General features: G+C 27.2%; 1 protein-coding gene across 1 annotated transcript; it reads left to right on the forward strand.

Annotated features, from left to right (window-relative positions):
* Positions 1 to 8,361: 8,361 nt before the first annotated feature.
* On the forward strand, positions 8,362 to 38,212 carry LOC145834332 (zinc transporter ZIP10-like). Its single transcript, XM_082941734.1, has 15 exons — positions 8,362 to 8,454; positions 9,580 to 9,717; positions 10,397 to 10,556; positions 10,800 to 10,928; positions 11,089 to 11,188; positions 11,434 to 11,557; positions 11,859 to 11,891; positions 12,620 to 12,795; positions 17,826 to 17,951; positions 18,179 to 18,299; positions 25,146 to 25,208; positions 26,569 to 26,712; positions 35,237 to 35,416; positions 37,220 to 37,311; positions 37,818 to 38,212. The coding sequence occupies exons 1-15, from the start codon at positions 8,427 to 8,429 to the stop codon at positions 37,962 to 37,964; spliced, it is 1,761 nt and encodes a 586-aa protein (XP_082797860.1). The 5' UTR covers positions 8,362 to 8,426; the 3' UTR covers positions 37,965 to 38,212.
* The last annotated feature ends 22,488 nt before the right edge of the window (positions 38,213 to 60,700 follow it).

Below are 60,700 nucleotides of genomic sequence, written 5' to 3' on the forward strand. Positions count from 1 at the left end.
GTTAAAAAATTGGTTTTGTTTGTCATCAATATTTTTACCTGCTAAACTAACATCTAAAGTCTGTAAGTTGTAAAACCTTGTGCCAACATACAGCAAAAGCTAGCTGGGTGGTAAAAAACTATTGTAAGACTTTTTATGTTTGGATTTAAGCTTTTCATAATTGACATTTTTTGTTTGTTAGAAACATTTATCAAGTTCAGTTCAACTTCCTCAAGAAATTTTAGACTCCTGAGGTATTTCTTAAAGTTTTTCTCACTTTTTACCAGGTTACTTTTGAATTTGTTAAGTTTTTTCTTTTCTACAAATCTGAAAAAACACAGATTTTCATCTGAGTTGGAGGGCAAGTTTGTTTTCATACAAAACATATCAACTGGAACCACTTTGAAGAATGAATAAGACAACAAACAGTAATAAGTCTCAGCATTACACTTGATACCAGGATACCCTAAAAATTTCAATGTCTTGCATGTATTAAAAGTAACTCCTTGATCAAGATCAAAAAACACTGGAGTTGAGCTGAAAATTGTAGGCACCATATCACAGTTATAAACAGATAATTTTAATGATTTATAGAAGTTTTTTTGGGCCTCAAAAAACTTTAGAGGCTGGTAATTAAACATAAGAGGGTTAAATTTGAATTCTTCTTTTAAATTTGGACCATATCTGGATTTGATTGGTAGTGCAACAGAAATTTTTTTGTTCTTGTAAGTAAAACCAAAAATGTCTACTTCATCTAAAATGTGGCAAGTTTTAGTAATCCAGTTTTTATAAACATTTCCTTCGTAGTCTGTTGTAAACAAACTAAAAATGTTTTCATTCCAGATAAAATAATATGAAAACCACAGAAATGTGTTAAAATCAGTATCTCTTTTTGTAAAATTGGTACAAAAAGTTAGTCTAGATAAAAGTGGTGCAAATTTTTGAAATGCTTTTATTACATTATTAAAATGACATGTCTTTGGAAACTTGCAATCAAAATCATATGTTTCTAGAAATTTTCAATACACAAAGACTTCAACATTTTTGCAGCTTTTTCTTGTACCATTTCATTTTAGTTTAAAGTTAACCGAAAATATTTTTCATTTCTGTAAATTAATTTTACTGCTAGTAAATTTTAAATGTTATTATCTACAATTGAAATTACTAAAGATTTTAGAAGTAAAATTAAGAACAATAAATAATGTTAATAATGGGTAGGTGTCAAATATGCGTAAAAGGTCAATTTTACTCCAAGACATTTTTGCCTAAAAGAACATTTTTTCACAAAAACACTTTTGCATGGGTTGAAAAGTTTTTTATTTTATACTTTTTTTGTTATTCTTTTTCTTTTAGTTTTTCCTATGACTGTTACCCCTAACCCTTACTCTCAATTGGTAACTTTTTTTGTTTTGTTATTATAATAGTTGATTTATTAATATTTTTGTTTATAATTTTTTATTTCATTTTACATAATTTTTACTCTAGTGCAAAAAGGACCCTTCACGCAAAAGTTTATTTAGGGAAAGTGTCTTTGTGCAAAAGTGTACCTTTGTGCTAAAAGTTTCTTTGGCATATTTGACCCATCCCCGTTAATAAGTGATTTAGTTGTAGTTTCTAATTTTTATAACCATGTGCTTAATTTAAGATCAGATTTAAAACTAATCATTATTTAAGGTTTTATATGTATTAAATTAAATTATATTGTTTTAGCTTTTAATATTATTAACCTTATCTGATAAATTTCAACATAATTTAAAATGTTTATTACATTAGTCAACTAAGTATTTTCTACTAAAATAAAACACTTTTATTTGGTAAGTTTCTCTTACACCTTTATTAAAACAAAATTTTATGTATCCTGTAAGTTAAAAAAAGTTTTAAACAAGCTTGTCACTCTTTGTAGCAAAAATTCATCATTAGTTACATAAAACTAGCTTGAATCAGCTCCAGTTTATAAAAAACTAGAAAAAATAAAGTATTATCAGTCAAAAGCTGAAAAACTTTATTGTTTTTCAAGCTAGAATATCTGAAAAATATCATAACAATAAAAAAGACTTAGTATCTAGAAGCAGAGTTGTCAGAAATCAAAAATTAAAGAGCTTTAAAAACTAAACAAACATTTGTTTGTTTCAATTCATAACTTCATGCTTAACTAATTGTATAATTACTTGCTTATTTAAATCTTCTAATTAAGTCTAATAGGGAAATGTACAAAAGATAAAAATTAAATAGTTTTTGGTCGTAGAACTTATCCAGAAATACACAAAAAAAACTTTAAACCGTTCTAAATCATCTAAAATTTTTCAAAAAAACTTTAAATGTGGTCTAACTTGCATGAGTTTTCTAAAATTTTTAAACTAATCTGAGTGATTTGAAACCCTAAAAGTAAATCATTAAAGAAAAACAATATTTGCATTAGATTTTACAGTTAACACTTATTGAAAAAAAAAACAACTCTTAAACTTGAATTATATTTGGTATTAACACAATGAGTTCAAATTTAATTATTTTTTTTTTAAGTGGTTAAGTTTGTATTCACTAACATTTGTAATTTTCACTATACTGCAGCATTAGTAAACACCTACTTAATGACTTTAGCTTAAGTATTTTCAAATCTTTACAGGTTATGACATCTTTTTAAGCAAGTCCATCTTTTAGTAGATCTTAGTACAGAGACATGAATCTTGTAATTGTTGTCAAATGATATTCCTTTAATTTTGAACACAAAAAGGTGCATACTAAATGGAAAAAAAATATTTTTCAATTAAAATCTATCTTTTAAAGTTTTAAGAAATGGTTTTCAAACTTTTCAGACTACGATTTTAATGTTTCAAAGGTCTGTCATAAGTAAATTTCAATTTTTTAGGTAATTTATTTTCTTCAAAAATAAACAATGAAGTTTTAAACATTTTTGTTTAAAATTTGTTCCAAAAAATTTACTTTAAATGTTGTAAGAAAATATTATACTTCATGCAAAACTATTATTTTAAGAATAAATCAATTTATGTTGTTTGTAAATAAAAAATAATAAACTTAAACTAAGATATACAATTAAAACTATTATAAGATCTTCAAATAATTTCTATTTTCATTTTACTTCTTGTTTTATACTATTACCTTTCACATTTAAGTCATTATTCAATTAGTTAATTCACTAGAAGTTGCTCACCAATAAAAGCTGGTTGCTGAGATTGGTATAGTTAATTGGGGAAATTAATTATAAGGTTAAGTGGTATATGCTACAGAGAGGACTTTTTTCCTAGTGAATTACTGCTAATACTTAAATAAATACAAGTGTAAAGACATAGAGTTTATTTTTTTTACATCTTTATATTTTATTGTCATCAAACCTAAAGATAATAATAGTTTATTGAACAAAAAGCGAAAAAAAAATAAAAATTTTTGCTCAAAAATGTTTTGGTTCAATGACCTGGATAGCAAAAAGACCTCTCGGTCATCGAGTTGCATACCCAAACTTAATCAATATTATAATGAGCTAAAAATGAAAAAAATGAAAAATTTAAACTCTAAAACGAAAAGCTCTATAAAAAGAGACTCTATTAAACTTTACAACATTAAATATTCTTCTTAAGAAAAATAAATAGAAAAAAAAAAGAATTTTCCAAAAAATAAAAGAATTTTTACACACTTATATATCTAACACTATATACACATAAATATATATCTAACTTTACGTTAAAAGGTTAAGTTTTTATCTGAAATTTCAATTTTAAAATTAATCCAGAACTTTGCAGATAAATTACCCTGTTATATAATTTAAAAAGAAAAAAAATATGTATATTTTAAGTTATTTCCTTTTTTTATGTGTGTTTAAGAATTTCGACTCTACTACCAACTTATTTTAACCTATCAAAAAGTAAGTAACAGTAAAATATAACTATAACATTGAAGAAAAAATAAATAAAAATAACGTAAAACTGCAATATTCAAACAAAGTAAAATAAAGCTGTATCCATAAAAAAATTGCTTAAACTAGATAAAAAGTATAGAATAAATATATCATTTTAATTAAGTATTTTGTGCTAAAAAAGTTTTTTTTTTCTTTTGATAATTTAAGTTGAAAATAAAAATATTTCACATTTGAATAGCTACATAAACTATTGTAAATTTTTTTTTTTATAGAATATTAAAGAAGTGATTTTTACAATAACTGAACTTAACTTTTATAAATAAAAACATGAAGATACGTTACAAAAAAAAAAAAAAAAACAATTATAATTTTAACAACAATGATATTAACAACAACAAATTTCTTTCCACTTTATCAATCAAAAAAAAAAAAACTCTTTTCTCTTTGAAAAACTTGTCTAAGTCTTAACTGAAATAATAGAAAGAAAACAACATTTGTAAACATAAAAAAGAATAATTTTACTTTGCTCAAAAAGAGATTTTTCTTCAATATAAATTTGCTTGAAACAGTTATCTCAGCTTGCTTTTTAAATACTTTATTTTCTGCTAAAATATAAACATCTATAACTATTCTTTTTACATTTTCATGCAATAAAAAATATAAAATAATAAAGTATATATTAAAAAAAGTATCTTAAGGAATAGTCTTAAAAATAACTGGACAGAAAATGCTAAAATCTCAACTAAACCAATGTTAATGTAACCAAACAAATCTACTTTCCAACAAAAAATTAAAAAATAAACAAAAAATTGGATATTAAATGAATTACTAAATAGTTAATTTTAACTACAATCTTAGAAATAATTAGATAGAAAATGATAAAATCCAGTCTAAACCAATGTTACTGTGACCAAACAAACCAACTTTCGGACAAAAAAAAAAACTAAAATATAAAAAAAATTATAAAAATTTGGATATCAAATGACAAGTACTATTAACTCCTTAAACAAAGTAAATAGGGAGTAGGAATGATCACTAATGACCTTGAGAATTACTATTTAAAAGATAACTTTTAAGTTCATGCTGGAACTTTCCAAAATGACTTATACTTTTTAAACTTAATGGCAACTTAGTCCACAACTTACTACCTTGGAAGGATAGTGATTTATGACCTATTTTGCTGTTGAATCTAGGTAGGAAAAAATTTGTTTCTGAAGACCTGGTATGATAATTATGTACATTTTTTACACTTTTATAGTAATTTTTAAAGTTATCTGGTAACAAATTGTTGTTAAACTTAAACATAAAAAGACCTAATTCATATAAATACAGACTCTCAACATTTAATATTTTTTTCTGAGATTTTAATTCTCTTACACTGTCATCATATTTCTTATAATGTATGCATCTAAGTGCTCTGTTTATGAGAACATTAATATCATTTATACATTTTTTATTTGCTCTTCCCCAGCACAACAAGCCATATCTAACATTGCTCATAAGCAAAGAATTAAATATCAAATATAATGCTTTTTCATTTAAGAAGTGTCTGGTTTTATATAATATACCCAATGTTTTTTGTAATTTTGTTTTTATAGTTTCTATATGTTCTGACCATTTTAAATTTCTGTCTATAATTATTCTCAAATATTTATAGCCATTTGTGTTTGATATAACTGTTTTACCTATTTTTACATTAGGATCTTTATTTTTCCAAAAAATATTTTTTGATTGATATAAAATCATGCTTCTGGTTTTATTAAGATTTAATTTAAGTTTATTTTCCATTAGCCAATCTGATACCTTTTTAAGTTCTATGTTAAAATTTTTACTGTCATTTAGATATGTGTCTTTTGTATATGTTTTGTACAACATTGTGTCATCTGCGAAGTTGAGGATGTTAAGACCAGTGTTGTTAAAGATAACTAGATTTAAAAGAAAAAAAGTTCACGTTTGGCAAGACACCCAAATATAACTAGATGTATTGATTAAAATATAATGTGCAGAACATTAACTCCAAAAATTATATAAATCGTTTACCACAAAATGTGCTGCAACCAAAATTGCAAAAAAAATAAATCCCCTTTGCTGCAAAATTTTTCAAATTTCTAATATCCATCAATTTAAATCAAAAATTAAGGTTTATATTAAGAAATTTTTAAATGCTAAATTGCGATTAATTGTGTAATGTTTTTTTTCTTTACAGATTTTTTTAGATTTTGGTTTTTCTTACTTACTTTAGATTACAAAAGAAAGTTATTTTAAGTAAGTGATGTGTAGCATAATAACAAAAATTGCTTCTCCAAACTAGATCTGTAAAACATATTTACAAGAGTACTCATAATGCGTTAAAAAAACTAATTAAGATTTTTAATAATTTGAATAGATATACTTTAAAAAACTTTTGTTTGAGTGTTTGAGTAAATTACAAGAGTTCAAACTTCAAACTACTGTAACTTATTATAACCTTTGATAATTTAGGTTTTTTTAAGTTTAAAATTGTTCTTTATTTATAGCCAGAAAACATTTCTATCTCAATAGAGTATAGCTACTATCAGTGATTATGAATATTGAATACAATTACGTTTAAACCAGTGGTTCCCAAGCTAATATAAACCTGTGAACATAGAGCTGTTATTTTAAGAGCCGCAAGTCGTCACCACTGTGTGGCTATAGAATTGTATTATGTTAACATACTCATTATTATAAAAATGCAGGCTTGTTAAACCTATAAAAACAAACTACTCTAAAAATATACTTAAAAACTTAAAAAGTAATATATAACTTTTATACTACAGCTTGTTAATATTTCCAAAAAACTAGCTTTTAAAAAGAAGGAAGTTAATTTCTTATCTTTACTGATATTAATAGTTTAATAACAATTGGTCTATATGTGAAAATAAAAAAAAAAACTAGTCAAGACAAAAGTTACGGCTAAAAGGGTTACTCTTAAACTAATTTATCATATTATTAACTAATGTACAAAGCTTTAAAAACAAAAACCATTTTCATATAAACATTTACAAATAAAATTGTCTTGGACATGACATTAAAATATTTTGGTGTATAACTCAATACCAAAAAGTTTTTTTGTACACCAGGTCCTTGGAACAAACTTTTTGAGCGTATTTTTGTCGTTTAATAAACAATAAACCGATCTTTCACTTGCAAAATTGCGCAGTTGCGTTTACCAACGAGAATATTGCTATATACTAAATACTTTGGAACACGTTGTTTTCCCACTATTAGACTATTACCAAGGTTGCTTCGGTTAAATACATAGTGACCATTATGTTTAGCATTTCCATGTTGGTGATTTTCTGTTGCCATGCAAATATATGGAAAAAATCTATATTTTAAGACGAGTTGGTCTTTGGCTAACCCAGTAAATCTCGATTCTCGATTTTAAGATGTCTGCTTTGCACTAAATAAAGAGACAAACTAGTTAATGACAGCACTTGTTTTTTTTAATCAAGATTTAAAAAAAAAGAAAAACAATGGTTACAAATTATATTAAATTTTTCTTAGGTATAATTAAAGTTTGCATTATTACTCACTGCTATAAATCTAATTTTTCGAGTAGAAACTAAACATTGGTACTAATTATAAATATAAAAATGTTTTTTGAAAATCTTTAAATTCTTAAGCTTAATCTAATTACAATACGTAGCATTTGTACAACTATTTAAGAAAGGTTGCCTATTTAAAGTTTGTTACAGCTTGAAAATAACAAAAGTTTAAATATATTTCATTAGATTTCTATCAATAAATGAAGATTTATCAGATTTCTTGTATTCCAACGAATTTTGTTAAAAAAATATATTACAGAAGTATTTAAAAAAAATTATTAGTATTTATAGGATTTCAAAATAAAATTTATTAAAGTACATTGCTAGTTACGTAACTTGATACAAAAAAAAATTATTTAGTTAGATTTTTATTATAATTCTAAACTAAACTAAATGAAGGATAATACTCAACCTTAGTTTTTGAAGTATTTAGTTATGTCAAAAAATTAAAAAAAATTCCAATACTTTTATAAATCTTGATACTTTTAATAACACAAATTACAATCTGGTAAAATTCGTTACTCGTATATTGTGTTTTTAGTTTTATATTAGTTAGTTTTTTAATAAACGTCACTAAAGAATATTATATTTAAAATTACTAAAATATTTTTTATTTTTATTTTATAAAAAATTTACTTGAAACTAGTTTTTTTAACTAAGGTACATAAATTACTAGTTATGTTTTACTACAAACGTTTGTCTTGCAGTTTTGTCGTGTTTTAGATATTTTCATTTTTAGAATAATAAAACGTTTAAAACAAAGTTTTCTTCATATAAACTTTTGTTATCTATAAAATTGTTCTTTATTCGGTTTTGCTTTATATTTATTAAATAAAAATCGCTTTTGTTTAAAAATATTAATATTTTTATGTTACTGTTTATATAAGGGGATTATTTATTAGTGGAAATATTTAATGCTACCAAAAGCTGAAGCTATCTGAAGCTAGCTCAAATATATAGATAGCACTTCAATAATTATAAACTCTTCATAAGAGCAAATATAAAGCATGTTATCTTGTTCAAAATCTAACACAGGTATGATATAATGTTTAAATCTCATCAGCAGAACTAATAGTTTCATTTTAATATTTTTCAAATATTTAGATACAATTTTTGTAACGTAGTCCCAAAACTTCTTTTTTATGTGTGTTTTGGCCATGGGTTTTGATCTCACAATGCTCGAGTCAGAGAGTTGTTTAATCAGTTATTAGTTTAGAATGGTAAACAATTTATAAACAGTTAAGTTTTATGAATAATTAAAAATAAATAAAGCTTCTCAAAAAACAAAGAAATACTTAACTTAGTATTTGAATTTTCTTGATTTCTTGTAAAAGCTCATTGGCATTTAAAAATCATACAGTACTTTATTTCTTAATAACAATAACAAAATTTTTGTGGGTAACAACATTGAAATTTTTATAAAAGTATTTTATAAATGTTTGTTTGGTTTTACTTGTTTATTATTTTCATACCAAGTTTCTTGTAGTAGGTCAACATATTTGATAAATCCTTATTTAAAAAATTAGCAAATAAATTGTAGTTTACCAGAAAGTTTTAAAAGTTAATATTCGCTATTAAAAAGTTTTAAAAGTCAATATTTGCTATTAAAAACTTTTTTAACTCCTATAATTATTTCTGATAAATTTCACAAATAATAACACAAATTAAGCTCAAAGTGTCAGTGAGGTGTAATTGAGCAATGTAAATTATAAAGTTTTAAATTTCCTTAGAGTAAGAGTCTATTAAAAAATAAATTGACTGAAATTCGGAGTGTTGTGAAACATATTACCAGACTAAAGCGTGTAAAGTTATAAAACCTTAACAATTAATTTAGAGTAACTTGTAAAACATTTTGGTGTCAAAGATTTAATTACTAGAAATCTTTTAAATTATTACTCATTTGCATTGATCACAAAAGTTGAAGTTTATATTATGAATATAACAAACTGAAGCTCAATTACCTAGCTAATGTTGATAATAAGCAGAAATAGTTAATAAATGTCTCTATATGACTTGTTTTGTAATATCTTAACATGTAGAGTGACCCTGCCAAACCATAAGTTGCTAACATTAACTCTTTATTTAGTTAAAAATACTAGCAGTTGAAATACTTTTAAGTTAATTGCTTTATTTTACAAATACATCACCTTATGTTGTCAGGTCCACAAATGAAGTCAAGCTGTGGAAGGAGCAACTCAAACTTCCATAAGGAGAAGTGTCACAAAAATCATGTGTGCATGTTGTGTGCTGTTGCGGTTCTAATGCTATGGAGTTTGGTACCCTCTGTGGCTGCCATAGGTTTGTTTATATTGATATTAATGTTAAATAACAATCTGACAACTTTTTAATGTTCAATAGCAATTACTTAGTTTTTATCACAACCCTAGCAACTGAAATTGTTGTTTAACATATTAGAAAAGTATATATTTATATTTCCTTATTTTGCTGCTCAAAGATTAATAAATGACTTTGAATTTTTACCAACAAGTTTCTAGTAAACTCATAGAGATCTTTGCAAAAAAGATTAAAGGAAAAGTGTGGTTATTAATTAATTCCATTAAGTATACTTGCATTAAATACTGGGTGTTTATTGAATACTTTTTGAATTTTATCTGATCAAACCAAGTTTTGCAATTGTATATTTAAAGTTCAAGCAATTTTAGAAACAATTATATATTTTTTTTCTACGAAATTTTTAGATACAATTGTCATATACAAGTGTATAGGTCAAACACTAATATTTAAATTAGTTTTACAAAACAAGTTATTCCAAAAAAAAAACCCTTATCCCAATAACACATATGACAGTTTTTCTGATATAAAATTCCTTTTAATTGATACCACAGATTTTATCATGTTCAACCAAAACCTCACAGAGAAAAAGTCAGCAACAATTTTTTTGTATGAAAAAATTAATCAAGTTAAAATTTTATATTGATTTTACAAATTTTATTTTTACAAAATTCAAAACTCACAGACAGTCTGGTGGAGAAGTCGCAGGACGGGGTCAGCTACGTGGTGAAGGTTAGCAGCAGGAACGGGGTGTTGATGGACGACATGGCCTTCAACACCAGGGTCATGTTTGACAGGTACAAGGACAAACAGCACGACCTGGTACTCGATGCCGGCCTCCACAGGTAAAAACCTTGAATTTGCCTTGTTACTATTTAATTTCCTTTTAAATAAGCTTAGTTTTTGATAAATAGATAGAGCTGCAAACTACTTTTAAGCTTTTGGTTTTGTAATAATGATAAATTGTTGTTGTTTTTACTAGTTATCTAAAATCCATTTATGCAACTGTGTTGTGAAGTATGTTTAGTGTTTAGATTATCTTTGAAACTTTTTTTTTTACATAACAAATTATCATCTTAATTTTTAAGGTTACTCAAGGACTTAGACCTTGTTCAGGGTGGTTCTGACGGTCACGATGGTCATGATCACGGAAGTCATGAGGGCCACGAAGGACATGATCATGGTAGTCACGATGATCATTCTGGACACAACCACAGGTTTGTTATGCTTTTATTTGGTGTGAGAATCTTCAAATAAAAAGTTGAATGAATATATTTAATTAAATATAGTACACACATCAGTTAAAAATTATATTTTTTCTATTACTTTAGACAAGTAGTCTTTTTTTGCACATTGTTGATAAATCATTGTTAATAGGAGAAGAAGAGAAATTCATGATCACAGCGGCCACAACCACGGGCCACATGAGGAAGATGAACACGAAGAAGAAATGAAACCCATGAACATCACTGAGGGGGTTTGTCATTTGTTTTGTACATTTTTGGAATATATTCTCAAAGATCTGCTGTGGTTTTATTTTAGTTTTTTCTTGTTTTACTGCTTTCAGTTGAAAACTACCTAAAAATTAAATAAAATGATTTAAGTATGGCTGCTTATCGTACCAACTGTATATCTCTTATCTCTCCACCAAATCTAAATCTCTAATTAAAACTGCTGTAATTTAACCATTAAACATTTTAATCAAAAGTATAAACTCCACAGTGCGCCATATTGAGTGAAGTTGAGCAAATTATGATGGGATTCCCATTAAACCTGAACCATTTTATTGCCCTTATGCCAAGGCTGCTCCAATACAAGGTCAGAGGCAAGGAACCCTGCCAGATTCGTTAGTTAAAGTTATTAGTTTAGTTTTAATAAATAGTTTTACATCAGTTTAAAAATACTTGTAAAAGGTAATTTACCAATGAATAAATTTTTGTAGTTGAGGTTAAAATAAAATTTAGCGGTGCTCAGACTTAAAATTCTAGTTCACATAATTAAGTGCTTTATAAACCAGTAAAGCGTTTAAAAATGATGGGTAAGTTTTCAAAGCTGATAAGTAATTTTTGCTTGATAATTTAAGTAATCTTGTGTGGAAACTAAGCTTTAAAATAAAATTGAAGCCTAACAATTTACTATTTATACAGAAGAAGAGCAATCAGAAAGCAACAACTCTGTAGGTAAGAAAAGTTGTTAATATTAATTGTAAATTTAGAATAACCTTTTAAGAATTTTATCATCTAAAAGCGTTATAAGGTAAAAAATATGTATTTCTGATAGTTATATTTGTAGATGTAACTGATTATATATTTTTATCATTTTTGTTCACTAATATTTGGGTATATTTGTATGTTATAAATGTTGTATTTGTTCAGCTATTCAAATAATGACATTGTCTTATTTTATTTGTTCTTACTTGTAAAGTTGTCTTGTCTGTAAATACAAAGAGACATATTGTGTTTAAACAAATAAACTATTGTTTTAAGATTAACTTAAATTTATAAAAGTAAATTTAAGTGATGAGAAACTTAATTATAGTTTATTTAAAAGTAGTTAAATTTTATTATTTTTTCAATTTCACAAATTCATAGCCTTCATGAATTAAATTAAAAAAATTAGCTCTAATTTGATAAACTATTGTTAAACTTTTTAAGGTTTTATATCTATTATTGTTTTATTATGTGGCTAATCTTGAGCTAAGTTGGCATTTATCAAGTAAAATTAACCAATTTATGAAAATTATATGTAAAATGTTTGTAATAAATTGTAAAATAAGATATTTAAAAATAAGATAGCAACAATTTCAGTAAAAAAAAAAAGTATTTTAAAATAAGTAAAACAAACTCAAGTTCCCACAGCATTCAATAAAATAAATAATGATTGATTTCAACCTGTTCATTCACTACAGTGTCATGGGTAGTGGCCACGGTTTCAGTCGGGGTTATTTCCCTCATTTCCATAGTCGGCATAGCAACCATCCCGCTGATGAAGTTCACCCGCATGTACCACATCACCATGAACTTTCTGGTTGCCATGGCGGTCGGGACCATGTGTGGGGATGCTGTCCTTCACTTGCTGCCCCATGTTAGTTGGATAGATTAGTTTGTTAAAATTAGAAATGTTTGGATAATTCAGATAACCCCTATTATAGATTAAAATTATTATAGTTAGGATAGATGACATAGATGATTTGTTGAAAAAAACTTTAAAACTGCTACCCCTAGTTAGTTCACTGAATTTGTTAAAAAATGCCAAAGATATAAAAACAGTTATACAAATTACAATGAACGAATTTGAATTTAAAATGTTTAGTTGCCCCATGTTAGTTGAATGGTTATAGATAAAAAAATATTAAAGATTTAAAAATCATTATACAAATATTAAAGGTTGTTCCATATAATAAACAGTTACTGATTTAAATATAATGAATATATAGTGAAATGTTTAGATTGAGAACTTTTAAAGGTTATATATCTGCTAAAAAACAAAAACCTGTGTACAAATAACTTTAGATACATATATAACGTTATTTCCACTTTTTTGTAACACATTTTCAGAGAAGTAAGTAAAAAATATTAATAAATTACTATATGTAGGTTAAGCAAATAAGAATATAAAGTGTTTTTGTGAATAAATTAAATTTATAAAATGTAAATTTAGTGTTTATGATAAATTATATTGTTTTCCCTAAAGACCTCAAAATGTTAAAAATAATAAAAGTTTAAGTTAGGGTTTTCTGAAAAACAACCAATTTAATTGTCAATTAATAAAGTTTGATTGTTAGCTAAAAATTTTTTTAGCTTTATTTAATTAATTAGCTTTATTTAATACTGTTTTGGCATTTGCCAAAATTTTTCCATTATCTTGTTTTTAGAAACAACAAAGTACAATATTTAATTACATTTTAAGACAACAAACATGTTTTTAGACAAAATACTTGAAAATTTAATTGTTTTCACCTTAAAACAAGTCAATGAGTTATCATGTTTAATCGCTTACTATTTTACCTTTTTAAAGAATGAAACTTTAGAGAAGAATAATTTTAAACAAGTTGTGATTTTTTTTACTTAGCAAAAAAAAAAATGTTTACCGAGGCTCTATAAATATTTGACCCATTTATAAAACTGAGTTGATAAGAATAAGAATTGTTTTTGTTGTAAGTTTTTACAAAAAGTCCACTTTGTGGTAAACAGTTATTTGAAAAATGTCTACAAGTATTTGAGTTAAAAGTCGTTTGCTTAGTATTCAGCTATTCCTTAATAATTTTACCAACAAATAAATAGGATTCGTATAATATTGTAGTTACTAAAACAACCACTAATTAAGATAAAAAGTTAATATAAATGGATATTTTTTAATGATAATTATTCAAGTATTAACTACAAAACAAATTAAGTTATGCTATAAATTGATTTAGTGAACCTTTTAATAAAATTAATAAAGTAACAAACTAATCTTCTGATGCATTAACAATATCTGATCAAATTATTCATTTTTAGTAAACCTAAATTCTTAAATCATTTCAATGCAATACTGAAAACTCTAATACAAAAATAACATTACGAACTAACAAAGTGATCAAATGAAATGTATGTATTTAGCTGTGTGTATTTGTATTTTCTAGTTAAATATTAACTTAAACGTTTAATGAGGTCAAAAACAAATAAACCAATATCTCAACTTAATCTCTTGAATCCTTTTACACACTTTAAATTGAATTAAACGGTATTTTTCATTTATATTAATACTTATATATAGTTATTTAAGATGATAGTTTAATTTTATAGATTTAAAATTAACTTTTTGTTACTTAAATTACTACATAAAAGTAATTTAAATATGAATGTTTACGAATTGTAGTAATTTAGTTTACATTTGTACAGTTTTTAAATAGAATCAAACAAATAAATGTTTGTTGAATACCTCAATGTTACTATATAATACGGAAGTGTAGTACTACCGTACATTCAACACGTGTTAAATTTGTTTCTTCCTAGCTAGAGAGTGCGTATATATTCAGCTACCAATTGAAAAAGTGTTTTCAATAGTTGCAAGATTAAAGAGAAAAGTTTTTGAAAGCCCATACCATTCAAAAAGTAGCCAATAAAAACTAGAAGTGTTTAAGTTTCCTCAGTTAATTAGATTTTTTGCAACTTTAAAATCATTAATTTTAGTTAAGCTCATGACTCTAAGTTTCTTAATATAGCTTTTAGTAGTTGTTGCAATACTTTATATATGTTTCTTGCGTTTTTAATAGCTGTTATTTGGCTATATTAGGAAAAAACTTAAAGCTAAACTCTGTACCAAATTTTAAAAAGGTCTTTAAAAATTAACTTCGCAATAAACCTTGAATAATTTAAAGTTATAAGTATTAATGTCGTGACTTGTTATTTAAAACTTATAGCAAAAATATCTCACGAAACAACGTTTATCGAAATAAAAAGTTACGTTACTTTGACAGTATGCAAATATAATTTATAAAATCGTGTCTAACAAAAAGAAAGCTTTATAAAACATGTCAACTAATGCGTTAGATTGATGGTAAGCTTCAAAAATAAAATCGACAACGACCGATAGAAATCACCAATTCAATTAACCATAAGTTATGCAAAAAAAAAGTTAATCATTTTTGTGACTAAAGCGTAAAACATGAGTAATTTTTTAGAGTCACTTCTTGCCCGGGCAAAACCAATCAAGTTTCAAATTTCTAAAAACTTTTTGAAGCTTCACAATTGACGCGCTTAAAACTTTACACTATGACGAGTGTGATAAATGTTTTTTTTTGCACCTGGGTTGTTAATGTTAAGTGGTGTTTGCAAAATTAAACGGGTAATTTGATTCTTAGTTATCGTGTAAGTATGAAAATTTAGCAAATTCACGCATAAAATGTTTAATTTTGCTAGAACATCATAGAAAATTAAAGAAATTGAAAGAATTATTGTATTTTCGATTTTTTTATAGTTATTTCAAAAATTACTTCTCATTTTTCAACATTACTAATAATTAACACAAATTAAGAAATTTCCCACTTTCAAATCAAGTTGGTCGCTGGTGAGTCCATCTGATGTTTGGTTGTAGATATGGTCAATTTTCCCACCCTTGTGAGTTGTACCGAGTCAGCATACGCCTGGGCGGAAAAAATCAGATAAGTTCGATAAAATCTGTTTGCCCAAGCCGTTCAAATCGTTGTGACATTTTATAAAAGAGAAAAACGTTTAGTTAGAAAAAATATAATCAAGTAATTTTAAACGTTTTATTATATTCAGTTACTTTTAAACTGCGAAACTCAAACTTTAAACGGATAATTGACCAAATTAACAACCGGTTGATCGATTACGCCTCGCTTATTCGCCCGGGCGATTTAACCTTCACAGATGCACTCGAAATTAGCCGAAAGCCACTCGAAAATTGTCCTGTGTGACGATATAACGCACTTGAAAAACTCAGCTAACTTCAAATGGAAATCTCAGTTTTGACCTTTTCTGGTAAAAAAGCATTTCTCACCAATCACCGCTTTGTCTTTTTACAAAACTCGTTTGGTCTTTCACCAAAACCATTTCTCAACATCAATTACCGCTTTGTTTGGTCTTTTTGTTTGACCAATGTCAAACGCTAAAAACTGTTTGGTTCCGTTCTAAAAAAAGGCGGCAAACTTTTGCTTTTCGAGAGCTCGTTCCTGTTTCTAGTAACTGACATTAATTCCACCATTGTTTGCTTAAATATAAAAGATTATCTCGACAATGTTTGATTAATAACTATGACTCATAATCAGGTCAGATTTTTCAATGACCCATCAAACTTGTTTCCAGTTCGTTTGAATTGAGTCACAGTTTTTTGTTCGCCCGTTTTTGCCCGCACAAAACTTTAAAGTACTGTTGAATTTTTATAAAAACCATTGTTTGAAGATATCCACTTCCTTTCGACTTTTTATTAAGCGCTCTTGTTTGTTCAAACATAACTTCGAATACTTTTTGTGTTAAAACCTGAAATAAAAGCATTGTCTGTTTGTTTCTTTTAAACAAAGGATAAAGTTATTGTTTTAAACATTTGTGTTAAATCGGTTTTTGTTTAAACATTATCCGTAGATATATATTTGATTGTTAACGTATACTGGTACTTTTGTTCAATCGAAACAAAAAGAATTTAGTAAATCACTTTTGTGTAACAAAGTAAATAGTAATTTAAATCTTTATTTTATTGTTTTGTTTGCCACATAATAAAACCAATTACATGATATTTCAAAAAAGCTTATTTTAGTCATACACTATTAACAAACAAAAATATTTTCATAAAAATTTGCATTGACTGCAATACAATATAACACTGATTAACTAATTAAAATTATTAAACTATTCATATAATATTAACTAATTAGCTAAATAAGTTTTTAGTAGCTAATTTAGTTTATTTCAAAAATGTAATCATGTTTTACTTTTAGTGTTTAATAAAGATTCTAATTAAAAAAAAGTTGTATCATGTACCGAAAGCTTTTATCCACAAACTCGATTTATGATTTTTCACTACAAGTTTGAGTGCCCACGTAGCATAAATTTATATTTCCGTTGAAACGTAAATACAAACCTTTATATGAACCTTAATAACCTTTTGTTTAGTTTAGATTTCTTCTCAGAATATGCGTTTAGCTATATTATTGAAAATCGTTGTTTGTTCATGGCTTTTTTTAAAGCATAGCGTAAAGTTATTATAAAATGCAGACTTAATTTATTACAATTTGAAGCTCTCGAATAAAATTTGATATCTATTTTAAGCTTTAATTATTTGATATGTACACAAATATTAAAAACACGGTTAGCTGTTAATTTTTTATTTTCATATTAACTGGTCTAAATTATCAAATTTTTAGTTGTAATTATATACATCAATATCAAACAAGCATGTAATATTAGCACATTTGAAATGCTGTACAACGTTTTAAACACACATATAGCATACAATCAGGCTCAGATGAAACAACATTGTAAAGCTCTAATATCTTATACACTATACCTGTAAAACTAAATAACAAGCAAATTTCAGCACATTGTCTGCAATATTTGAAACAATATTGTAAAATATAAATCAAAAAATAAGAAAATATGTTAAATTGCAAACAGGCGCAGATGGAGCCGGGACACCACAACCACGACCATTCCGGAATCTACAAGAACCTCATGGGCGTCGCCGGCATCTACCTGTTCTTCCTCTTCGAAACCACCATGTCGCTTTTCAGGAAGAGCAAGGTTTGTTAAATATAGCTTTTCATTATTTCTACATGTTTAAAATCACCATGTCTTTAATATAAAAATAAACAATTAAAAATTTCACACAAAAAAACAAAATAATCAAAGTTTAATTATATTTTTGAATTTACAACAAATACAATTTGCAGAAGAGTTTGAAAAAATTAAAGCCGAGTTCATAAATATACGAACTTGGATATTATAACATTTATTTTACAAATCAACAGAAGAACTCGGACAGTATTGAGCTGGGATCTATGAACGGTTCGACGCACAGCAAGGGATCTTCGAACACGAGCAAGTCCAGCGGCATTGTAGTCAGCCAGAATCTGCCCTCGGAAGAAAACAGTTGGTTGATTTGTATTTATCTTTTCAAATTTTGACTAATAAAATTTAGATTTGTATAATTTCAGAAAATTAAAATACGCGACGTAAAGTAAGGGCAGTGATAAACATAAAACAAGGACTCATTTATTTGTTATACGCATAGTTTGAGACACATTAAAATTTATTCTGATGTTTTAAGTTACAGCCTTTTCAAGTTACACTTACACCACTTCCTAGGCAGGTTTGTATAAAAAACAAAGTGAAGTTAAAGTTTTTAATTTGAAAAATGTACCTTAGTTAACGTGTACACTCTGCTGCAAATGCTGTTTTCAAACTCTGCAGAATACAGTTGTTTTATGTTTGGAAAAATGGTTTATAGTAAAAATATACTGCTGAAAACAACCGCAACTTTAAATTTCGGTAATCGAACAAAATGGTTTGTTTTCATCTGTCTAAAATAGTATTAAAATAAATATCCTTCAAATTTTGACTTTGAAAATAAAGCAAGCAGAAATACGAAAACCACTCATATGACGTTTGTTGTTTTTAATGATAAATAATAATAAATTCAAAACTAGTTAAACAAAAATAACAAACTAATTTAATTTCCGTTTCGGTTATGAATCGTTGTATTGCTCATTAAAAACTTTTAGAAACGTAAAAAAAAGCATGAAAAGATATAACACGTCTTTAACAATTTCTTTCGTTTAATTTAAATCCCTAAGACTCGAGAATATTTTGCGTAACTCGTTTTGTAACTTGTTTTTTGCGCTAATAATAAAATACTGAACGTACAAGTCTAGACTCCAATGAAGTAAAAGCTAGATGTTTACGACTCCTGTCAATTCAGCGCGAAAATAAAAACGCGTGATTTACACGTAGAACGTTTTAAATCAACCAATAAAAAAAACACGAGTAAAACATAAACTAGTTGAAGTAGGATTGCAATTTAAGTTGAAAGCACTTGACCTACATAAACAGTTATAGTAGTGGTAAAAAACACCATACAAAGGTTTTTAGAACATAAGTTGACCTATTTACTGCAAAATAAATATCATTTTATTTTAAATGTCTGTTTTAATTTACATCAACACTAAAATAAGCATTTAAATGTCAGTGTGCTTTTTTAGGCGTGCATAAAAATATAATTAAGCAATTTGATTTCAAACCTTTGAAACAAAAACCATTTATTTGACGGGATGTAAGTTTTAGGCCATAGGGGGTAGGCCATATTTTTTACAAATTGATCTTATTTTAAAGAGTTTTTTCTAAGCTTGTAGATGCTTTTTATTGTTTTAAAAAACTCTTTCAAAAAAATCAAATTATATTTTGAGATATGACTAGTCAAAGTCGGGCCGCATAATAGGTTCCCTATGGAAAGGGAAAACTAAAACAGCGAAAAAAGACTATTTTATTTAAAATCTATCTCCTCCTACATTTTTCAAGCAATCTTCTTCAAACTTTCACAGTCTAATCTTTATACAATAGCAAAAAAACGTTACTTTGTAATTAAAAACAATTTTGTAAAAATTTCTTTTTGAAAAATAAGTACTTTTTTTTAATTTTTGTAATAACTTTTTTTTTTTTACATTATTTAAGTAACTTTATTTCCTTTTAATATAAGGAACATTTCCTGAAAATTTGAAGAAGATTGCTTGAAAAATGAAGGAGGATATAGATTTTTAGTGATTTTTTTAATTTCCAAGAAAATTAACTCTGAAAAATTTGCGGTCCATATGTTTGAATCGGAAACTTTTTACAAAAAATAAAATATCTCAAAAGTTAAATGATATTTTCGAATTCTATAAAAACAGGCTTGTAGTTTGTATTTAAAGCTTTACTATAAAAGCCATAGTTAATTTTTGCAAAAAAATGTCGGACCCCCCCTATGACCTTGATTTTTAATTTAAAACAAAATTTTACTTTACGTTCAAATATGCTTTTGTTTGACCTATATTGAGATATTTTGATGAATAAAAACAATAAAATATCATTCTCCTTATTTTATATTAATCATTTACGTATGTAAAAACCATTCACGTATGAATACATTTACATCTTTATGCTGATTGTTTATTAATTTGTATTTTGCTCTGAGTCGATATTTAAATTTAAGTAACATAATTGAAATAAAACAATAACAGTAATATATATATATATATATATATATATATTAAAACTGAGCATCTGTTTATGTTTTAGTTTGTAAATATGACTATTTTACGTTAAATCATGTTTTTTGTTTACGATCCAGCAGTAGTTGGTTTTTGTAATATATACAGTTTATTTTTAGAACATAAGATATCAAAATAATTATGTGGGCAATATTACAACATATGCATTCGTATGAATGTTTAATAAAGTACGGTTAAAAATAGTTATTTATTCTGTATATATTTTTGATTTAAAAATATGGTCTAAGTGGTTTTTTACAATAGTTGTTTTTAATACTGTTAGTTTAAAAAAAAAATTCCATTCTAATTTTCTGTAAAAGCGAAAAACTTCTTAATTATTTTTTTATTTTTACCATAGTAAGCAGAAAACTGCAAATATACGCGTCATGCATAATACTAAAGTAAACAAGCCATTACTCATTTTTCGTAACATGCTTTGCAAATGGCCTGTATAGTTTGTGTGTAGTTTTTTACGTTTTCTTATAACAATTTTACATTTAGTTTTGTTCTACTTTATTCGTTGAAAACTGATTTAACACTTCGTCTGTTTTTAAGTACATGAAACACAAGTTAATACAAGTATAAAATATCAAAACTGGTATCAATGAACCAAAACGAAAAAAAGTAAAGAGAAAAATTAAACATCTGTTTTAAAATTAACATTTAAAACAGTTTTTAATCTAAGTACCTTAACTTTATACAAACCATTAGTTGTTTGCTTAAACCAAATATTTATTTAGCTTCAAGAATACCAGAAATCAACCAATAAAATGAACTTGATACAAGCATTCAGTGTTTCACAAAAATAACATTTTATAACATACCGAACCGTGTGAGCTAGCCGCAAAAATGCTGGCAAAGTTTATTTAATATTTTCTCATCACTTCAGAGTAGGGTTGCCAATTTCTCTCTTTATTCAGATGGTTCTAGAAATTACCAGCTCATTCGAGCGCTCCAAACTAAACACAGCTCTAAAATGGTTTTCAAACACCATTTATTTGCTCACTATTTTGATAGTTGATAGTTTGTTTCTTTCTATTAGAAGTTTCCAGAAAGGGCCATTAGCTTGTGAAACCTTACCAGTTCAAGCTTTATGTGTGGGTAATTTTTATTTTCTTTGAATTGGTTCTTAGCAACCAGAATTTTTACTGACGCCCAGCATGTATTAGAAAAAGTAAATTTTTGTAAAACTCTTCCATCTTATGCTCTTTTAGTTCAATTTTTAAAGGGGCAGCTGATTATTAAAATATAGTTCTTATGCACCATTAAAAAACCGAACAAACCATTTTTCTTACAAATGCGCGCCATATGCCATCAAAGTGGTTTTCGCCCAGGCAGTGAATGGTGAGTAATGTTATACTGGTGAAAAATTTCTCATGAATTATTCATAGTGCGTTGCGAGTAATGGTGCAATTTTAAACATGGTTGTTAGATGCAGCAGTAGAGGGTTAGTTGTTGGTTTGCTCACCTTTTTTAATTTCTGTGCAGTTTTTATAACAAATGATACCTGTCTTAATGTCGGAATAGAAATGTAACCGAAGAATGGTTGCTTATGTTTTTGTTAAGTCCATTGTAAATTTTTGTAAATAATTGTTGTTGTTTTGCTTACTATTACAGCAAGGTTTTATTACATAGAGGAAATTTCAATAAGTTTCAATATTTGCATAGATTCCGCCTTTCAAAACAACCACTTTAAGTATTTCATTTCGTTTTAAAAGTACAAATTTCATATTTTGAGAAAATGACTTTTAATGTTGTAAACCTTGGTGTTTTTCTTTGAATATTTTGAAATAAATTTAACTTGTTGTTTTTTCTGTTAAAAATATATTTCTGTTGAATTAAACAAACTTGAATTAGTTTTTTCTCTTAAAAAGTTTACAATTGTTTTTGGTTAAGCTTAAACAAGATATAAGTTTTTACATGAGATTAGTTTTACTCTTAAATAAATTTTTTTTTATATTCTCAATTTAAATTTAGTTGCACAACAATAACAAGTATTTAAAATATTTTTGAAAAGTTGTTCTAACTTAATTAACTACAGCCAGTCTGATTCATAAATGATCTAATGACATTTAATCTTTTTCTGACAAAAAAAATTCCAAAGTGCTAGTCAACTTTATCACAGAAAATTCACTTTTCAAGTGTATAACGAGTATTCAAATTAATTTTATCTCGGAAATTACATTTAATTTGGTTCTAACTCCTTTTTTATCACAGTTTATAAATTGTAACTTGATGAAGTACGAATAGGAGAAACTTTCTCCAATTCGTTTAAAGCACGTCACTTTTTGTTTCTCAGAAACAATATATTTTATCTATTCAAAAACATCATTGTTCTAACTACTTGTATAGTTTTAATATAAAAATTAAAAAAAATCTTGAAACTGTTCTAAAATTATAACAAAAACTATTTTGTTATTGATAATAACTTTAAATTATTGTTAAGTGTAGTTTTTTAAACCACCATAATATACACACAACATATTATATAATCTCATTCAAGATATTTCATAAAACCAGATAACTAATGATAAGTTGTTAACCAATGCTGTACATGATTAAGGGCATAAGGGGAATAAACACCTTTTTTTTGAAATTTAATCTTATTTTATATAGCTTTTACTAAACGACAAGATGCTTTTTACAGATTAAAAGATTTTTTTTTAATTAAAAAATAGAATTTTATACAAAAAATAAACGAAAAAAACAGATTTTTTTTGTTATAAAATTTTAATTTTTTGATTTTTTTTTTAAATTCTTTCCGACAGAATTTTTTAAATATATCAAGGAACATTTCCTGAAAGTTTGAGGTAATTATCTCAAAAAACGTAGGAGAAGATGGAATTTTAGTGAAATAGTCTATTTTTACCGTTTTAGTTTGCGCCTCCCATAAGGAACCTTTTATTGCCTCCGACTTTGACCGGCTATATCTCAAAAATTATTTTGAATTTTTTAAGTCTGTAAAAATAATCTTGTAGTTTAGTAAAAACTATATAAAATCCAATCAAATTTCAAAAAAAGGTGTTTATCCCCCTTATGCCCTTAATAGTTTGTCATTAATGCTATTTAGATTAAAAACTAAATACTGAAAATTTTAATAATAAACCATATTTTAAGTTCCATACATATTATTTGTCTTAACCTTTAAAAGTACAAATTCGCATACAGACACTTTTATGATTTTACAAAAGTTCTCATATTCTTTTTACACGATTTCACTAACATTTATCTTGTATGGTTATTTGTACTTATTGCTATACTAACGTCATTTATGATAACTGTATGTGGTCATTTATACGAAACTGCAAAGTGCTGAGTAACACCACATTAAGAGAAATGCACATTGTCTCCAAGTGCAGCCAAATATTTACCCTGTGCAAACACAGGGTAGTCATTGCCCATTAGAAAAATAAATGGAAAAACCAATAAACCAAGCACAAGCAGTTTAAAATAATAAGCTTCAAAAAACCATTCGAAGTTGCAGCGAGCTTAAAAAAACGAGAGAATTGAAAGATGAAACGAGATAGGCTTGTTTCGAGCCATACTTTACAATTTAGTGCTTATTTTTACACTCTTTTTTGCTCTGTTGAGTGGTGCTTTACCAAATGGAGGCTTGGTCTTCTCGAGAGAGAACTCTTTATCACTTTATAATTTCCATTCCCTTCTCACCATGCATTCGCTCATTGGTACGAAATTATGGTTAAAGTTCATTTTTTTTTATTTTCAATGCAATTTTTTGCCGAGGTTGGTTTGTTTTGAATTGTTTCGTCTGACTACGGTGTTTGCATTGAAACAAACTGTTTTTTTGAACTCTCGCACACTTTGTTCTGATTGGATGTTTCTGTGTTGCCTTTTATGTATAGTGATTTTGTTAGTTTACATATTTTCGTAAGTTTCAGTTGTAGTTCCTACAATAGTTTCTGCCCTATTGCGATTAGCCCTTTTTATTTGAAATGAGGTTTAACGCTTGCCTCATTTGTTGAAAGTAGATCAAAGTAAATTTCTAAATTTAATTAAATACCTTTCTGCTAATTAAAAGTTTAGAGCTGTTATATTTATAATTATTGATAATTTTTAGTGTTATTTTTGTATTTGATTTCAAAAACTTACATACATTTTTGTTATACTTTTAAAAGTAGTATGCTTGGTGCAAATTTCATTTTTTTACACAATAATTTTTAAGTTGAAAACAATGTACATGGTAATTTTTTGATTTCTTGTACCTAAATTAAACTGATAACTATGAACCCTTTGATCTTAAATCCTAAAAGATACTAGATATGTAACATACTGATTGATAGACCTTTACAATTTGCTTTTGAAAGGAATACTTATTCCAATTGCTTATTCAATCGTTAATTTAAGTTAATCACAGGGAAAAACAACTTTAAATTTTCTTATTTTATAATCAATCAATGTTAAATCACTATCTAACATTTGTGCTGTAATGAATTTTTTTTAGTTTAAATTGTTGAACTAAAAATAAATATTCACCGTTACCCATCAACTTTCGTTTTAATTTTCTGTAATATTATTAGTTTATAACTTTGTTTAAAAAATTTAAGACTTTAAAAGCAATAGAGCTACCATAACAATTTGAAAACAAGTTATTAACAACGTATTAATAATAAATTACAAGTGTTTAAAATAAAATATTTATATTAACTTTTAATAAATACTGAAATTTCAACAGAAGGACTTATCGGAGATAAAGATGTGAAGGTCGAAGTTTCTACTGTTGATGTTGAATCTGGAGGTATATTTTTTATTTTTATTAATTGCATTAATACCATAACAAAGTAATTATGTTTGTTTAATTAATTGTTTATTAGTGTAATCAAATACTTTGAAAATGTAGTTTAAATATAAATATATTTTTTAGGATTCATTGACAGTAAATCTGTTAAAAAAGACTAAAATTTAATTAAAATTCTGCAACGTTATTGATTTTGTACTTTTTAGATTTGATTTATAATTGACCTAGTTTATGCAATACACGGTTGGCTTGTATAAGGGGGCGTGTTTTGGTTTTCATTAACCGCGAGCATGTTTACATAAAATAAATATATATTTTGCGTATCAAAACACCTGGTGCATTGTTTTTTAATAGTTTGTTCATTTACTTTTTGTGATTGATCACAACAAAAAAATCTGAATGTTTAAAGTAATGCATCCAAGTAAGAAATGACGTTTTAATATTTACATAAGTTATGTAGAATTTATATTAATTAGTTTTAAATTTTAGGTGAAATAAAAAGCTCATTTGTGTACAAACAAAAAAATATTTTCGAAAAATTCAAGTCAATTTAAAATGTGAATTTTCAATTTAAAAGCAGAGTCACTCTGATTACTGAAAGTTTTGTTTTATTAGGAAAATATTGAATACTTCATTGCGCAAACAAAACTAAACTGGCGCGTTGGTTTAATTAAACAAACTCTTTTTGATTTTATTTTTTTTCTTTTTGAAAGTAATTGTTCCAAAACTAGTTTAAATCAGTTTATAGTGTTAACATCAAACAGAAAAAAAACACACAAACAACTTTGATTGATGCAAAGTAAATATTATGATTTATTTCCACAACATTTTTGTTAGATGTTTTTCAAAGCTCACTGCCTCTGCTATGTGTTATACGGGCTTTCAAAAATATGTGGTATTTTTTGATAGTTGTATACAAGTATATATAATTTTTTTTACGGTATTGTATCTTTTTTTTAAACTGATAAATTTCCCCTATATAACTTTACAATACACCCAAAATACTTTTAAGAGAAAAAGCATTCCCAATTGAGAGAAAATCTTACATTGTATAAACAAATCCTAGATTATACAAAAGTAAAATCCCCAAAACAGATAACTGTAATTAAATTCCTCAAACAAATACCCACCACTTTTATTGGGAAAATAAATTTTAAAAGAAAACATTTCTTATTAATAGATTATTATATGTTACAATCAAGAATAACCCCATACAAACAAATAACAAAATTACATACCCCAAACAAATACTTAAATAGAATTCCCTAAACATATACTTTATATAAAGCCTCCAAGCAGTTACTTAAATTATAAAGTTAGATACAAAAATAGAATATGAAAAATAAAATCCCCCAAACAGATGACCACCACCACCACTCGCACCATCACCACCACCACGACCAAAAGGAGATGTTGGAGGCGTCGCAAGGTGGCGTGCTCAAGATGGCATACATGATAATCGTGGGCGACGGCCTCCACAACTTCTCTGACGGACTTGCTATTGGTTGGTTCTTAATTTGTATTGTTGCAAAAGTAGTTGTGACAAAAAAGCTAGTTATATTTTGTGCATTATAACAATTTACAACTAAATTATTAGAGCTTTAATTAGTTTTTTACAAAGCAAGGATATGTTTCAGTAGTTTATTGTATACAATCCACAACTTCTTTGACGGACTCGCTGTTTGTTGGTGGTATGTTTTTATAATTATTAGAAATTTTTATGGTATTATGAATGATCATTAATTGTCATGTTGCATCTATTTAAATAATAAAATCGTAAGTTGTAGCAAAAAAATTTTAACATAATTTTATAAAAACTGTAAATTATCTAAATAAAGTAATAAAGTTCTCTGACGGATTGACTATTGGTTGGGCTGCATTCGTGCAAAATAATAACTTTGTTATCTGTTATACGTAAACTTAATTTGAGTTAACAATAATAACTATTTTTTAAAGTTATTTAACTGTCTAAAGCAACTATTAGTAGATGATATTTAATAAAGTAGAGTTTGGCGTTGGTGACATTTATTCTTGTTTTATTTAGGAAGTTCACTGTTTTAAGCTCTTAAATGCAAACATAAGCAGGGTTGCCACTCGGTCAGGAAAAGTCAGGAAATCAGGAAAAATTTGAAAAAATTACAAAAGTCAGGAAAAGTCAGGAATAAATGGGGGGTTTTGGAAAAAAGTCAGGAAAAGTCAGGAAATTTGATAAAAAAAAAGTCAGATTTTGTCAGTTAAAATTTACAAAATTCCTTGTTATCCAAAGCCTTCAAGTGGTAAAAGTTAATTAAAAGTCCTTTAAAGTCAGAAAAAAATTCCAAAATTTTCCTATAAATTTACAAAAATATTTAATTTTATTTCCAATGCCTTCAGCTGGTATAAATTAGTAAAATATCCTTTAATAAACTGCAAAATGTACCTTATATGTCGTTTGTTTATCTAGATACATTTATGCTAGGATTTGCTAAAAAAATGTTTCTTTTTTCAGACAAGCTGTGTTTATAAGGTAATAATACAAGTATTTTGCTGATAGGGCTGTTTATTACAAACATCAATCATACACAGATGGTTGAAGTGATGTACTGGAAGTTTGATAACAGAATTCAGCAAAAAACTATTGTTTATAACCTGTATTAAAGTTAGATTGGAAGCTTTATATAGTTTAAAGTGTTAGGTTATGTATTTTAGAATAAGTTTAATTTAAGAGCTTGATTTAGAAAAGTCAGGAAAATGTTGGTAAAAAGTCAGGAAAAAGTCAGGAAAAGTCAGGAAAATTTTCTTAGCTTGATGAGTGGCAACCATGCATAAGTATATCCTTAATTTTAATGAAATTGTTTTAGTATGCAATAAAGCAAGTTTTTTTTGATGTTATCGTTTATGTAAAATTAAACCACAAGAGAGTATAACACGACATTTATAAACGTATACTATTAATGTTTTCTGCATAAAACTTGATACTGTATAGTTGATTTGTATAGATGTTTCAATAAATTTTGAATGTAAAGTCTGAACTCTTAAAACTTTTCTTAGATGACATTTCCCTTTAAAAATGTATGTATATATTTTCAATGTTTTAATTCTAAGTTTTTTTTAGTAAAAGTTGTGGATAAATTTCACAAATACTGTAATCTATTGTCCTTTTAAAAACTAATTTATCACCAAGTCATCAATAATTTTCGATTTAATTGGAATCATGTGAAATAAACCAAATTGTAACTAATTGGTGCTTTTAAAGCCTAATAAATTAAAAATTTATATTAAAACTTCAAAACGAGCTGAAAGATTGTTTGAAGTCAGCTGCTGATAACAGCTGAATTTAAGTTTATTTTTATGTGTTGAACCATTAAAAAACATATAAATTATGGTTTTGACCATTTTTGAAGTACCAAAAGTTTTAAAAACCATTTACGAGCTAAAATAAAAAGCTTGGTGTTTTTTGTTCTAAAATTAAGCTTTTTCTTCGAAATACTAAGCACAGATTAGTCTTTTTTAGGTTTTTATCAAAACATTTTAAAAGGCTAATCTGTTTTTAGAAAAAAATGTTTAAGGACAACATTTTTTTAATTTTCCCATCAGAAAAAGTTGTCTAAATATATTAGAGTTTAAGGAAATAAAAATATTTTATTTGAATTTAGTTTTAATAGTTCATTTTTCTTACAAACAAATTTTAAAAATATTATTTTAACAAATACTATAAACTTTTTAACATGACTAATAGTTTTTGCGCAAATTGAAACATCAAATTTGTAATTTAATTAAATAATTATATAAAACAACTATTTTAAATGTAATTTGTTGGTTTTTCTTTTGAGGAAACTTTTTATAATCTAAACATACTTTAAAGTTCAAAATAAAAAAATAAATAAAAACAAAGTTTTATAATATAAATGACATAATTTAAATGTAACTTGTTATAAAAGCTTGAAAACTATTTCTAATTACGTATACAGTAACCTCTCGCATCTTTACGCACTCGTGGCGTTAAGCACTATCGTTTAATTACACATTTTGGAATTCTAAAAAATTCAAAAAAAAATTTTTTTAATATTTCGCAAATTATGTTTTTAATTATTTTTAATTTAAAATATGTTTTTAAATGCTAACTCACCTCTCTATATCTTTAGACTTAGTAAACTTATGTTCCTTGACTAATTGATAAACATTTAGTTATACCTCAGTATACCAGAAATTTTGTTAACAATAAGAGATTAAATTATAATTCTCAAAGAATTATGACAGTGTTAAATAATAAAAGTATAATCAATTAATAAGAGTTTAAAACACATATAAGCTATTGCCCTATATATGAACAAGTTAAAAAAATTTTATCATTTTTTTTCTTAAATGATAGACAACTTTTAAAATAAATAAAACTATTCATTGTTTCTTATATTAAAATTCTTACAATAGGAATTTACTAAATAATATTAGGAAGACTTTTTAAAAATTTGAAGTGAACAATTTGAAAAACACAAGGGATGATTTTCAATAAAATTTATATTTTTGAATTTTTAGTTTGTGCCTTCCATAAGGAGCCTATTGTAGTATCATAAACAATTTTTATTAAACATTTTTCTTATACTTTATATATTTTTGTTCAAAAGAAGAAATCCATAACAACACCAAATGCATATTTATGTAAAAGGCTATAGAAACAAGTTTTAACTAGACACCACACCATTTCTTAATTGTAAACAAATGCTTAACTATAAATTGAATTTGCTAAGTAAAATAGAATATAAATGTTAAATATCTAATAACTCACATATAAACAAATATAAAACCTACTTATTATTAAAATTAGTAAAATTTTTCTACAAGTATTTTTATTTTATATGAATTTAAATCCTTTTTTTTTTTTAAGTATAGTTTTATCTTTTGTTTTCATATTTATAAATAAAGTAAACAAATTGTTAAATATGGAAAAGTCCCCAGTCTGCTTTTAACTAGAAGCAATATAAAAAAAACAGACATTACAGTAAGTATATTTGGTACCTCTCGTATCTTTACGATCTCTCGTATCTTTACGCATTTATTCTGTGGACTCAATGTGCGTAAATAAGCGAGACTGTAACTAAGGTTATGTTGCTTTATTGTAAAACTTTAGATATAAACTGTATAAGTTGATACTATTTAAAGATTAATGGTCTTTTTATAAGCTATTAAAGGAATTACGTACAAATTTCTTAATAACAACCGTCAAATGATGCACAAAAAACCATTTAATCTGTAAACAGTTGGCCCTACCGCAAACCAGGATATAAATAGTGCGACTAACAATAGAACAATAAGTTGAAGAGAAAATTTTAAGTTTCACAACATAAAAAGGCCAATGCTTAATACCTAAGTGTACAAATAACTATAAGTAAAGCTTAGTACAAATAATTTGATTAAAAAAAAAATTACCTTATATGTTGTAAACACAATTAAAGTTGTTCATAAAGTTTTCTCAAATATAACAAAACGTCTTTTTAACAGCCTTGTGAAAATAATTCGGAAAATGAAAATAAATTTAAACAAAGCATAATGGCACGTAATACGTCATTTACAAAAAGGATGTAGTAATACACACCATTATTTGTTGAGAAAATGTTTTTTAACCTTTGTTAGCCTTTTGCACCATTTATACATCCATTTTCGAGTGAGGTAAAATAGCAGGAAATTACATTGCTGTTGAGAATATGTTAAGCGAACTCTGCGGTTTACTATCATTTCTAACTCGCTATCATTTCTAACCCGATCATTTCTAACCCGATCACTTCTAACCCAATCATTTCTAACCCGATCACTTCTAACCCGATCACTTCTAACCCGATCACTTCTAACCCGATCACTTCTAACCCGATCATTTCTAAACCAACCATTTCTAACCCGATCATTTCTAACCCGATCACTTCTAACTCGATCACTTCTAACCCGATCACTTCTAACCCGATCATTTCTAACCCGATCACTTCTAACCCGATCATTTCTAACCCGATCACTTCTAACCTGATCACTTCTAACCCGATCACTTCTAACCCGATCACTTCTAACCCGATCATTTCTAACCCAATTTAACCCAATCATTTCTAACCCGATCACTTCTAACCCGATCACTTCTAACCCGATCTAAGCCGACAACTACTAACCCGATCTGTATTATTATATTTGTTTATTATTGTTTTAAAATAACGATTTGTTTTAAAAACAAATTAATCTAAACAAAGTTTTTTTTTTTTTAATAAATTTTGTTAGTTGTTTTCAAACTAAAACTTAATGTTCAGATAGCTTTTGTTAATATTTAGTTTCTGATATTCATTGCTATTGGAAGTTTGTTATCCTACGCTAGACCCAGGCATCAAAGTCTGGGCCACTTAAACTGAATGACACTTAACAAAGAGACGCAAATTTATATACATTAAAATCATAAACTATAGTCTTATCTAGTATTTATAGATTAACAGCCAAATAATTTAACACTTAAGGATAATACTAATCGACTAACTTATGATTTGAAGAAGAAGGTTTTTAATAAATTTGGTTTTGACTCCATAATAAGCAAGTTTAACATCAATTCTTTCATCGATCAGTAAGTTCCAATAAAACCTAAAACAGTTGCACACAATTAATAATAAAAACTTCTTTAAAAATTTTTTTGATATCTCTAAAAATTTATTGTTTTACAGGTTTCCAAAAACACAAGAACTTAAGATTATTCAGCGATAATTAGATATGAAATATGAGTATAAGTTACTTGATTAATTTATATTTTTTTAAATTTATAATAAAATAATAAAATTTGTTTGTATTGTGAAACTCTAACATGGATTTCTAGAAAATTAGAGGTGCAAAAATCGTTTTTAGAAATTTAGAGGTGCAAAAAAACACCGAGAAAAAAGTCAATAGACTTCAAGCTGGCTTTACTGTATTTAACAAAAAGTAAATATGTTGCTTGTAATAATCGTCTGAAAAAATAGTTGATTAAAGTAAACAAAAAACTTGATGTAGTTTTTATAAACTTCTACTCCTAATTATACTTAATTTAACTATAATTAATTTAATACTCTGTTTCAAAATGTTTTTCAATACTTATTTCGTTTATACTTACGTTATTTCAACTGTTCACAATAAAGTAAATTTTAAAGAAATTATTGTCTACTAAAGTACTAATTTAAGTCGTAATTAAAACACATTGTATATTATATAGATTTAAGTGAAGGTTTTAAAGAAGATTACCTTGGAAAAATTTAATTAACCTCGGACTTGTTATACAAATAAACATGTCTGTTTAATTGTTAGTGACTTTTTTTTGCTCTAGGACTAAGTAGGAATTTATTAATGATGTGAAATCAAGACGGTCAATCGACGTAACATACTTTTGCAGTTTGTTATACGAAATTACTGTTTTAATATCTAGGTTATACCTAAAAATCATGATTTTTCACTTAATATAACAAAAGTATTTAATTTCTACTAGTGTTTGTCTGAATTCCATTATTTTAATAGGTCTATGCAAGTTGTATAACAATTTGTAATAGTTATTAAAATGAAACTTAAAAATAACCTACTATAAAGCGCTAATACATTAGTCAGAAATACTACAACATTTACAACAGACTTACATTGTAGTTTTTAGACCGTAATATAACGATTTTTGTATCTGAATTTTACAATTTTAAAGGTTTGCTTTTTAAAATTTGCTTATTATAAAATTATTATAGTCACGGGAACTATTTTAAGATCCATCTTAAATATAGTTGTAACTGCTTACTTTAAAGTTCTACAAAGAATAGTTTAAAATATTGTAAAGTAAACGATTAAGTGAATTGTATATTATTAACAAAAAAAGTCTGTTAAAGTAGATTGAAAGAACGAAAATATATGAAATAATGAAAAAAAATGAAATTATGTGTAGGAAGAAATATAAAAAACAAGGTTATAAAAATAAATTTAACTTATGTTTAGTTAATATTAAAATTAAGGTTTAAATTAACAATGTTTTTTACGTAACACATTAAAATCATAATGTTTAAAAAAAATAACTAAAAAAAAATACTTTAATAATTTTATAAAGAATAGTTAGTTTTTAAAGAAATCTAGATTAAAATTAAGAAATAAAATAAACAAGTAGAATGGGTTAAAAATGATCAGGTTAGAAGTGATCGGGTTAGAAATGATCTTGTTTGAAAAGATCGGGTTAGAAGTAATCAGGTTAGATATGATCGGGTTAGATATGATCGGGTTAAAAGTGATCGGATAAGAAATAATCAGGTTAGAAGTGATCGGGTTAGAAACGATCGGGTTAGAAGTGATCGGGTTAGAAGTGATCGGGTTAGAAATGATCGGGTTAGAAGTGATCGGGTTAGAAGTGATCGGGTTAGAAGTGATCGGGTTAGAAGTGATCGGGTTAGAAATGATCGGGTTAGAAATGATCGGATTAGAAGTTGAACGGGTTAGAAATGATCGGCTCCCGAACTCTGCATACAGTTCAATGTTTAGTAGGTTAAATTGTGGCTCCTATTTTATTTGCTGTTTAATTGTGGTAATTTTAGAAATTTAAAAAATTGTTTAAGCATATGATTTTTTAAATCATATGCCTAAAATGGTTTACATAAGCAGAAAGCGGTACTAAAATTGTAAAAACATCTAACTTGAAAGTAAATACGAGAAAACAGTAATAAAAATTATTCAAGTTAGATTTAGATAACATAAATTACTTAAGTGTTTTTAAAAATTTTATTTGAATTGTGTGGCCACTAAACCTTGAATCCTGGAAAAACCTGGAAGTTGGGAAATTTTGAAAAAAACCCGAAATTTTAAACAATATATACATGTTAAGTAGTTAAAGTTTTATTTCACACGAGAAATCTATAATATAGATAAAAACAATTGTCACCATCAATTTTTTTTTATTAAAAAACATATTTAAAGTAGATTTACAGTATCTTTTCAATATTTTTATGTTACTTAACACAGTTATAAACCTAAAACTTAACTTTATACTAGAAATAGACCCAAAAACGTGTACTTTTAAAACCTGGAAGAAATTTCTAAAAAACCAGTGGCCACTATGTAAACACCAATATTCTAAAACACTCAAATAAAAAGAAATATTAAGTAGATAAATTGAAATATTTTCTTACCTGCGTAGTCTAAAAAAAGAATAGAATATTCCATTTAACTGCTTATAAATTTTAATGACCACTTTCTTCATGACAAAATGGTTTATTTTTACCCACACCATTATTGAGTTACATCCTATCTTGAATAGCTAATAGCTATTTAATGGTGTTTTTCGTTAACAACTTCATACTTAACTCCTTATAAGGCTAATCACTTTCAGCTGCGAATATTTTTTTTTTGAAATTTAATTATTTTTTCCATTTTAGAAAGGATTAGTTTTTAATTTGTATAACAAAGTTTATGTATTTCACAAATCGACCATTGGCAGTAGTTTATATTTAAAGTATTCTTAATAAATTCAATCATTAGAATCATTTTATTTTTTAATTGAGTGTTAAAATCTAATTTAAACTTTTTAATTATACTAACCAAGCACGATTTTATTTTTTTGAACATTTGTTTGGTTTAAAGTTGTACTTTGTAAAACTTTGTCATTTTAGAATACGCAGGTTGAGAAAATATTTCAATTTATATACTTAATATTTAAATTGATTTAAGTGTTTTAGAGTATTGGTATTTACAGGGTCGCCACTGGTTTCTGAGAAATTTCTTCAAGGTTTTTGAAAGTACACGTTTCTGGGTCTATTTTTAGTTTAAAGTTCAGTTTTATATGTAAGGTTTACATAAAAAAGTCAATGAGTTTTACTTTTTTACAATTCACAGGGGCAGCATTTATTAATCGCATATACTGAAAAATATTAAAAATTTCCATTTCCACGTTTTCTTTTTTTTTCACACTTCAAACACAGGTATTCAACTTAATTGTTAGAAAACTTTTTATTCATAACCATATTAATTTTTTGAACTATTTTTTTTATAAATTTTCATTTCATATTTGTTTGCAACTTTTGGAAATTCTTTAGGCGCAGCATTCACGGGTTCGATGGCGGCGGGTCTGTCCACCAGCGTCGCCATTCTCCTGCACGAACTTCCGCAGGAACTTGGCGATTTCGCGCTGCTACTAAGGAGCGGAATGTCGATCAAGAAGGCCGTTCTCTTCAACCTCATGTCCGCTTGCCTCGCCTTCTTCGGAACTTTTATCGGTTTGTTATTGATTAGTTTTTTTATTAAAAAAACATTCAAGTATTTCATTTAAAAAAAGTAGTTTAAATTTTTGGATAATAGTTTAGCATTTTTGTTTGGGAAGAACACTAGATTTCAACGTTTAAATTGTTAGTGTAAAAAGAATTTCTTTAATTTTTGTTGGTTTGTTAGAAAAATATATTTTTTGCGAAATAATCAATAATAAAAATATAAATTTTAGACAAGCCGAAGTCTTAGTTAGATTATAGTTAAGATATATATTTTTTAAATGTACTAATAAATAAGAGTGATAGTTCAGTGAAAATAGTAATTAGTTGAAAAATAAGATGAGACAAATTAAATTAGCGGTTTGGCAATCCCTGAATAGGAAGTTGTGTGCTACTTTGATTGGCTGATATAGTAAGTTGTAGTTCATTTGAAGCTTAGTGTAAGCTTACGAAAGTTCAAAAATATTCTTTGAAATTAAAAAATAATAATTTTTTAATTTATTGAAGATGAAGGTTTATGTAAGCGATTACTAAAGTTTATTAAATTAATAACTTCAAGTTAGTTTACATTCTTAATACCCAAATACTTACAAGCTTTTTAAGGTGAATTTATATCTAATTTACTATTGTCAACGAACAAGTCTAAGTTGATCCTTATTTGGTAATTTTATAAATTCTTTTGTACCATAACAGTCCTTTTTTAATTTACGTTTAGTTTCTTATAGTAGTATCAAAATTAAGTTAAACATAATCAGTTCCCAACTAAAACTAAAAGCTATGAATTACTACTACTAGTGAGTTAAGTTAGTCCAAGTTTTAAACATTTACTCAATTTTTAAAGTTTCAGTATCTTTCTAGCTGTACTGTAAGTACATAGTGTAATTGAGTTCCATTCAATTTGTGGCGTGGCAAGTGTATATAGCAAATAAAGCAGAAAAAATAAACTATAAAGGACAAAGATATTACATTCTTTTTTTTTACATTTTTCTTTTTTTGGGTGGCACGCATGCGCCAGTGTCCCTCCCCACGCTACGCCCCTGGTTTGAACATATTTACTTTTTTCAAAATCAATTTAGTTTTAATTCATGTTTGATTAGAAAACAGTAAACGTATTTCATGTTTACACAAAACTTTAACAAATAAGTTCAAAAGTTTTTTATTTAATGAATTTTAAATAAATAAAAGGTTTTCGAAAAAAAAAAATTAAATACAACAAAATCCCTCCCGACATAATAACTGAAATTTTATATACTTTATGGTTTATTTTTTTTGTTATTTATGTCAAATGGTTACTTTTATGCTCATAACAAATTTATTTATTATGTAAACAATTATATATGACATCAAATACTCCATTCATGTTTGCATTGATAAAAAATAAAGTTGATTTTTTTAAATGGTAATTTCATGTGATATTGCCTGAAGCAACATTCAAACCAAAATTCAAATTCCATTGCAATACACAATATATCCGATTATAAGTTGTCCGCAAAAAATATTTGTAATTTAAATTTAGTAATGATATTGCGTAACACTATTGTGATTAAAAGTTATGATAAGTAGATTTCGCCTGGGCAGAATATGATAAAATAATCTAATCTGTTATTTTATTAAATATAAAAAATCACCCACTATTTAACCTGAGCAATCAAAGTACAATTTTGAGTTTTATTTATTAATTTTTTTGTTTACTCAACTGCAACTAGGCTTAACATTATGTTTATAAGTATTTTATTTATCTTTTAATCAGAACTTTTTTAAACCAAGCATAGTTTTTTGCACGCTTATTTGGAGTAACAAAATGTCTTATTACAGGATTGGCATTGGGAGAGATGACTGAAGGACTGAAACCTTGGATACTCGCCATGACTGCTGGAGGTTTTCTATACGTTTCACTCGTTAACATGGTTTGTTTGTTATATTGTTTAGAAAAAATATTATCGTGTTTAACTGATCATCTTGTTTATTTTTACAAGTACCTCATTTAATTAGTTTATTTGAAAATATCTCATGTAACTTGTTCTTCATGAGCAGTAAATATAACTTGTTTATTTACAAATACCTTAGCAGCTGATTAATTTATTTACAAGATCTCATACAAACAATTTAATTATTTATATTTACTAAACTAGTAGTTTTTTTTTACTAAATCTCATATAAACAAATGATTTATTTATATTTAACTCAACAACTAATTAATCTATTTACATTTACCTCATGCAACTTTATTGTGTACTAATAATTTAAGTACTTAGTCTTCAGTCAGAAATTTCTTTAATAACTAATTAAATCTTTAAAAGTATTTAATAAAGCTTAATCATTTGATCACAAATATATCATGTAATTAATTAATTTTCCAAAATATTATTTTTTTTTATACAATTATTTTAAATATTGTTTATTTTTCAAACAGCTTCCGTGTGTGGTAGCAGAGGCTGGCGACAGATCCAAGGGTTGGTTCAACTTCTTCATCATCAACCTCGGAATCGTGTCGGGATTCCTCATTATGCTCTTCATTGCTTTGAACGAGGAGGCGTTTGAGAATATAATTCCTCATTAAATTCAAATAAGTTTTTTCCCAACGATGAGAGTTTCTGAATTCCCCCCCCCCGCGTTTTATATAGTGTGCTTAGAGGAGGTTTTAGGGATTTATCTTTAAAACTTTTTACCCGTCCTTTTATCACGGCACTATTTAATTTTAACTGCACCTTAATTAAAGTACCAGCATAAAGTTAATTTTATAGGCAAATTTATTAATTTTTCAAAAAACATAAAACTTAGATGTCAATTATTTTCCTTATCTTAAAAGCTATCTATTTTTTTTTTATTTTAGAGAACGCACCCTTGTCTTTAATTTAAAATATAAAAGTTTGGTTTGAAGTTGGAATTATTTCATGGGGTCCCTCCAAAAATATAGGTTTTTTTTTTCAATATTATTGCCTTAGATCCAAAAATAAATATTTACATTTATAATTAAAAATTATTTTAGTTTAATTAAATTTGTTGTAATTCACATTCTTAATAATTTTTTTTTTCCTTTTATCAATTTTTTATCTAGGAAATGGCCAAGGCAAATGATAGTGTAATATACATCATTTTGCTTTGGGGCCAAATCGTAAAAGATATTAACATTATTTATAAAATAAACATTTAAGAGTTTAAATAACATGCAAAATAAGGGAAAAAACAAAATACAAGAAAAAAAATGATATTTATTTTTGGTTTTAAGGCAATAATAATGTTTCAAAAAACCTTTATTTTTGGAGGGACCCCATGAAATAATTCCAACCCCAAACCAAATTTTTTTTTTTAATTAAAGACAAAGATGCGTTCTCTGAAAAAAAAAAATTTAGATAGCTTTTAAGATAAGGAAAATAATTGACAATAAAGTTTTATGTTTTTTGAAAAATTAATAAATTTGCCTATAAAATTAACTTTATGCTCACATTATATTAAAGTACCCACATTTTGATACACTATTTACAATTTTATTATGAAAACCTTTTTTTTTTTTTTTGGTTTCGTTAGTATTTTTAATGTGTTTTATTCAAATTTGTTGCTAGTCAAAGCGTTTTTATCAAAAAAAAATACTCCGTTCTGAATTTTAAATCAATGAGTTTTACGATTTCGATACAAAAAATGAAGCACACATTGTGTAAGAAAATTTTACAAACGGTTACAATTCTTTTACATATAGCTGGCTGCTAAATTAGAAAACCTATTTTAATATTATATATTTGACGACGGTAACTTTTGTTTTAAAATAATTAGATGCGTCGCGCTATAAGGTCAATCATAAATAGCTTTCATCTATTTAAATGTATCGCTTTTTCTTAAGTGAAAAATTTATGGCTTTCACTAATTTATTTCAACTAGTATTAACATTTCAAAGAATTTTTTATTTTCCGTTTTGTGAAATGTTTGCTTTTTAATGTGAATTTACTCTTCATTATTAAGAGTAGCTTATATGTGTTGTTTGTCCTTTTTAAATAATTTATTTAGTGACTTTTTTTGTTTCATTTGTATTTATTCGGTATATTGACCATTGAATAAAATTTTGGACGGAAAAACAGCTTTTTAATTTTTTCTTAATATAAACATCTTGAATTATCATAAAATTTGATATAAAATACTAAGAAAAGTTATAAGACTTAATTTTTCGTAAATCTTTTTGAACGCTTAAGCTAAAAGTATAGATAGTTTTTAGTTAAACAATTTTGACTTAATTTATTATGTAAGGTTGTATTTAGGCCAGGGTTTCCCAAACTCATTTTCTAAATCGCCCCCTTTTTAAAAATTTGAAAAATAATCGCCCCCCACGATTTTACAAAGTAGTTTTTCTCTTGAGTACAAACTTTTGAGCTGAAAAAGTTGTGTTCGAAATGTAATTTAGTCTGGTACTTCTTATGCACGCCTTTTTGGGCTGTGTTCAAAGTAGTTTATAGGGCTTGAGAAAATAAGTTACATTTGTTTTCTTATAAGCCCAATAAAGTGTATTAAAATACTTAATTATAAAAAAACGTTGTGTATTCTGTAATCAATCCTGTTTAGATATGAAATGTTTTGAAACTAATGAAACTTTAAGGATAGTATTGGACAACTTCTGTAGTCAGCAATTCATAATTACTATAAAATCTTTTCTAGTTTTAACTTGTTAAAAGAATGTATTTGCGGGCTGCATAATTTAAAAAAATAAGGTATAGGAAAATTAAAAAACTCGAGCAGAATTGCAATAAAATTATTTAGTATTATTGTGATCTAGGAAATACTATTGTGAACTGAAAACCAAATTGAAAGTGTATTTCAAAATATTAAGTATCAAAAAACTAAATTTTGTTTATTTTGCACAAGTAGTTTTCAAGTTATTTAGCGGGTCGAAATTTGACTGGATCTTAACCGTACGTTACCCATCTAAAATCTTAACTTAAAACTGACATTATAATTAATCTCTCATATTCGGACATTTAGAAGTTAATACTAAGTAACTTATTTAAGCCGCACAATATACTTAAATTATTTGATAAATAGGTATATTCTAAAATTACTATACCAGAGATTAAAAAACTATAAAAGAATGAACAGTTTATTTTACAAATAATAAAATAAATATTAAAACATAATTTCTGATCTAGTTTGAGGAAGTTTGACCGACTGGTTGATTATCTCACATGAAAAGTGGTTTCATCAACAGCTTCAGTTAATGCAGTAAAATTATTAATTTCAATGCTAAGATATATTATAAGCAAGTTAGTTGTAAAATTTAAAACTTTATTTAAAATGTTTTGTAGTAGAATACCATTAAAGAGTATTTGACTTGGAATAACCTTTAGGAAACTAAACCTTAATTTTAACAATTTCTTTTTTCTTAACTTAAATTCAAAAAAAAATCAAAAATTTTACAGTTAATTTTGTGAACAGAAAGTAATCGATTAAAAAAATCTTTTAATTAGGTTAAATTTTTTTTTGTAACTGTAGCATTCTTTTTGATGGCTTATTTAAAACTGTTTAAATTTATTTTTTCTCTAATTATTAGCCTATAATAATTTACCAGAAGAAAATAGTGAAAATCTAAAAACTAGTTTTGAACTATTAAAATAAACAACATAATCTAATTGCTAATATATTAAAAATTAAGATAAAACAAAAAACAGTTGTATTAATAGTTTAAAATTCCTTAATATATAGATTTTTCAACAATAATAAATCAAGTAAGAAAATAAAATTGAGTTTAAGAATCTTTTAAATGAAAAATTTAAAGTCAATTCAAACAGAGACCTCAAATATATACTCTTTTAAAACGAAAAAATAAATTTGAAATAAAAACTTTAATAGTTATCTTCTTTTTTTTATACAGATTAAACAAGTAATAAAAAAAAATATGTCAAATAAATTTCTTTAAAACAAATACTTTAATCACTATGCTATAAAAAATTTTAGTGTAATGTTTAACGACAAATATAAACTACAAAGTTATACAGGTCAAAATAAAACTATTAACAGATTTAAAACATAAACCATATAATAAATACAGTAGACTTCCGCTTGAGTTCGCACTTTGAACAAAATCAAAAAGTACAAACTCAAAAATTATTACCATTTTTTTTACAAAATGATAATTTTAAATATGTTATATGCAATAACGTTATGCATAAACATGAAATCAACTAAAACATAAAACAAACATTCATTAAAAAACAGACCTATATAAGCTATTAAATATTATGTATTTTTTGTTTTATTAATACTTAGTTAGTAATAGACTTTATTTAAGTTAAATTTTAGAAATTAGAAATTTGCACTTTTTTTTGGGTAAAAAATGCGAACTCAAGAGGAAGTCTACCGTAATTAATATTTATTAGGCATTATGCAAACCTGATGTAGAATAAATAACTTAATAAAATTTTTATTATAAAAAAACTACTTAAATACAATACAAACCAGGTTAAATAAGAAGTATTTTAAAAAATCAAATAAAACAAAATAAACTTTCATAAAATAACGCTGCTACTGAAGTCTAATATAATGTGAAGGATGAGTTTTAAGACTGCTTGCAAGTTTTTTAATCTGATTCTTAATCAGTAAAATAAAGTCTCCTTTACAAATATCTAGATTAGATCTTTTGCTCAAGATGTTGATAACTGAACTGAAAGCTTTCTCAACAACATAGCTAGAAGGAAAAACTATAAACAACAATCTAAATTCTTCTCAAATGATTGGATACTTTTGCCTTAGTTTTTGTTGATTCCAAAAGCTTTTATATCGTTATTTGGAAAAATTTAAATAAGTTCAAGGTCAGTTTGTAAGTCTGAGAAGGTTTCCTGTAAGTCGTTTACTTCAAAAAGATCTGCCTCGAAGGGATCTATATTTTTATCTATATGATAGCTTTTTTGTGTCAAATCGAAATTTTACTACTTAATATGTTAAAATTGTTAAAAATTCTAGATTTTTTAGGTATTTTTATTTTTGCCTAAACTGTCAAATTCCAGGTTTTTCCAGGTTTCTAGGTAAATTAGCAACCCTGTATAGTTTTATTTCTTAGTCTAACTTAGTGACTTTTCAAAAAAACAATTGGAAGTATCATGAGGTGATATAACTATCACCTCATGATATTTTTAATAAAAATAAAAGTATACAGGGTTGCCAGTTTACCTAGAAATTTAATAATATATAACATAGATTTTTACAAACCATTTATGATCCCAAATAGCATTTATGTCAGGTTATAAAATGGTGAGAGGGATTCCGATCGTCTATGATCTATGTAATTGTTAAATAAGAAAATATATGAATGAACATATGTAATTTACTTAAAAGTAGAAGTCATAAGTACTTGATTTCTTTCTCTATATTTTACATAAACAAAATAAACTTTTTTTGTTTAAGTTTTACCTCAAGGTCATATATTTAATAGCAAGCTAAAATTAGTAACATAGCAATATAAAAAGTAAAAGTTTTATGACAGCCCAAAATTTTAAAATCGCCCCCTTTTCGCCCCCTTACTAGTTATCGCCCACCCTTTCGCCCCCTTACTAATTATCGCCCCCAGGGGGGCGATATCGCCCACTTTGGGAAACCCTGATTTAGGCTAAAATAGTTAAATAGAGTAGTTTACTTTTGATATTTAAAGAGTTCACAGTCCAAGTTGAAAGTTTGTACTACAAAGTAAGCTACAGCAGCAATTCTTAGCATTAGAATAAAAAAAATTATCAAGTAAACATGATTACAAGACTATACAAATTCTGACAATTTATTGCTTAGAAAATATTTTAAAGGGCCACATCTCAAAAAATTATTAAAAAAAGTAGTTGCGTCACATACAATTTATAAATTTTTATTAAAAATTTCAATTCATAATTTTAAAAAGTGTTTTATTTTAGTAGTTTTTAGGACCTTTTTTGACCATATCTCAAAAAAAGTTCAATGAAAATTATTTTGTAGGTATATATAATAGGATTACAATAGTTGAAAACAAATTTATTAAAATAGATAACTCATAACTAATAATTGTTATAATTTGAATAGTCGTGCACCCAGTAATGATATTGCTATTAAATGTTAAGCTATATAGAAAAAAAATCCTTATCAATACCATTTATTTTACCAAGGTTTAAAAACGATAAATATTGTATGAATTGTATGGTACAATCAAAAAGTTATACACTTAGAAAGTTTTAAACCGTTAAAATATTTAATGTCAAAAAATACTTTTTCTATAAGTAAAAGGTACTTGAAAATGTAACAGATTTTCAGACAAATTAATTAAAAAGCTTTTAAAGTGCATTTGGTTTTGTTAATTATCTCTTATAAACAGAAAAACTCCCTTTAAATGACAACATTTCAAGATGTAGAAGATTGTATTTGTTATCCTTGGTATTCCTTTATGCTATATAAAAATGTAATTTTTTTCAAATACTAATAAATATTGTAATATAAGAATGCCTTTTTATGTTATATATTATAACATTTTAAAACGACTTTTGAAAAATGTTTAAAGTGATTTCATTTAGAGTAAACATTTCAACGTGTTTATTAGACCAACTTATCTAACAGGTAAATCAACAACTTCAAAAAACCGCGAATTAATAAACAAATTAAACGTTTGGCCGAATATAATTTGTTATTGAAAAAACACAATACTTTTTAAGGTGTTAAGTTAGGGGTGGGCAACTTTTTTAAATCAACGGGCCGGATCCGAAAAAAACTTAGTCTTTTGCGGGCCGGAGCGTTTCGAATTAGTGACTTACCGGATCTAGCCGAATAATGACTTTCTAGATCCGAATCCGACTGGATGCTAATTTTAAGTCGAGATCCGTATCCGGTCGGATTCTAATTTAAATAAAATTTTCGGAACCGGCCGAAGTCTAATTTTATTGATACAGTTAATCACTTTTTTGAACCCATCAAATTCACAAAACTTTCTCATATCTGACAACTTAAGATGTAGATTGAGACATGTCAGATGTTTAAATAATGTCTATAAATAGAATTGACATTGTAATTGACAAAGGTACGGATGTAAAATATCGTACTTAAAAAAGCACTTTGTTTGGGGTAATTTGACCAAAAGATATTCCAACTAAGTTACGACAACACAAAATATTAGGACAAAATGGTGTATTTATAAGTACCCATGAATTTATAAAGATGTTTTTAGCATGTTTTAAAGTCAAATTCTTACAGGTTTGTTTTGTACACATATGATACAAAGTTTTATAATTATTTTATAAAATTGACCCTTTGCAGGCCTGTCACTTCGCACGCGGGCCGGATCCCATAAGTATAAAAAACGGTCGGGGACGGTCATTTTCAGTCTGCGGGCTGGGTCCGGCCCGCGGGCCGTACGTAGGCCACCCCTACGTTAAGCTGAATTTATAGACGTAAAATTAAGTGGTCGTTATTTTATTTTAGATAAAAGATTTTAAAATTTTTAATATTTTAGAACATATATTTATATACTTTTTTAATTTGAAATTGAACGTTAGTTCATAAATATTGTAGATATCAATCAAAATCCAATACAAAGCATAATGATTGTAAACTGTAACAGTTTTATTCAAATTTTCAGTTTGTAAGTAAAGCTTATTTAAGAACTGCTTTTTAATTTTTGTGTTTTATTTAAAATTAACTTAATTAAAGGAAATTAGTGTTTTATTCTGACAGAAATACTATTTTTTTTAAATAGTCGATAGTTTGCCGATAACTTTGATATGTTAATGAAGCTATAATTATCATACAAATAGATTACAACCTTACATACTTATTTATGTTACTTTAAGGCACCAAACAACTTTTGCTTGTTTTTGCACGGGGCATAAGTACGGATTAAGTGGTTTTAGTTTAAAATGCATTTTAAACTTTCCAACCATGGATCGGGTAAAAAATGGTGACTCATCAAAATCTTCTTCGTAAGAACTTGTCTTTCAAAACACTGTTCAATCGGAAAACAACTAATAAACTAGTCATGCAAGACCTTTAAACATCTCGTATTAAATTTTATATTTGTTTTTCGTAGTTAAAAGAAATAATTGTTTTTTTTTTGTGCTATTACTATACTAAGTCAATTTAGATATTAAAACTCAACGCATGAAGTTGTTGTCACAATTACAAAAATTGACTCTTTAAAACTAACTACATACAACTGATATAAATTAGATAAATAATACTCTACTTAATGTTTTAGCTATATAAATAATTAAATTTAAATATACAGTCGAAACATTTATGAAAGTTATTGCAAGTTAGTGAGCTTTGAGTTTGAAGTTCTGTTTCTTTCGTTAGATTTTATCGAAAAGCTTTATTTTCATGGAAGAGTTGTACCTAAGTCAAAAAGAAAATGCAAATAAGGTAATATATAAGGGTTTCTTAAAATGACTGTATCTGTTTACATTGAAGTAATATACTGTGACTAGATATTTTAATGAATAAATTAGTTATTTATTTAATTGATTTTTTTATTCTAAACTTTTTTTTTAATTTATAAGGAGTTATTCACAGCAAAACTACCAAAAAGTATTTTAAAGAAAAAAACTATTTCACGAATTTAGTGGATACAGATTTATCTCATTTGTCTACTGTGAAAAGCACTAGTTTTGTAAAACTTCGAAACCACATTATAGATAACGAGCAGTTATATTGTTATAATATTTTTATTTAAAACTGAAAGAAAAAGGATGAATAATATTTAGTGGTATCTTACGTATTTTTTTAAGTATCTTATAATTAATCTAATTTTCTGTACATGACTATATTTTTGCATAGGTTTGCAAGTTTAAATAACATTTTAGGCTTATCACTTCTCATAACACTTTTAATTTTTGTGTGTATAAACTAATTTACATTTGTTTATTACTGTTTGTAAAAATAGTTTGATAGTCAAATGTACGTAAAACAGTGTTTATTTCTAGTGATCTACCGGATCCAAGATCCGGATCCGGTCGGATCCTAAACTAAAAAAAGTTCCCAAACCGGATCCGGCCGGAACCTAGCTGAGATTTGGCTGGATCCGGATCCAATTAGTTTGGAAAGACTTTGTTTTCCGCTATCAGTTTCTTTAAATTTTATATACTTATATCATTATGTTTTAAATATTTAAAGTATATAAAATTAGTCAAGCGAACCAGACTAACTAAAGTTTAAGTAATTTAATTATTTGTTGTAAACAACATACAAGTACCGTTAGAGTAAAAATAGTGAGTTGTTAATTTAAATTTTGTTTGCAGACTAGATTGTTTTACTGATACTACAAATTAGTTATATTTATAAACTTATTTTTTTCAAATATAAATATATATCTAAGTTTTAATGCATTTCAACTTGTTAAAAGTCTTTACAGTTTTAACTTAACTATTTTATTTTCATTTATATGTACCAATTCAGTAAGAAACACATTCTACGTTTAAAATTTATTCGCATGACGACGTTTCGACTTTCAATAAGTCATTATCAACAAATTACTGTGCAAAAATAAATAAAATTAGTGATAAACAACTAAGTATACAAAAAAAATTTTTCTAAGTGATACATTATATAAAAATTTTATAAATTAAGATTATAAACTCTAATAAAATAACATTTTACATAAGTACTAACAAATTGTTAAACTAATATATATCAAACTAATCAAAAATTCTTAATGTATGGGTAATACCCGGTTTAATTAATTGTTTATTTAAAATTGGATTATAGCGTTTAATTAGTAGAGCTTCACTTATCATGGTCTCAAATTTATTTCTACATTCTTTCAAAATTCCAAAATTGTTAGCAGTTATTTTTTCATTTTTACAAACATTACAATTGCTAATATGGTCCGATACCGATGTTTTGCCCTTTAAAGAGCTCTAATACTGTGGTTTGTAAACAGAGCGAGAATTATAGCTTCTACGCATCACATTTACAAACAAGAAATCACAAGCTTAAAAGAAAAACTCTTTAAGAATGGTTATCCAAAGAAATTTGTTGATGACATAATTGAAAGATCTCTTAATATTAATAAAGACTGCACTAAACAAAAACTAAGTAACTCAGACTTCAAAAATGTTGTAAAGGTACCTTATATTGGAAAACCTAGTATCGAGTATAAAAAGAAACTAGAAAAGCTTCTAAACAACTACATCGAAGAATTCAAAGTAATTTTTACCACAACAAAAGTAAGCAATTACTTTAGTAATAAAGATAAGACACCCCATGAATTAAAATCAAACGTGGTCTATGAGTATAAATGCTCTTATGATAAGAGTATCCAATATATTGGATTCACTTCACGACCATTAGTAGAAAGAATTAAAGAACATTTAAAGGGCAAAACATCGGTATCGGACCATATTAGCAATTGTAATGTTTGTAAAAATGAAAAAATAACTGCTAATAATTTTGGAATTTTGAAAGAATGTAGAAATAAATTTGAGACCATGATAAGTGAAGCTCTACTAATTAAACGCTATAATCCAATTTTAAATAAACAATTAATTAAACCGGGTATTACCCATACATTAAGAATTTTTGATTAGTTTGATATATATTAGTTTAACAATTTGTTAGTACTTATGTAAAATGTTATTTTATTAGAGTTTATAATCTTAATTTATAAAATTTTTATATAATGTATCACTTAGAAAAATTTTTTTTGTATACTTAGTTGTTTATCACTAATTTTATTTATTTTTGCACAGTAATTTGTTGATAATGACTTATTGAAAGTCGAAACGTCGTCATGCGAATAAATTTTAAACGTAGAATGTGTTTCTTACTGAATTGGTATTTAAAAACTCCAGTATCCCCACCTGCTTTTTACTTTCATTTATATGTATTAAAAGTTGTAAAAACTTTACTAATACAGCTCGTTTAATATTTGGTTACTAAGACTTTAAGAGGCAGCAATTGTTCATCAAAACTTTCTGCGCGACAATGCATTTAACATAAAGGCTGGTTTGTTGTTCTTATAATCTTCTTCAGCAGCCTGTTTCATTCAACCGCTTCAACTGATAATTAATGATTCACTGTTTTCAGAAAACAACATAAGTGTGTTAATATCTAAGGCCCGTCAAACTGTTGGCCACCTTAATCATTTTTCTACAGCGTGCAAGCAACTAAAATAATCAAAGTCAGTTTAGGTTCATCAGTGTCAATGCAAAAAGCCTTGCTACTTGTGCAAGATGTTGAAACAAGGTGGAACTCAACCTACCTTATGCTGAAAAGTCTAGAAAAATTAAGAACAATTGTCCAGAACTACGTGGCTTACAACAAATTTAGACCCAAAAATATTCTTACAGCTGATGAATGGAAACTTGTTAGCCTTGTTAATGAGCTGCTCCGAACCCTTTTACATAGTAACGCAGCAGTGTAGTAAAAACAACGCATTGCTGTCAAGTGTAATGCCGCATGCAGCAGTACTAAAAACGATTTTTATCATGAAGTTTATAGTCCACTAGGTCAAAGCAGTTCTACAAGCTTAGCAACCTTCGTAGAAAATGTAAGAGAGGCTTTCAAAATAAGGTTTTATACTAATAATAACAGCACACGAATAAACCTTCATAATAACGACTTGTTTTTACTCACAACAGCTGTTAATCCACGGTATCTCTTGACCTTCCCCTGCTAATCTCAAATAGAAGGTTGTAAGGCTACTGAAATCAAATGTAAAAAAATAAAGTTGTCGTGAGACTGGTCGAAGTGGTCAAGTTCCCCTAGTACCGTCAAATAAACCTAAAACTAAACTACCTATAAATGATGTCCCCAAAAGTTTTTTGTCGTTCTATTCTACATTTAAATCGAAAACAAGTGATCAACAAGATTCAGTTGATCAAGAGATTGAGACAAATTTTTTTTTGGCTGAAAAAAATTTATCTGACCACCATGTTCCGTTTATTCTGAAATGTTATTTTCAGACGCTGGTATTTTGTACGAACAAAATCGAAATCAATTGCTTCCAAATTAGCAAAAGACTTTTATATCTTCAAAAAAACTGGAAAAAACAAGTTAAGGTTTCTTTGCAGCTTAATGGCGTTGTTATGAGTAAATGTTATTTACTAAATTACTTACTTTTATATATGTAAAGTAAACATAAACAGTTACTAAAGAAGTTAATGTTTATCTTATAGTTCGAACTTTTATAAATAATAGTATAATGTAAAGCTTAACATAATTAAAATAAATAAAGTTCTTAATGTTTAAAGCATTGTACATTTAATTTATTCTTGTTTTACGTCATACAAGGTACAAAATTCAAGTTTAATCATATAAGTAGCTTGAAATTTAACACTTAAACTTAGATTTCATATAAGTAGATTTTTAATTTAACGTTCTTATTCCTAATGTAAAAATATAACTTTTAGATATTGTATAATTTAGATATTTTGATATTTAGAATAACATTGTGTCTTTTTGACATGTAATGCATTGGTAATGCATCCCTGATATTAAGTGTAGAATATCAAAGTGAAACTGTACAGCCAATCATAATCAGCAAATTGCTAATTACTTATTATTATTATGCAAAAATTGCATTTATCTAGTTTGTAAGTTACAAACAAATATTTTTATTTTACTATTTTTACTAAATAAGGGTATTATAATATCTCAATTTTATAAATTTATTATACCTGAAACTACACAAAACTTAAAACATTTAGGATCCGGAACCGGATCCGGCTGGATCTTAATTAACAAAAATAAATCTGGAACCAGATCCGGCCGGATCCTAGTTCTAAAATAAGGTCTGGACCTGGTTCGGGCAGGATCTTAAACTATAAAAAAGATCCAAATCCTGCCGGGACCTAAATAGTAGATCACTATTTATTTCTTTTAACGAATACAAAAGATACCTCAAAAAACATAGATGTCCCAGAAATAAGTAAAAACATATTTAAATTGCAATATATTTTGAAAACACCAACATCTTAGCACCTGATAACTTAAGCACTTATTTTTCTTTACTGATTAAATCCATTGACTTTTATTTATATAAACCGAGTGATGATAGACTTAGCCATTAAGAAAGTGTCTATATCTTATTTAAGACATACTGTTTATAGGAAAACAATAGTTTTAAAGCTGAACAATTAAAAATGTTACAGCTTTACTATAACAAAGTTGGCATAAATTTAAATTTAGAAATTAAAAAATGCTTTTTAGTACTCACGAATTATTTTTGTTTTAACTTCTTAATAATAAATATTAGTAAAGTTTATTACAACCAAATTGTAAACTGCAGAAAAAATATTAAAATGTACATATCAAAAAAATTCTAAATTAACTGTTATGACTAAGTACAAACTTGTATAATACGTTAAACAAAAAACATATATTAAAAACATTAGCAACTTCAATTATATAGTCAAGTAAAATAGTGATTTATAGCCAAAATCCCCGTCAAAAACAATAAGTTAATATCTTTCTTTGACTTTGCTTTTTAAACCAAAAGTAAAAATTTCTTCAAACTAATTTTTTTATTCATAATGTACGCAGTTTAAATTAATAAACATATTTCTTCTACTTTAACATTATAAATATTTAATACTTTATCTAAAATATTTTGCAATTTACTGAAAATTAAAGCATCTCTTATTCACTAATGGATACACAATATCTTCAAAAAACTGTAATACTGGCCGAAAAGTTTTTTCGTGCACCAGGTTCTTAGACCAAATATTTTTACCTCTTATTTTTAAACTTTAATAAAGAATAAAATACACTTTGAATTTAAAAAATCTCATTTTTTCATACTAATTTAATATATATCGGCCTTATATCGTCAGAGACGTAAAGTACAGAATATTAACAAATGAAATTATAAAAAAAAAACTTAAGCAATTAATGCGAGATCGAACGAAAAACAAATCAATATATATTTTATCAATAAACTAGAATAAAAATCAAGCTTGATAAAATGGTGTAAGAAGTAAATAAATTTACTTTATGATTAACAAAATAAGACCGGCAAACTGCAGTCCGCGAAATGCATTTTGGCACAAAAAAAAATTTTTTTGTTTTATATACAGAATAAATGTATTAGTTCTGACAAAACTGATCTCTAATAGTCATCGTTTTTTTCATATTTTTCCTGTATTTTTTTAAGGAATGTTTCCAATAAGTTTGAAAAACAAAAACATACATTTAGTCAGTTTAAGGTTTTTGGAAAACTAATGATAACAAATCTGTGGTCTACCTACCTTTTGTATCAAAAACTTTTTTTAAGTTGACTTTGTCTCAAAAATAAATTTAAAGTTTTTATTTTATGTAAGATGTAACGGGAAATAATTATTTTATTAATTTCAGTATGTAATTGTTTGTAAAAAAAATAAAACCTCCTCGTTTTAATAGAATACTCAGGCTTAATATATACATAGTAATTACTTCTTATTTAATTAGGCTTCATAAAATACATGATTTTTTACGTAAGTTATTAAAATAAAGTACTTCTTTATTAAGCAATGTTTCAATACTAACCCTAAAGTAAATAAATATCTAACACTTCACATCAAGAAAGTTCAAGAGTAAAAAGCTTTTATAATCGTACAGTTATTAGCTAAATTTATGATATATTAAAACAAACTTAAATTTTTGTTGCTTAGTTTATCATTCTAGTTTCTTACAAGTTATTTTAGCCAGTATTTATTTCGGCCATCATCAACGAAGTTGAGATGTTTTATGCAATCGATAATAAACAATGAATTTTACCGCAAGATCAACAACAACAGCATCCGAGACATTTTTTCAACTTTACCCACAAATGGTCGCTTCAGTACTTCGTACTTAATCCCGCTTGTTTAAGTTCACAATAGCAGTTTCTCGCGACTATTCCTGCCTGATGAGTCCTAATAAGGACGAAACCGGTCGTAGGATTGTCTCGGATGCTGTTGTTGTTGATCTTGCGGTAAAATTCATTGTTTATTAAGTTATTTTAGGAAGTAATGACGTTTTGTTGAAGTTAATTTTGAAAGTGTGTTTTAAAAAAACAAAAACACAGCACTTATCATTATGGTTTGTAGTAAATAATTAATACTTTTATCTCTCTCTTTGAAACAACTGAATGCAGGCTAACTACGAATATACGTTTTATGTATGTTTTATTTATCGCTTGATTGTTACTTAATTGCAATTTCGAAGCCAGGTGTCAATTAATTGAAGGAGCAGTCATTTAAAAATCAATATTTTAAAACTAGCGGTTCTTAAACTTAACAATTTTGAATGTGATAAACATGTTAATTAGGCAATTTTGCGGTTACAATAGAAAGTATTAATGCTTTGTCTACAAAAACATCTAAAACCTTATTTTGTTTTGAAGTGTTACTTTTTTCATAGAAAAGAGGTTATGTTGTGCGCTTGATTAGGCAAGCCAACCGGCCAATGCTATAACTTGTAAAAACTAGCGCCTTTTAAGGTCAAGCTAACAATTTTAATTGCTTTTGGGAGTTTTTAATTTATGCTGATTGCAGCAAGTTTTTTGGGGTAGCTTTGGATTTCCATTACAAGCTTTAACCAATCAGAGCCAACTTTGTTTTGACTGTATTAACAGTATTTTAATAACAACTGATGCTAAACTGAAAACTATTTGTATGTAATAAAAAGTGATCTACCGGATCCACTATTTAAGACCGGATCCTAAATGTTTTTTAATTATGTAGTTTCAATAGTCAAGAAACTTATAGAATTTAGTTATTATGATACCATTAACTAGAAAAAATAGGTTGATAATTTTTTTTTGTTAGAAAAAAATACAATGTTATTGTCTAAATATTTCGTTTTAACATTAGGAAAAAGAACGTTAATTAGAAAATTTACTTATATGAAATCTCAGCTTAAATGTTAAATTTCAAGCTACTTATACGAGTAAACTTGAATTTTGTACCTTGTATGACGTAAAACAAAAAGAAATTTAATGTAACAATGCTTTAAAGAATAATGAACTTTATTCATTTTAATTATGTTAAGCTTTACATTATACTTTTACTTATAAAATTTCGGACTATAAGATGAACAGTGTATAAGTATTTACCTAGCTTTCATTATGTTTTCTTGTACAGATTTTATCATTCTTTTAATTAGTTTGTAAATAAACTCAACAAAGAAAGATATATTTATTTATGATAAAATCTTATTCAATATTTGAATATAGTACAAGACAGGATTTGACTGAAAACACGAGATCATTTGCTGCCCGTTTAAAGGGAAAAGCTAGTACATGCTCGTACTCATGTAAATGCCCAAAGGATGGCTGTAACCAAATGATAGATTTCACAGACATTATCCTTAAAGATGTCATGGTAACCGGTTTAGCTGATGAGGATATACGCAAAGAGGTGTTAGGATGGGGTAGTTTAGACGAGAAAGATGTCAATGAGACAATTGGTTTTATTGAAGCAAAAGAGATGGCACGTGATGCAATGACACAACCTGCTGTTACTGCCTCAGTTTCCTCGTACAAATCCTTTAGGAAAATTACAAAACGACCAAGTGGTAAAATAACTTGTAATATATGTAGTAAAACATCTACAAAATTTATTTGGAGCAGGAAAAATAACAAGTATATTGAGTGTTCTACATGTAAGCAATGCTGGATTAAATCCAGGAAAAAAGTTTATCATGGTGACAACAATTGTGCAGATGAGACGAATGCACTTCTAGTTGGTGGATCATAGACACAAAATTTTGATCAGTCAGTTGATGTTAATGATAGTGTAGTAAAACTTGGTCATTACGTCTTTGATTGTTTGAATGGATGGAAAGCATCAGTGTCACTGAAACATCCAATAATTCAATTAAAAGCTTCTATTGATGAACAAGCATACACTCAGATGAATATAAAATGCCCTAGACAAAATTATTGCAAAATTAATGTCGTTACAGATACGGGTGCTCAGTCATGCTTATGGGACCTTAATAGTTACCTCAAACATGGTTTTAAGAAGTCAAGTCTTATACCAGTTAAAAGGAAAATGTTAGCGGCCAACAGAGAACAGATCAAAATAACTGGTGTTATATTTATGGAATTAATGGTTAAAGATGTACAAGGTAAAGTTCATGTTGCAAAAGAAATGGTATATATAAGCCCATGTACTGACAGGTTTTTCCTTTCAAGAAATGCCTGCATAACACTTGGCATAATAAATCATGATTTTCCTCGTATTGGTGCGACCATTGAATCCTGCACTGTCCATGAAGAACTGCAAACTTGTGATTGTATACCTAGAACTCCTCCCCCTGATAGGTCAAAGGAGTTGCCATTTGCTTGCATTCCTGCAAACAATCAAAAGATGAGAGAATGGCTTTTAGATAGGTACGCATCATCTACATTTAATAAATGTACTCACCAATTGCTTCCAGAAATGACAGGTCCACCTTTGAAAATTCATATTGACCCAGATGCCATTCCAAAAGCAATATCAACTACTTCCCCAATTCCAAAACATTGGGAAAATGAAGTAAAAGAAACTTTGGATAGGGATACTCGATTAGGTGTGCTTGGTAAGACTCCAGTTGGTGTTCCGTCTACTTGGGTACATCGTATGGTTGTGGTTGCTAAAGCTGATGGTAGCTGTAGAAGAGTTGTTGACCTTTCGCCTTTAAATAAGTATTGTGTACGAGAAACACATCATGTAAAGCCTCCATTCATTCAAGTATGTGAAATTCCTGCAAACACCTGGAAAAGTGTGACCGATGCATGGAATGGGTTTCATTTAGTACCACTTCGTCCAGAAGATCATCATCTCACAACATTTCTCACTCCATGGGGGAGGTACTACTACAAAGTAGCACCACAAGGTTATTTGGCAAGTGGAGATGCATATACGCGCAGGTATGATGAAATCATAATAGATATACCTAGAAAGACAAAATGCGTTGATGACACTGTTTTATGGGATGAGAAGTTGGCTGATCATTGGTGGCGTATGATTGACTATTTAGATTTAATGGGAAAAAATGGAGTTGTACTCAATCCTGAAAAGTTTCAATTTGCACAAAAAGAAATAGACTTTGCTGGCTTTACTATTACGAAATCTGAAATTAAGCCACAAGAAAAGTTCATAAATGCTATTAGAGATTTTCCTATACCAAAGTCAATAACAGATGTGCGATCATGGTTTGGTTTAGTGCACCAAGTTTCACACTACAACCAATTGACTTCTTTGATGATTGTGTTTAAGCCATTATTAAGTCCAAAAACTAAATTTTACTGGAATGATGAGCTAGATGATACATTCTACAAATCAAGAGAAGCTATAGTTGCAGCCATAACAAAGGGAATACAAATTTTTGATTTGGGAAAGCCCACTTGTATACAGCCAGACTGGTCTACAACTGGTATTGGTATTTTTTGTCGCAGAAACATTGCTCTTGTAAGTCTGCTGTGCCAGGATGTTGTCAAACCGGATGGCGTATTGTTTTAGCAGGCTCTCGCTTTCTTAGACCTTCTGAATCACGTTATGCTGCGGTAGAGGGAGAAAGCCTTGCAATTGTATGGGCACTTGAGCAATCACGGTATTTCACACAAGGATGTGATAATTTGTTGGTTCTGACTGATCACAAACCACTGGTTAAATTATTTGGAGACAGAACACTTGATGAAATTGCAAACCCCCGCCTTTTCCTGTTAAAGCAGAGAAGTCTTTTATGGCGATTCAAGATTCTACATAAACCTGGTAAACTACACCTTGCTCCAGATGCAATGTCACGTCATCCAGTGGTTACCGTACATAAAACAAAAGATGAAGTTGAGATAAGTGCTTCTGAAATTTTAGCTGGAATACGTTTGCCAGACAGTGAGTGTATCATTGCAAGTAATCAAGTAGGTGACAATTTTCAAGCTGTGACTTTTGACCGAGTTAAAGAAGAAACTTTAAAAAATAAACAAATGATGAAGCTTATTCATTATGTTCAAGCTGGTTTTCCAGAGACCAAAGACCACCTACCATTAGAATTGCATGAGTTTTGGATAGTTCGCTATTCTTTGTTTATGATGGATGGGGTCATTATGTGTGGTGATTGTAAACGAGAACTTGATCATAATAAGTTTCTATCACCTAGCAGTATACTTAAGGATGATGTGTATAGAATTGTTATTCCTCCATCATTAAGAAAAGAGGTTTTAAGAGTGTTGCATTCTGCTCATCAAGGAGTCACTGCAATGAACGAGCGAGCAAAATCGATTGTTTATTGGCCGGGAATAACAAATGACATTCAAGGCTGTCGGGAAAATTGCAATAGTTGCAACTTAATTGCACCAAGCAATCCTCGCCTACCTCCAATTGAACCATTGATTCCAAAGGTTCCTTTTGAGTCAATTGTTTGTGATTATTTTCAGTTCAAAGGTTGGTATTATTTTGTAGCTGCCGACAGACTTTCAGGATGGACAGAACAACTAAGAATCAAATTGGGTACAAATGATTCTGGTTCAAAAGGGCTGTGTAAAGCTTTGCGTCGTATTTTTGTGACTTTTGGTGTTCCAGTTGAAATATCTTCTGATGGAGGTCCAGAGTTTTCTGCAAAAGTTACCAAAGATTTTCTGAAACGATGGGGTATACACCATCGTATGTCATCTGCATATCATCCAGTGTCAAACGGTAGGGCGGAATTAGCAGTAAAGGCTTCTAAGCGATTGTTAATGGAGAATGTTGGTTCAAATGGTGAACTAAATAATGACAAAATGGTACAAGCTTTACTTACGCAGAGAAACACGCCTGATCCAGGATGCAAACTATCACCTGCACAGATCCTTCTTAGAAGAAATTTAAAGGACTCCTTGCCTTTCCTCAGGAAGAGTATTATGGCTTACAATAACCCGCAGATCTTAAACATTTGGCGTAACGCATGGAGTAAAAAGGAAGAAGCTCTTAGGTCTCGTTATGTTAAGTCTCTCGAGAATTTAAGTGAGCACACAAGATTGTTGCCACCATTGAATTGCGGTGATCATGTCATGATACAGAATCAAGCAGGTAACTTCCCTAACAAGTGGGGGAAAAGTGGTGTAATAGTAGAACTAAAAGACTATCATCAGTATGTTGTCAAGATTGATGGATCAGGTCGCTTAACTGTACGAAATCGAAAGTTTTTAAGAAAATTTAATCCTCCTGTTTGCAAATCTCAAAATAGTATCCCTTATCTTAGAAAAGCAAACATACCAACGCAGAAGTTGTTTTTTTCTGGCAACTATGAGAGAAAAGATTCCAAGGAAAGTTTTGATTGTGTGCGCTCCCATAAAGGAATACGTTTCAAAGCTGGAGATAACTTTGACAAAATTTGCAAAGCGAAACCAGCTACCTTCCTTTCACCTGAGGACTCAAATTGCACTGAAGAAAGCCAATCCTCTACAAATCAGAAAAATGGTGTATTGTCTCGTTTGGACCCTAATGATAAATCTAGGGTATTTGAAAGAAATTTTAATGACGATGGAGTATTTCCAGAAAATGAACTGCGCCGTTCCGGTCGTGTAAGAACCCGGAGAAAGATTTATGATGCCGAAAGCGGTACATACAAACCTGTTTAAACTGTTGTTAAAATTAATGTTTTTTTACAAATTGTAACTATGTTTATTGTAACATTTTAGTGATTTACGTTCGTTTTGAGTGTTGTTTCGTTGATGTTAGCACAGAAAACGGTATTTAAGTTTGCAATTTTGTAAATAATTTGTTTTGTTAGCTAGACGTGTCGTTTCATCTCCTTGGTGATAAAATCTGGGGGGAGATGTATAAGTATTTACCTAGCTTTCATTATGTTTTCTTGTACAGATTTTATCATTCTTTTAATTAGTTTGTAAATAAACTCAACAAAGAAAGATATATTTATTTAAACAGTAACTTCTTTAGCAACTGTTTTTTGTTACTTTACATATATAAAAGTAAGTAATTTAGTAAATAAAATTTACTCTTAACAACGCTATTAAGCTACAAAGAAACCTTAACTTATTTATGAAGATATAAAAGTTACCAGCGTCTGAAAATAACATTTCAGAATAAACGGAAGATGGTGGTGCCGAAAGATAGCTTCTGTGTGTTTTTTTTTCTGTTTTGAGTTACACAAAGACAAAACTTCAGCTTCTTAAACTTTTCAGCAGATAAGTTATTTTCAGCCAAAAAAAATTAATTTTTGTCTCAATTTCCTGATCAATTGAATTTTGTTGCTCACTTTTGTGAGTGTTTACACTTCTCTCCGATTTAAATGTAGAATAGAACGACAAAATGTTTTTGGGAACATCATTTTTAGGTAGTTTAGTTTTAGGTTTATTTGACGGTACTAGGGGAACTTGACTACTTCGACCAGTCTCACGACAATTTTATTTTTTACTTCTGATTTCAATAGCCTTACAACCTTCTATTTGAGATTAGCAGGAAAGTCAAGTCGATACCGTGGATCAACAGCTGTTGTGAGTAAAAACAAGTCGTTGTTATGAAGGTTTATTCGTGTGCTGTTATTAGTAGTATAAAACCTTATTTTGAAATCCTCGCTTACATTTTCTGCCAAGGTTGCTAAGGTTGACCTGGTGGACTATAAGCTTCATGATTAGAAAAAGTTTTTTGTACTGATGCATGCGGGATTACACTTGGCAGCAATGCGTTGTTTATACTTCACTGCTTCGTTACTATGTAAAAGGGTTCGAACAGTTCATTAAGGAGGCTAACAAGTTTCCGTTCATCAGCTGTAAGAATATTTTTGGGTTTAAACTTGTTGTTAGCCACGTAGTTCTGGACAACTGTTTTTATTTTTTCTAGACTTTTTAGAATGATGTAGGTTGAGTTCCACCTTGTCTCAACATCTTGCAAAACCGTGGCTGGATCCGGATCCAAGCAACGGATACGGATCTTGTTTCCGACAGATCAGTAGAAATAAACATTGTTTTACGTACATTTCAAATTTGACCATCAAACTATTTTTACAAACAGCAATAAATAAATGTAAGTTAGTTTTTACACACAAAAATTAAAAGTTTTATGAAAAGTGATAAGCCTATAATGTTAGTTAAACTTGCAAACCTATGCAAAAATATAGTGCTGTACAGGAAATTAGATTATATTATAAGATACTTAAAAAAAAACTACTGAATATGCACTTGAATATTTTTTTTCTTCTTTTAATTTTAAATAAAAAATGTTTGAACAACATAATTACTTGTCATCTGTAAGGTGGTTTCGAAGGTTTACAAAAGCAGTGCTTTTCACAGTAGACAACTGAGATAAGTCCGTATACAATAAATTCGTGAAATTTTTTTTTTCTTTAAAATGTTTTTTGATAGTTTTGCTGTAACTAATTTCTTATAAAAAAAAAGTTTAGAATATATAAATCAATTAAACAAATAGCTTTATTAGTCACTAAAGTATCTAGTCACAGTATATTACTTTAATATCTTTTTCTGTAAACAGATGCAATCATTTTAAGAAACCCTTATATATTACCTTATTTGCATTTTATTTGACTTGGTACAACTCATCCATGAAAATAAAGCTTTTCGAAAAAATCTAGCGAAAGAAACAGAATTTCAAACTCAAAGCTTACTAACTTGCAATAACTTTCAGAAATGTTTCGACTATATATTTAAATCTAATTATTTTTATAGCTAAAACATTAAGTAGAGTAACATTTATCTAAATTATATCAGTTGTATGTAGTTAGTTTTAAAGAATCAATTTTTGTAATTGTGACAACAACTTCATGCGTTGAGTTTTAATATTTAATTTGACATAGTATAGTAATAGCACAAAATAAATAAAAAAGTAACTTAAATAAAGAAAGTTTTTCCTTTTAATTGCAAACAACAAATATAGAATTTAATGCGAGAATCTTCAAGGTCATGCATGACTAGTTTATTACTTATTTTCCGATTGATCAGTGTTTTGAAAGATAAGTTCTTGCGAAGAAGATTTTGATGAGTCACCATTTTTTAAACTAATCCATCGTTGGAAAGATTTTAAGGATTTTCTTAACTAAAACCATTTAATCCGTACTTAAGCCCCGTAAAGAAACAAGCAAATGTTGTTTGGTGTCTAAAAGTAACATAAATAACCATATAAAACTGTAATTATTTCGTAAGATAATAATAACTTCATCAACATATCGAAGTTGTCGAACCACTATCAACTATTTAAAAAATTTAAAAATGTAGTATTTCTGTCGTAATACAACACTAAATGCTAGATGATTTTAAATTGTAAAAGAAAATTAAAAAGGAGTCTTTAAACAATTTAAACTTATTAAGTTAAAATTAAACAACTTATCATGTGACAGTTTAAAACAATTACATTTTGTAATGAAATCTAATTGATGTCTAAAATATTTATGTACTGACGTTCAATGTCAAATTAGATAACG

The sequence above is a fragment of the Thalia democratica genome, chromosome 4 (assembly GCF_965202585.1).
Source record: "Thalia democratica chromosome 4, ktThaDemo2.hap1.1, whole genome shotgun sequence".
NCBI classification, from domain to species: domain Eukaryota; kingdom Metazoa; phylum Chordata; class Thaliacea; order Salpida; family Salpidae; genus Thalia; species Thalia democratica.

Excerpts from the sequence above, each read along its gene's own strand:
- LOC145834332 (XM_082941734.1), top strand. The coding sequence starts at position 8,427 with ATGTTATCTTGTTCAAAATCTAACACAG. Across the intron at positions 9,718-10,396 it reads ACCCTCTGTGGCTGCCATAG|ACAGTCTGGTGGAGAAGTCG; the intron begins GTTTGTTTATAT and ends CAAAACTCACAG. Across the intron at positions 10,557-10,799 it reads CTCGATGCCGGCCTCCACAG|GTTACTCAAGGACTTAGACC; the intron begins GTAAAAACCTTG and ends TTAATTTTTAAG.